General features: G+C 43.5%; 2 protein-coding genes across 8 annotated transcripts; one reads left to right on the forward strand and one right to left on the reverse strand.

Annotated features, from left to right (window-relative positions):
• Positions 1-21,131: 21,131 nt before the first annotated feature.
• EAF2 (ELL associated factor 2) lies at positions 21,132-34,435 on the reverse strand. The gene is made up of 6 exons (XM_054044561.1): positions 34,248-34,435; positions 29,735-29,829; positions 28,839-28,975; positions 27,199-27,344; positions 25,196-25,462; positions 21,132-21,974 (listed from the first exon to the last, which is right to left on the reverse strand). Exons 1-6 carry the CDS (start codon positions 34,411-34,413, stop codon positions 21,928-21,930), a joined length of 858 nt encoding a protein of 285 aa, XP_053900536.1. The 5' UTR covers positions 34,414-34,435; the 3' UTR covers positions 21,132-21,927.
• A 167-nt stretch (positions 34,436-34,602) lies between these two features.
• IQCB1 (IQ motif containing B1) lies at positions 34,603-57,668 on the forward strand. Of its 7 annotated transcripts, none has more exons than XM_054044651.1 (14): positions 34,603-34,681; positions 37,084-37,197; positions 38,188-38,350; positions 39,953-40,082; positions 43,495-43,588; positions 45,104-45,203; positions 46,431-46,603; positions 47,469-47,578; positions 48,859-48,968; positions 52,710-52,852; positions 53,343-53,491; positions 53,967-54,098; positions 54,476-54,632; positions 57,109-57,668. In XM_054044651.1, the coding sequence occupies exons 2-14, from the start codon at positions 37,098-37,100 to the stop codon at positions 57,333-57,335; spliced, it is 1,788 nt and encodes a 595-aa protein (XP_053900626.1). In that variant the 5' UTR covers positions 34,603-34,681; positions 37,084-37,097; the 3' UTR covers positions 57,336-57,668. The 7 variants fall into 7 exon arrangements, with proteins under 7 accessions (XP_053900626.1, XP_053900628.1, XP_053900623.1 ...); XM_054044653.1 differs by having other exon boundaries at positions 34,604-34,651; XM_054044648.1 differs by having other exon boundaries at positions 34,608-34,687.
• Positions 57,669-71,890: the final 14,222 nt, after the last annotated feature.

The raw sequence follows: 71,890 nt of genomic DNA on the forward strand, positions 1-71,890 counted from the left end.
TTTAGTGATCTAAGGCATTGAAAACAGGTGAATTGATGTGGTTTTAAATAAATTTATTAGCCCTGGCCCCTTTAAAAAAAAAGAGGCGTGCTTTCAGTGGGTTATGTTGCTGTGTGACCCTTCCGATCCTTGCAGAAGTTCGAAACCAAATCAGCTGTGCTGAAAGCTGTTTCTTTCTACCTACCTACATTTCAAAACACGCACCCACAGACGAGTTAACAGCAGGGCTTGTTGACACATGCTTTTATCTTGCCATAGCTAATATTTTGCCAGCTAATTCTTGGAAATTCAGAGCAGCCAGGTCACAGAACACAATTGCATATACTGTTTGCTGTAATGGGCCAAGCTACTTTTGTGTATTGATGTATCTATTTTTCAGCATAACTTAGGGTGATCAGATGCCCCGATTTTATAGGGACAGTCCCGATTTTTGGGTCTTTTTCTTATACAGGCTCCTATTATCCCCCACCCCCTATCCCGATTTTTCATACTTGCTGTCTGGTCACCCTAGCATAACTAAACAGGTTGTAAGTTCCTCTCGTGATAATTACATGCCGAACCCCCTAAACTTCTCCTGATGTCTCAACTAGATACAGTGTTAACTTTTTGCTCAAAACCATTGTTTAGGGCTTGTCTCACTAAACATGATACAGGAGCACAGCTGTGCCACTGTAGTGCTTAAGTATAGATACTGCCTACACCAGTGGTCCCCAACCTTTTTCATCTGGCGGGCACCAGACGACGAGCCAAGGAGGACCGTGGTGGCGGACGAATATCCGTCAAAATGCCGCCGACAAGCAGCAACGTCAATAGGCGTTGCCGCCGAAATGCCGCTGGATGATGCTGCTTGTCGGCGGCATTTCAGTGGATGCCCATCCGCCGGCCAGTACGCGGGCGCACATAGATGCCCCGGCGGGCGCCATGGCATCCGCGGGCACCGCGTTGGGGACCCCTGGCCTACACCAAAGGGAGGGATTCTCTCATCCACGTCCCCGAGATGCAGAAGCTAGGTCAACAGAAGAATTCTTCTGTTGATCAAGCGCAGTCTATACAGGGACTTAGTCGGTTTTACTATGCCACTCAGTGGGGGTGGATATTTCACATCTCCTGACTGATGTAGTTAAACTGACCTACTTTTCTAGTGTAAACCAGACCTTAACATAGGCGTCACTCCGTGGGTGCAGCACCCACAGAAAAAAAATAGTGGGTGCTCAGCACCCACCAGCCACAGCTGATCAGTAGTTGGGGGGAGGGGTTGGGGGAGGTCGGAGAGCAGTGAGTGGGGTCCTCAGGTAGGGGATGGAGCAAGGGCAGGAATAGGTGGAGCAAGGGTGGGACCTAGTGGGAAGGGGCAGGGCCTCAGGACAGAGCAGGAGTGGAGCACCCCCAGGGAAAAAATAAAGGTCAGCACCTATGGTCCTTAATGTTGTACACTGATACCACGTTCTACTCCAGAGGTGGCTGCATTACAGTGGTGGATGAATAGATTTTTATCCATAATCTATGGGGCGTCACAGGGCTTGCTCTAATTGAAGCTTGCTCAATTCAAATGTTTATCATCTTTTCAGGTCCTCAGATGAAAGTTGCTAGAGAAAGTTCTACTCTAATTACTTTGGCGTTTAAGAACTCAACACTTTAAAAGCAGTTCCAAGATATTAAAATCAGAACAATGGTTAAATCTTCATGGATAGACCCCACATTCTGGAATGATTTTTAGAACATATTTAATGTGAACAGTAATTTTAGGCCCTGAATATAGAGCAGGCTGTAATACAGTATGAAATGTTACTCCTGTCAAATATCTTAAGATGTATGTGCCTTTTAAAACTTAACTATCTGGAATTAATGAATAGCTTGGAACAGCTCCTAAAGCGTCATTATGGGCTGCAAGATAAATAATACATGCCTTACAACAATCTGTTACTATATCTAGTCAGTTGATGTATATCAGACCTAGAAATGTCTGCAGAGTCATAGATTCCAAGGCCAGAAGGAACCACTGTGATCATCTCTTCAGCTCTCCTATAATATAACACAGGCCAGAGAACTTCCCAAAAATAATTCCTAGAACAGATCATTTAAAAAAAAAATCCAGTCTTGATTTAAAAACTGTCAGCAATGAAGATTCTTTGTTAATTGTTCCAATGGTTAGTTACCTTCACTGTCAAAAAAATTTACACCTTATGTCCCAAGTCTGCAATTCACTGCACATGGACAAGCTGTCTTGGGGCTTGGCAGAGGTACAAGAAAATGCAGGATCCGGCCCTTATTTAGTCTCAGAGGCAGCATGGTCTAGTGGATCGTGCATAGGACCAGAAGCCAGCAACTTCCACAATGTCTTGCAGCATGACCTTGATCAAGTCACTTCACCTCTGCCTCTTAGTTTCACCATCTGTAAAATGGGGATAATACGTGCCTAGCTCCCAGGTGCATTGCGGAGGGTTAGTCAACAAAGCCTTGCACAATTCTGCTCACCAGGGGAGAGTCAGTTTTGGTGACTAAGGCATCCTTAGATTGTTTTACAAACGGGTGATGACAAAAGGCTGGGCAGCCTGCGCCCTAGGCGGGTTATGTCCTGACATGATTGCCAGGCTGTGTCAGTGCCTAAAAGCAGTTTGCAAATGGAAAGGGCTGCATAAGGGTTCCCCTTTGAACACAAATTTCTGCTTCGTCATGGGAGGTACAATATCGTCTTCAGTCTTTTGCAGGGCTTGTGTGTGGCACCTTTAAATATGCTGGGCCTGAATCCTTATTGCCACGCACCTTGCCCAGTCGTGTACACCAGGGAAGCGTGAAAACAACGTTGGTGTAAAATGCTGCCACGCCCATTTGCGCTGGTGTGAGTGACTGCACTTGAACAGGGGAAGGGCGAGTCTGGCCCATTGCATGCTACCTAGCTAAGCATGGGAGCATCGCTGATCCCATGGAGGCCAAGTCTTTATGAAGTCTATCATCCTTTATCCGGAATCCAATACACAACCCCTTGCACACAGCAAAGCACAGTAGTTCTAAGAGCTGCTAGGCTTTGAGTGGTCACCCCATTAGACCTTTCCCAGTGTCAGGTTGGTCCTTACGGTACCCCATGGGGCAGGGGGGTGGAGTGCAAAGGGGGAGGGGCAAAGGCACATGGGCAGAACTTTCCAGAGAAGATGTGAGTGATACCCAGGCCGGGACCCAAAAGATGGTGGGATCTGGTTAGGGGATGGTGGCCGCCTCATCCCTTCCCCTTCCCCTTCCTGCCCACTTCATTACCAGCCTCCTCAAACAGTCCTTCTGGATGACACGGAGGAAAGCAGGGAACATAACACTGACACACTCACGGCCATTCCCTCCTGTGTCCCTCCACACCCCCAGCTCCTGTGCACTCCCTCCAGCCTCAGGCTGAGAGTGGGGGCCTGGCAGGGGTGTTTGTCAGGAAAGCTAATGAGGGAGGCAGAGGAGGGGAGCAGAATTTCATGCCCTCGCCCATGAGGCCAAGTGAGGCAGGCCTCAGTGAAGCCAGGAAGCTGTGGGCAGCAGGAGACAGCTCACCACTCTCCCCTGGAGGCAGCTGGCCAAGAGCGTGTGAGCTCTTTGCTATCCTCTCCCATGAGGATGGGGAGGGAAGCTGCTAGGCTCCTGCCCTGCACAGTAGGGAGTGTGTTGGTATTGTTCACTCAGTACTCCTCTTATATCTGCCTGAAGGAGCCCTGAGCAGGTGCTTGGCCGAGCCCACCCTGACCCTCAGGACTTCCCAGCCACAGGCCGGGGAAAGGAGTCCTGAAGCAGAATGTGCGTGGGTGTGTTGGAGATTATAGGGTTGCCAACCCACCCAGGATTGCCCGGCAGTCTCCAGGAAATAAGGATTAATCTTTAATTAAAGATTAGGTCACGTGACGACACCTCCAGGAATACGTCCAACCCGAACTGGCAACCCTCGGGGAGAAGCCCAGCTGCAGTCCAAGTCAGTCAGTGGGTGGCGGGGCTAGGCTGGCAGGTGCTGAAAGGAGAGCTGTGGGGATGGGCCCATGTCACCCAGAGCACCACTCTCGCCTGCAGAATGGGGGCGGCCTGGCAGCCATGGGGCAAGGATGGAAAATGAACCAGCATGAGACCACATGGTTGTGCTTCGCCGTGGAACTTTGTTCCACAGCTACCTGCAAGGATGGTGCCCACACAATGAGGAGATTAAACAGGCTGTGCACCATGCGGCATCACCATCTACAGCAGAGGTGTGACGAGTTGTGGGTTCAGTCTGTACCACTGCTGAATTTTGGATGATTTTCTGAAATTATATGATGCTATTACTGTGTCCTGGAAAGCCTCTAGGTATGTGGATCCCATAGCCATCAGCAGGGTTGCATCATATCTCCACCAGGCCAGAGACAATGAGGAGTGATCAGCACTCAATCAGTCTATTCAGAGTGAAACCCCTTGGGACAATGGGTTAAGGTTTTGCTCTACTTGAGAGCACACACTTCAGCCTCTGGTCTGAAGGCGGGTGAGGAGGCGAGAGTAATTACCAAAGGGCAGAACAAAAGCAGCAGATGACCCCAGAAGGAGTCTATAAAGGGACTCAGGGAGGGGAGGCTGTGGGAGAGAGTCATCTTTCATCAGATTAAAATGAGAGGGGCTGCTGCAGGGGCAGGGTCGGCAAGGGGGTGGAGGACCCTTCCTGTCTGCCTGCGTGACAGAACACAAGGACTCCCAACGGAGGTGAGCTAGTAAGGAACATGGCAGGGGTTTTTGTGTGATCTGCACTTGCCAGTGCTTTATTGGCTAAGTAAAAGAGCAGAGAGGGAAAGAGACAGACAGACAGAGACAACTGCTTCAGAACTGCTGCATGCCCCTGCAGGAGTTAAACTATAAACCTTCTAGAAGCTTTTTGGGGTGGAGTTCTAGGAGTGGAGTGTGTATCAGGGAGCCTGAAGAGTCAGTTCTGTGCCCAGAGCGGCTAGGCAGCTGACTGCAGGTTCCAAGAGTCAGAGGTTTCAGAGTAACAGCCGTGTTAGTCTGTATCCGCAAAAAGAAGAACAGGAGTACTTGTGGCACCTTAGAGACTAACAAATTTATTAGAGCATAAGCTTTCGTGGACTACAGCCCACTTCTTCGGATGCATATAGAATGGAACATATATTGAGGAGATATATATACACACATACAGAGAGCATAAACAGGTGGGAGTTGTCTTACCAACTCTGAGAGGCCAATTAATTAAGAGAAAAAAAAAAAACTTTTGAAGTGATAATCAAGCTAGCCCAGTACAGACAGTTTGATAAGAAGTGTGAGAATACTTACAAGGGGAGATAGAGTCAATGTTTGTAATGGCTCAGCCATTCCCAGTCCTTATTCAAACCGGAGTTGATTGTGTCTAGTTTGCATATCAATTCTAGCTCAGCAGTCTCTCTTTGGAGTCTGTTTTTGAAGTTTTTCTGTTGTAATATAGCCACCCGCAGGTCTGTCACTGAATGACCAGTGCCAAATAGAAGGCCTGTGCCTCGAGACTCCGAGACTAGGGCAGTGGCTGGCCTCTGTGTAGCAAACCCCGGGAATCCAGAGCACAGAGGTTTGGATTCCCCTCACAACAATGCTTGCGAGTGGCCAGGAAGGTCCAAGAGTCAGGAGACCTGGCTTCTATTCCTATCTCTGCCACCGATTCACTGTGTGACCTTGGACAAGTCACTTCATCCTCCTGTGCCTCACTTTCCTCAGGGAGTGATAATATTTCTATTTCCCTGCTTCTCCTGCACGTTAGAGAGACAAGGTCGGTGAGGTAATATTTTTTATTGGACCAACTTCTGTTAGTGAAAGAGACAAGCTTTAGAGCTCCACCAACCTCTTTTTCAGGTCTGCAAGTCTCAATCCACTAGTGCTAACAAGGAGCTTGGGATCCTTTTAAATTAATGGAGATATCCTATCTCCTAGAACTGGAAGGGACCCTGAAAGGTCATTGAGTCCAGCCCCCTGCCTTCACTAGCAAGACCAAGTACTGATTTTGCCCCAGATCCCTAAGTGGCCCCCTCAAGGATTGAACTCACAACCCTGGGTTTAGCAGGCCAATGTGCAAACCACTGAGCTATCCCTCCCCCCTTCAATAACAGCCACTAAGGAAGAGCCACGAATTGTACCAGGGCATTAGCTTGTGTCATACTTAAAAAAACAGCTCTCATGGCAGTCCAAAATAATTCACCAAGCCTATGTCCCCGCCTCTTTGTATCAGAAGGACGAAGGTTGGGAATCATGATTGCCAGGTGGCTTTTTACAACTGACCATCCAGGCCTGCAGGAGGGCCCAGTATTGTGGGAGTTGATGATGAAATGTAAGAAGTAAACAAGTTACACTTGCACTGGGCAGCTGTCTTCACTGCCTTCTTCTCTCGCTGGCAACGTGCCTGACTTTAATAGAAGCCGCCCTGCTTTGGAAGCCACAGAGGAATGTAAATTTAATCCCTCAGCCATACCACAGCCCATCAGAAGAGCTAGAATTGCCCCTCCCCCTTCCCACTATCCCCCCTGAATCACCCGCTTTAATGAACATGCCCCATGCCTAACTCAGCAATCAATTGCCGGAAGGAATCTCTCACCAAGATCAAGGCCCCAATCCTGCAAGCTAATCTTCATGGACAGACCCCACTGAGTCCCAACCACACAAACCAGCTTGCTGGCTTGGGAATTTGGTTTATCAACTTGTCCCACAGAGCAGACATGGGTTAATAGAAGCTGCAGCCTCTCACCGGACAGTCACTGTCCGACTGACTTGCACACCTGATTTTTTGTTCGATTTAGAGAGACATAAGCTTGTGAGAGTTTTTAGAAGCAAGATCCCGAAGATTAAAGGCTCTGATGTAGCACAGCAATCGCTTTGGCTTACGCAGCTCAGAGACTTTCCACGTTATTATAAATATACCCAGGGCCTTATTAAAAAGTTAACGAGTTTCTCTCTCAGGGAGCTCAGTGACTCACCTGTGAGTAGCTGGTGTTTCATCATCAGTCAAGATTTAAACAAAGTCAGCACAAAGGGAGAGATGAGCACAAGGTTTTGTTTTACAAATTAATTGGGGGTGGGGAATCCCCAGTGTGTTTAGTGCTCTCCTTCCAGATGGTACTTTCTCATCTAAACTCAGTGCGGGAAGAACCTTTTTAGATAACAGTCTGATCTCCAGGGCTGAACGAATCCACCTGCCCTCCTCCTCGGTATTATGGCAGAAACCGCGCTCTTCTAACGACTGTGAGGTGAAATCCTGGCCCCACTGAAGTCAATGGCAAAACTCCCATTGATTGCCCTGAGGTCAGGATTTCCCCTCATATTTTGTTAGATTGAGAGGGGCAAAGCAGTCAAAGGAAGAGACCAAAGGGACCCCAGCTACCGCTTTGAATGGAGTTGTGCTCACTTATGTTAAGGCTGCATTGGGCCCAGCATTTCTTTTAACCAAATTTATTATTGGCTTCTGCTGGATCATTATAATACTCTGCATTGGCTGTTGCCTTGTGCACCCTCTGTTTGTTGGTTCCAGCTGTTGTCTCTCATCTTATGCTTTGATCATTTATAAACTCTTTGGGGGAGAGACAGTCTTTTCATTGTGTATGTACAGAACCTAGCAAAATGGGATCCCAGTTCCCAATTTGGGCTTCTGGGCATTACTGTTATTTAAGTAACTGCCCCCTCACATGCTCTGCTTTTGCCTACGATGTACGATGAAGCAGACACAGAAACGGTTTTCATTTGAACAGGAGTTCTTAATTAGCTGGAATTTGGTCTTCAGAATAGTTCTAAGAATGTGCAGGTCCACCAGGGATCTAAATATGGCGATTTCCTGACATTAGCGTAAATGGCTTTATCAAATTCAGGGGAAAGTCCAAGTTCTTTCATAAACTGACCTCTGTCCAGCTGCAATTAACAAAGCTCCAACAGGAAGTTAGCAAAGAGCTCACTTTTATCTTTCTACATCATCTTCAGGTCTTGGGTCAACAGAAGGACTGATTAAGTAGAAGGCCAATAATATAACTCTAAGAGGCTTTTAGAAGATGTCATAATAATGGGGGATTTAAACTATCCTTGTATTGCCTGGGATATGTCACCTCAGTAAGGAATGCAGAGATAAAATTTCTTGACACCATAAATGACTGCTTCTTGGAGCAGCTAGTCCCGGAACCCACAAGAGGAGAGGCAATTCTTGATTTAGTTCTAAGTGGAGCACAGAATCTGGTCCAAGAGATAATAGCAACCATAATGTAATTAAATGTAATATCCTTGTAGAAGGGAAAATGCCAAAGCCACCCACCGCAGTAGCATTTAACTTCCAAAGGGGAACTACACAAAACTGAGGAAGCTAGTTAAACGGATATTAAAAGGAACAGTCACACGGGTGAAATGCCTGCAAACTGCATGGAGACTAATTAAAAACACCATACTAGAGGCTCAAACTAAATGTATATCCCCAAATTAAAAAAAAACAAAACAAAACAGTAACAACCAAAAAATACCACCATGGCTAAACAGCAGAGTAAAAGAGGTAAAAAGGCACCCTTTAAAAATTGGAAGTCAAATCTTAGTGAGGAAAATAGAAAGGACCATAAACACTGGCAAGTCAAGTGTAAAAGTATAATAAGACAGGCCAAGAAAGAATTTGAAGAGCAGCTAGCAAAAGATAAAAACAGCACACACAAAAATTTAAGTTAATCAGAAGCAGGAAACCTGCCAAAAAGTCATCAGGGCCACTGGATGATCAAAGTGCTAAAGGAGCACCCCAGGGAGATAAGGCTGTTGCAGAGAAGCTACATGAATTCTTTGCATTCATCTTAATTGTAGAAGATGTGGGGGAGATCCCCACACCCGACCCATTCTTCTGAGGTGACAAATCTGAGGAACGGTCCCAGATGAAGTGTCAACAGAGGAGATTTTGGAAAAAATTGATAAATTAATCAGTATTAAGTCACCAGGACCAGATGGTATTCTCCCAAGAGTTCTGAGGGAATTCAAATATGAAACTGCAGAACTACTAACTGTAGTAGGTAATCTATCACTTAAATCAGCCTCTGTACCAGATGACTGGAGGATAGCCAATGTAATGCTGATTTAAAAAAAAAAAAAAAAAAAAGGCTCCAGAGGCGATCCTGGCAATTACAGGCTAATAAACCTCACTTCAATAGACGGCAAATTGCTTGAAACTATAGTAAAAGACAGAATTATCAGACACATGGATAAACACAATATGTTGGGAATGAGTCAATATGGGAATTCATGCCTCAATCTATTAGAATTATTTGAGGGTGTCAACAAGCGTGTGAACAAGGGTGATCCAGTGGATACAGTGTACTTGGATTTTCAGAAAGCCTCTGGCAAGATCCCTCACCAAGGGCTCTTAAGCAAAATAAGTAGTCCTGGGATAAGAAGGAAGGTCCTCTTATGGATCAGTAATTATTTACAAGATAGAAAACAGGGCAGGAATAAATGGTCAGTTTTCAAAATGGAGAGAGGTAAATAGTGGGGTCCCCCAAGGATCTGTACTGGGACTTGTGCTGTTCAACATATTCATAAATGATCTGGAAAGTGGAGTGAACAGTGAGGTGGCAAAATCTGCTGACAAAACAAAAGTACTCAAGATACTTAAGTCCAAAACTGACTGCAAAGAGTTACAAAGGAATCTCACAAAACTGAGACTAATAGCCTTTAGTGACTGGGAGACAAAATGGCAGATGAAATTCAATGTTGATAAATGGAAAGTAATGCACATTGGAAAACATAATCCCAACTATACATACAAAATGATGGGGTCTAAATTTAGCTGTTACCATTCAAGAAAGATCTTGGAGTCATTGTGGATAGTTCTCTGCAAACATCTGCTCAGTGTGCAGTCAAAAAAGCAAACAGAATGATAGGAACCTTTAGGAAAGGGATAAATAATAAAACAGAAAATATAATATAATATAAATCGATGATACACCCACACCATAAATGCTGACTGCAGTTCTGGTCACCTCTTTTAAATATGATTGATATATATAAAAATTGGAAATGGTGCAGAGAAGGGCAACAAATGATGAGGGGTATGGAACAGCTTCCATCTGAGGAGAGATTAAAAAGAATGGGACTGCTCAGTTTAGAAAAGAGACAGCTAATGGGGTATAGAATAAAGGTCTATAAAATCATGAATGGTGTGGAGAAAGTGAAAGTGTTATTTACGTCTCATAAACATATGAAAGTAATAGGCAACAGGTTTAAAGGAAACAGAAGGAAGTAATTTCACACAACATAGTCAACTTGCGGAACTGGTTGCCATGGGAAGTTGTGAAGGCCAAAAGTATAAGTGGGTTCAAAAAAGATTTAGATAAGTTAATGGAGAATAGGTCCATCAAGGCTATTAGCCAAGATGGTTAGGGATGCAGCCCCATGCTCTGGGTGTGCCTAAACCTCCAACTGCCAGAAGCTTGGATTGGATGACAGCAGATGGATCATTCAATAGTTGTCCTGTTCTGTTCATTCCCACTGAAGCGTCTGGCATTGGCCACTGTCAGAAGACAGGATACTGGGCTAAATGGACCATTGGTCTGACCCAGTATGGCTGTTCTTATGCAGGCAAAACATGAAGGATTTTTTTGCAGAGTTTACTGGAAATTCAGTACGCCTAGGGCACAGGGCCGGCTCCAGGCACCAGCTTGTCAAGCAGGTGCTTGGGGCAGCCGCTCCGGAGAGGGGCGGCACGTCCAGGTATTCGGCGGACGGTCCCTCACTCCGCCTGGGAGCGAAGGACCTCCCGCCGAATTGCTGCAGCAGATTGCAATCGCGGCTTTTTTTTGTTTTGTTTTGTTTTTGTTTTGGCTGCTTGGGGCGGCCAAAACCCTGGAGCCGGCCCTGCTTAGGCAAGATATATCCGATTAGGTGATCTCACATTTAACTATGCTGATTGCTAAGAGGAAACGATTGTGCAACTATTTTGCAAGACTTTTGAAACTGGTAGAACAGGACATGCAGCATTGGGAAGTGAAACTAGAGATTAGTGATAAGTAACAGTCAGCATGGATTTGTCAAGAACAAATCATGTCAATCCAACCTAATAGCCCCTATCCAGAAGGCTTGTTACCCTGTCAAAGAAAGCTAAGTGGTAGATGTGGTATATCTTGATTTTAGTAACACTTTTGATACTGTCTTGCATGACCTTCTCATAAACAAACTAGGAAAATACAACGTAGGTGGAATACTATAACGTGGGTGCACAGCTGTCTGGAAAACCGTTCCCAGAGAGTAGTTATCAGTGGTTCACAGTCAAGCTGGAAGGGCACATTGAGTGGGGTCCTGCAAAGATCGGTCCTGGTTCTGTTCAATATTTTCATAAATGATTTGGATAATGGCATAGAAAGTACACTTCTAAAGCTGGGAGGGGTTGCAAATGCTTTGGAAGATGTGATTAAAATTCAAAATATGCTGAACAAACTGGAGAAACAGTCTGAAGTAAATAGGATGAAATTCAATAAGGACAAATGCAAAGTACTCCACTTAGGAAGGAACAATTAATTGCACACATACAAAACGGGAAATGACTGCCTGGGAAGGAGTAGTGCAGAAAGGGATCTAGGGGTCATAGTGGATCATAAGCTAAATATGAGCCAACAGGATAACACTGTTGCAAAATAACAAACATCAAGTGTTGTAAGCAAGACACAAGAGGTAATTCTTCCACTCTACTCCACACTGATAAGGCCTCAACTGGAGTATTGTGTCCAGTTCTGAGCACCACATTTCAGGAAAGATGTGGACAAATTGGAGAAAGTTCAGAGGAGAGCAACAAAAATGTCCAGAAAACATGACCAATGAGGAAAGATTGAGAAAAAAAAAGGGGGGGTTTTTTTTAGTCTGGAGAAAAGACTGAGGGGGAACATGAAAACAGTTTTCAAGCACATAAAAGGCTGTTAGAAGGAGGAGGATAAAAATTGTTCTCATTTACCTCGGAGGATAGGACAAGAAGTAATGGGCTTAAATTTCAGCAAGGGAGGTTTAGGTTGGACATTAGGAAAAACTTCCTAGCTGTCAGGGTAGTTAACTTGAACACATTGCCATGGGAGGTTGTGGAATCTCTGTCACTGGAGATTTTTAAGAACAAGTTAGACAAACATCTGTCAGGGATGGTCAAGTTATTACGTAGTCCTGCCTTGAGTGCAGGATACTGGACTAGATAACCTCTCGAGGTTCCTTCCAGTCCTACACTTCTATGATACTATGATTAAAGAATAAGTGTTTGTTTTTTTTAAATTGGACTTCTAAGACACTCTGCTTTTCTTTAAATAACAGCATGGAGAGGACCTCATTTCTTGGAGTGAGCAAAATTCTCTAGCATGAGTGAGCACACTAGCAAAAACAAACCAGATACAAACTCGCAGGAGAGTAACCCAAACTGCATAGAAAAGACAACAGAAGAAACAGAGAATGGAGAACAGGTATTATAATGAAGGCCCCAACCTAAAACAACTCAACAGAGGTCTCAACTATTAACTCACAAAGCTTCCTCTGTTGAATGAAAAGCTCCGTCATCTCTGCCACTGATCTCCATTCCTTTTACACCACAGTGCAGGGGGTTTCTTTTCAACAAAGGAAATGTGAGGAACACATTTATTTATTTATTGGATTTCAGAAAGCAACTGAAAGAACTAAGCTCTGGCCCTGGCCAATCCCAAGAGCCTGCATCCTGTTTCCACTGACTTGTGCAGGAGCAGATGCAATGTATTTTTGTGAGAAGCCCAAGTCAGTTTGGCATCCCTTCATCATTTAGGCTCTGAATATTTCTTTCTATAAGCACTTCTACAGTAGCTGCCACCAGGAAATCTACGTGCTATTCCAGTTTCTATAGTATGCAAGCCCCCTCCAGCCACAATGGAGTTTGTGAGCCGTGAAAGAAAGGCAACAGTTACTGAAGATTCTTTTAGAGCTTTTCCTGTAACTCATCCTTGGGTGTGCTATGCACTGATTTGATAACTTACGGCTGCCCCGAGTAGGTCATGGAGGTGCCACATCTATGTAGCAATTCCCATAGGCACCAACTTTCCAAAGTGCCGGGCGGTGCTCGACCTCTGGCTCTGCCCCAGGCCCTGCCCCAACTCTACCCCTTCCCTCAAGGCCTCACTCTGCCCCACCTCTTCCCGCCTCTGCTCCACCCCCAAGTGTGCCATGTCCTCGCTCCTTCCCCCTCTCCCCCCAGAGCCTCCTGAACACGTGAAACAGCTGATCATGGTGGGCGGAAGGCACGGGGAGGGGGAGGTACTGAACCATGGGGCCCGCCCATGGGCAGGAGGCGCTGGGGGGGAGCTAATAGGGGGACTGCCAGCGGATGCTCAGCACTCACTATTTTTTCGGCTGTGGGTGCTCCAGGCCTGAAGTCGGTGCCTATGGCTATTCCAATATGAAATATTTGCAAGACACCACGTTCCCATACAAAGTTATTTCATTCCCTCTTAATGTGGCGTTGTAAGTGAGAATAGCAATTAGTCCACAGTATATGATCAGGGGTCACTACAGTTTCACTTAAACTAGTGTACATTATAAAAAGATAAAGTACTATCAGAAATCCATACTTCTATTAGTCCTCAACATATAGAACTCAGCTTGTACATGGATCAGAGGGGGAGCCGTGTTAGTCTGAATCTGTAAAAAGCAACAGAGGGTCCTGTGGCACCTGTAAGACTAACAGATGTATTGGAGCATAAGCTTTCGTGGGTAAGAACCTCACTTCTTGCATCTGAAGAAGTGAGGTTCTTACCCACGAAAGCTTATGCTCCCAATACTTCTGTTAGTCTTAAAGGTGCCACAGGACCCTCTGTAGCTTGTACCTGGATGTTTGCCTAAGATTTGAGTCCGGGGGTTGGGAATGGGTGGGAAAGAGAGAGAGATTAAAAATATTCTAAGTATGTTTTAATGTAGGTCACACCCCAAACTGGGAGAAGAGTTCATCATCTTTCTGCTCATTTAATTACATCCCCCCCCCCAAAAAAAACCTCTTAAAACATGTCAGATAAAAAGAGTTAGATTAAAATCAAAATTCTGCTCTTTAGAAATGAGCAGGTTTTTAAGATGGAGAGACTCTTGATAGAGCAGAGAATGACTTAGAGGGGTCACTACTGGACTGCTTACCTTTCTCTTGGGCTCAACTGCCTGCCCTACTGAGCTCTAATTGATCCTTTCTTTCCCTTGTTGATAGCAGCGGCTGTACCACCTCCCTAAAGTAGCAGAATAAGAGCAACCGGTACCCATCCTCCTCGACTCCATGTGTTCAGCACTAGGACCCTTGTAAGCCAAGCTACACTGCCCTGTCTTTCCTTCTTAGGGCCTCTTCCTACATGCTCAGCCTAGATTTCCGCACGAGCCCTTTCCCGACTGTTCTGCCACTCACTTGTGGAATGTTCTTGTGACGTTGCCCCCCATAATGCTTTATGGAAATATGCTTATAATGTATATATGACATAACTGGAATATGTTTTATGCTACATATGCCATGTAACATATCTCTGTAAAGGTTATGATCTACTGATTAATATTAATCCTATGTGTATGCATGTATGATTTTTGTATTCAAAGTTATGAATATTGGCTGTGTACTTGTTTGATTTTAAGTAGCCTTAGTAAGGCATTTGGGCAGCTTCTTAAAAAAGGAATTTGCAAGTTAAGTGCCCAATCAAGAAACACTTAACGGACAATGGAACCTTGGAAGACTCCAATCCACATAAGAAGTCTACCTGGGGACATTCAAGGTAGCATGTGATCAATGGCTGCCACCTGTAAAGTTCTGAGTCATGCATGGACATGTGACTTGCCCATGTGACTCCAAAACTCCAGCTTGCAGCTAGATTCTGCATAGGAGAGAGGAGGGGGTCTCCACCCACAAGAGAAAGTCTATTTAAGCCCCTGGGAGACCCCTCCATTTTGCCTTCAGCTGGCTCAAGAGATAGCCTCTCCACCTCTAAAGGATACCCGAAAAAAACTGGAACAAAGGACAGTAACTAGAGGGGTGTGAGTGATTGCTGGACCCAGACTAGAAGGAGGCTAGTCTGTAAAAGAAACTTATTGGAACATCTCTGAGGGTGAGATTTTACTGTAATTACTTTCTTACTGTATTACATTTAGACTTGTGTATTTTATTTTAGTTTGCTTGGTAAATCATCTTGTTCTGTCTGTTATTACTTGAAATCACTTAAATCCTACTTTTTGTATGTAATAAAATCACTTTTTACTTATTAATTAACCCAGAATATACATTAATACCTGGGGGGGGGGGAACAGCTGTGCATCTCTCTCTATCAGTGTTATAGAGGCAAACAATTTAAGAGTTTACCCTGTATAAGCTTTATACAGGGTAAAATGGATTTATTTGGGGTTTGGACCCCACTGGGAGCTGGGTACATGAGTGTTGGAGACAGGAGCACTTCTTAAGCTGTTTTCAGGTAAGTCTGCAGTTTGTGGGACATAGTTCAGACCTGGGTCTATGTTTGTAGCAGGCTAGCATGTCTGGCACAACCAGGCAGGGTTCTGAAGTCCCAAGCTGCCAGGGAAAACAGGCTTAAAGGTAGTCTCAACACATCAGTTGGCAGTCCCAAGGGGGTTTCTGTGATCCAATCCGTCACAGTTCTCTCCCAGGAGGCTTTCCAGGTTGCCCTTATCTCCTAAGCAGGCCTGGTTCTGATTCTCTCATCCTGGGGAGGTGGCCTAAACTTGGCACAGGTGAGGCTGAGTCCTCGGCCTCCCCCACCTGCTTAAAGGGCCCAGCCAGATCACCCTGACCTCAATTAAGCTACCAACCTTGTGGATTATAGGCTTGATTTTTCAGAGGTGCTGAGCACGTGTCGCTCCCATTGACTCCCACTGGATTAGTGGGTCTCAGCACCTCAGAGGTGCCGATACAAAAATCCTTAGGAAAAAAATGCCCTCTTGGGAAAAGTGATCAGACAGGAACCAGATGTGTAGACATCAAATCTAAGCTAAGCTTTCTCCTTTCTCTTAAAAACAACAGATCTAGTCACGTTCTATGGTTTAATTGCTTACCTATGTTCACAACACTTGCATCTTCCTTGTCACTCAAACCTGTAAACTGGGAGTCATCTCTAATGCCTCTCTCCCCCCCATACCCCACACATCCAGGCTGGGCCTAGCTCTTGCAACTTTCCCCTCCCCAGTTTTTCTGAGGTTTGGCTTTTCTTCACCCCCCCCAGCTAAAACTTTTGTCCAGGCCTTCATCATCTCCCACCTTGAATTTTAAAGAGAAGAACAGGTTAACAGAATGATCTGAAAGGTCAATTAAGACATCAATCAAAACCATTAGTCTGCAGTGCTATATGTACACCTCTACCCCGATATAACGCGACCCAATATAACACGAATTCGGATATAATGCGGTAAAGCAGTGCTCGGCGGGGCTGCGCACTCCAGTGGATCAAAGCAAGTTGGATATAACACAGTTTCACCTATAATGCGGTAAGATTTTTTGGCTCCCGAGGACAGCGTTATATTGAGGTAGAGGTGTATCTAACTCACACGCTTATTTGTATTGGGGTCATGCCCTCAGAGCCCCATATCACGTTGTGCTAGTTACTGAACAAAAACATAACCAAGACAGTCTCTGTCCCCAAAGACCTTACATTTTCAAGCCCAGATCCTGCAAACACTAGCGCATGTTTAACTTTACTACCATGAACAATCTCAAGAATGAAGAACTTTGAAGTTAATGGGATTACTTAGATAGTCAAGTTAAGCATGTGCAAAGGTGTTTGCAGAATCAAGGGCTAGGGTAGAACATGTAGTTACAACAGACATGGAGAACATAAGAAACAATGAGATATTATAAGCCAACATCTATATATACACACAATTTATATCAGAGCAATGTGCCTTTAAAAGCAACTCCTCTCACTCTTTATATTTGCTGTGAATGCTAGAAATACCAGCTGTAACAGCTGAACCAGACAGTCTACTCCTAGCTGGGCAATTACCTTGGGCACGCCTAGGGAGGGAGCAATTACATGACAAAACACATGCACACAGTGAAGACTAGTATTTGCTGTGGTGTGGCCAGACAAGTTTCTTAGTCTGGTACCTTTCAGTAATTGGATAGTAGCTCCTAAGTCAGGCCAGCCACAAAACTAACATTCCCCCACAAAAAGCACAACTTTCATACAGCCCAACAGAGAGTAGTCCACTTCGGCTTGAAGGGTAGAGTGCAAAAAAATTGTTGGAGGGGGTAAGAGAATGAGCCTCATTTCTGTGTCTGCAGCTTGGGCTTATCATTCGCTTCCTTTTCATTCTCCTTTCTGGTTTGGGCTGGCACAGAGCCACGCCAGTCCTGCTGGTCTACTACCCTGAAGTATTTTATCTGTAGCATCTCACATTAGTTGTTCTGAGCTAGCAGCTTTCATTCACAGCAGTTGCCAGAGAAAGGACGCTTCTCTCGCAACATTGCCAATATTGCAAAATATTCCTCAAAGGACAATTTCTGAAATAAGCAAGTAGGGTTTAGAGTTGCTGGAGACCCACCTACAACTGAACAGAGTAGAAAAGTGCAAACATTCTGGTTCATTTTAGGTTGTTCTCTTACCATCTGAAGATAAAGAACTAGAAAGCTTCACATGACTTATGGCAACTGAAAGGAAGCATCCCCCCACCTTTTATGAATAAGTTCTCCTTGACTGTCTTGCCCCTTCTCATCACATTCCTAGTGATGATTTATATTCTTCTCCCCACACATTTATTTGCTGCTTTTCTGGTCCTGGAACATTCTAGGATTGAGGGAAACACAAACACTGCTATACCCTGAAGACAGCTTCACTTCTTCTGGCTGCTTAGCAGCCCTTTCAGGACCTATCAGGACCAGATGATATTCAGACAAGAGTTCTGAAGGAACTCAAATGTGAAATTGCAGGACTACTAACTGTAGTCTGTAATCTATCATTTAAATCAGCTTCTGTACCAAATGACTGGAGGATAGCTAATGTGATGCCAATTTTTAAAAAAGGCTCCAGAATTGACCCCCAGCAATTACAGGCCGGTAAGCTTGACTTCGGTAGCAGGCAAACTGTTTAAAATTATAGTAAACAAAATTGTCAGACACACATATGAACATAATTTGTTAGGGAAGAGTCAACATGGTTTTTGTGAAGGGAAATCATGCCACACCAATCTACTACGATTCTTTGAGGGGGTCAACAAGCATGTGGACAAAGGGATCCAGTGGCTATAGAGTACTTAGATTTTCAGAAAGCCTTTGACAAGGTCCCTGACCAAAGGCACTTAAGCAACGTAAGCAGTCATGGATAAGAGGAAAAGTCCTCCCATGGATTGGTAACTGGTTACAAGATAGGAAACAAAGGGTAGGAATAAATAATCAGTTTTCAGAATGGAGAGAGGTAAACTGTGGTGTCCCCCAGGCAGGGCCAGCTTCAGTAAGTGCGGGACCCGATTCAAATACCTGGCGGTGGTCCGGGTCTTCTGCGGCACTGAAGGACCCGCCACCGAAATGCCGCTGAAGACCCGGACCGCCACCGGGTGAGTAAAAAAATTAAAAAGGTGCCTAAGTTAGGCGTTCTTCTTTAGGGCGCGGGGCCCGCTTAGGGGGAATTGGCCTAAAGCAAGCTCTGCCCCCAGGGGTCTGTAGTGGGACCAGTCCTATTCAACATATTCATAAATGATCTGGAAAAAGGGGTAAACAGTGAGGTGGCAAAATTGGCTGATGATACAAAACTACACAAGATAATTAAGTCCCAAGCAGACTGCGAAGAGCTACAAAAGGACCTCTCAAAACTGGGTGACTGGGCAACAAAATGGCAGATGAAATTCAATGTTGATAAATGCAAAGTAATGCACATTAGAAAAAATAATCCCAACTATACATATACATTGATGGGGTCTAAATTAGCTGTTACCACTCAAGAAAGATCTTGGAGTCATTGTGCATAGTTCTCTGAAAACATCCATCAATGTGGAGCGGCAGTGAAAAAAGCAAACAGAATGTTGGGAATAATTAAGAAAGGGATAGAGAAGAACACAGAAAATATTATAGTCTGTCTATATAAATCTATGGTACGCCCACATCTTGAATACCGCGTGCAGATGTGGTCACCACATCTCAAAAAAGATGTATTGGACTTGGAAAAGGTTCAGAAAAGGGCAACAAAAATGATCAGGGGTATGGAATGACTGCCATATGAGGAGAGATAAATAAGACTGGGACTTTTCAGCTTGGAAAAGAGATGACTAAGGGGGGATATGATAGAGGTCTATAAAATAATGACAGGTATGGAGAAAGTAAATAAGGAATTGTTATTTACTTCTCATAACACAAGAACTAGGGGTCACCAAATGAAATTAATAGGCAACAGGTTTAAAACAAATAAAAGGAAGTATTTTTTCACACAACACACAGTCAACCTGTGGAATTCCTTGCCAGAGGATGGTCGGAAGGCCAAGATTATAAGAGGGATCAAAAAAAAACTAGATAAATTCATGGAGGATAGGTCAATCAATGGCTATTAGCCAGGATGGGCAGTGATGGTGTCCCTAGCCTTTGTTTGCCAGAAGCTGGGAATGGGCGACAAAGAATGGATCACTTGCTGATTACCTGTTCTGTTCATTCCCTCTGGGGCACCTGGAATTGGCCAGTGTCAGAACACAGGGCTAGATGGACCTTTGGTCTGACCCAGTATGGCCGTTTTTATGTTCTTTCCCTCTCAAGTGAATCCAGTAACCCTCTGCTGCCCTGCCCCGCCATGATTTGCTATCACTCAGGATATGTCTACACTACATCTGGGAACAAGCCTCCCAGCCCAGGTCCATGACTTGTGTTAGTGGGGCTCATGCTAGCGCACTAAAAATAGCTGTGTAGACATTGCTTTGACATTGCAGCTTGCGCCAGAGCTCAGCTGTGAAGGCCCACCTATCCAAACTCCAGTCTGAGCCACATTTACACAGCTAGTTTTAGCGCATTAGTGCAAGCCCCACCAATACAAGTCTGTAGACCTGTGCTGGGAGACTCACTTCCCGGTGCAGTGTAGACATACATCAAAAATTTTACAAAGACAGAGGGTAAGATCCTCAGGGTAAGGATCATGGTTATCTTCTTTTCAACAATCCCTAACCCACCTAGTAAACTTCAGCATGCTGTACAAATGGAGAGCAATGCCTCTACTTACGGTAGGCCAAGAAGATGAGCAATATATGATCTAATAGAGGAGCAAAGGAGGATAAGATTGGTGTGGGGAAGAGGTAGAAGAATTCAGTGCAAGAAAACACTGCTACTAATTCTTAAGCATCTGCTGGCAACACTGCAGAAGTCCACTTGTAAGTGGTAGGCTTACATATGACTCCTTAACAATCCTGCCACAGAGCACCCATGAGTTGATACTCGCTCCCAGCAATTTAAGACCCCTGCACTAATAAGATATATGGTGTATGTGAACTGAATGTGCATTTCACTTCACAATAGGTCTAGGTTTACATATGGAATTTTACCCCATTATGTAGTCATGGGGCTATGATTGAAAGTCATCTCTTAGTCTGACAGAGAAGAGAGATTTCATTTGATTTGTCTTGTCAAAGTATATTCCACACACATTTGCCATATTTAACCAAGGACAGTTTTGTAGATAGGTTCAGAATCCCACCCTCTCTTACTACAGATTTTTCAGGGCTTTTAAAGAAGGTATTCAACAAGCATGAACACATATTCAACTATAAGAAGACCGGACATGCAGATTCTTTCCTCCCTCCTTCAAATAAGATACAATAGTATACACTGATCACACTCATGGCACACACTATGAGAAATTATCAGCGCACAGTATCAATATTTTAATCACTGAGTCAGTTGTTTATAGTACTTCTCTGCCTGATGTTTCTTATGGCTATCTCCTACATCTATACATTTGGCAACTTAGATAAACTGTGCATATCATCTGCCATTCTAAAACGTGTGGTTCTTTCTGGCCTTATAATATACAAATGTGTAAGATGCCAATGTGGCGATTCTGTCTTCTTGTTGTTTTCTAGACATTTTAGACTTCATACTTACTTGTATACCGCTCTCTAATTTAAATGTTAGCTCACTGGTAAGGCTACGACATAAAGAAAATTCAGTCCATGTTACCTCTTGTTAAGAATTCTCATAATCATAACAATCAGTCCCATTAAAATTATAAATAATATTGCTTTATTAAATTAATTGTATTAAACTCCTAGAAAGGAATTCTATGATTTCAGTTACAGAATTAAATGAAGGAAACTCATTGCTGTCTTTGTAGTTCTCTAAATACAGATAGGAAGAGGCTGTAAGGAGTCCAGCTGGTCCAAGTAAAGGCAGGGAAAAGGACAAGTTCCCTTAAGAGACTTAAGGCTCAGAAATATAAAAAGTCCTATAATACAATGAAACTAAAAATTCAATGATGTGTCGTAAACTGTAACTGCAAGAGTGGACCATACCATTCAGCAGTTTCCTTAAAATTATGAACTGTGAACAGAACAACAACGTAGCTTACACAGCAGATCTCAGCTGTTCTTCCTTCCATCCCTCTCAAAAAAAAAAAGTTATGAAATCAGCACTAAACTGTAAGGACAGGAGGGAAACTTGCCTCCATAAATACTAGAAATATCCCCATTCCCATATCTATTATATAAAGTAACTAGCTGTTATAAGTCAGTTTCAAGTACAACAGGTGGTTGAGGCAAAAATCAGAATCCGTTCATAAGAACCGATACTGTAATACAGTAATTTGGAAGAGACAAACAAGTACCCAGAGCAGTGATTAGACATGAGTGCTGCTGTACCATAGACCTGATGTGCCAGTAGAAAATTAAGATGTCTCTATTTCCAAAAATTGAGGACATTCATTTCAATCTTGGGTAATCTAATCTTAGTGCAAAATAGATGCTAGGACAGCTTTAGCAAAGAGAGGTGATGCATCTTTATTAAGGCCAAAATCTTGTTCAGTCATCACTGTCACTTCCAGATTCACTCAGCAGCAAGTCATTTCCTAAAATAGAAGATAAAGTCATTGTATTAGTTCCATTAAACTAAGACTAGTTTTCCATCAAGAAAAGTTCTTTTTTTACCTATTCAGTATTTTCTATTAGGAATTTAACACCAAAACATTTTATATGTTTAAACTCTCATCTGTTGTCTTAACTACTGGAGTGGGAATCTTAGGGGTACATCACTTATCTGTGACCTTTGAAGCCCTGCATTACTCACACTTAACCCACCAGATTGAATGAGTTTGTGTACGGGAATTAGTGCAAGCAAGCCACAGCGGACTAGCTAGCTTCCCATCCACCTTCGGATACCTGATCAGCAGGAAAGCTGCTGGGAAATGCAGTTTCATTTAAAAAAAAAAAAATAGGATACGAGTTATTGTTGTTTGCATGTATCTAAATGCCTCTTGGATGTGTCTGAGAGCAAAGCAGTTTCCAAATCAAGGTGAGAACAAGTTGTTTGATGCACCTTTTCAAAAAAATAATCAGGATGTTGAGCAAGACAGCAAACAAAAGATCAAAGGAAATATTTATGTATGCTGTCACCAAAAAATTAAATGGGAGTTATTTTAAAATGGGACACAAGAAAAGTGACTATCCAGGGCTTGCAACAGCTGTCTACATAACAGAAAATAAGTTCTCCCTACTATTTTTTTTTTTCCAACTTGACAAGCAGTTTTTCTCCCACTCCCCTCCACCATCTCCTACATATAGGATAGAGGTTAAAGGGATACTGTCAACAGCAAATCTATATTTTTTAAAAACGAGTTAAATGTAATTTCAGATACTGCATCAGCCCTTCTATTCCTCTGCCAAATTGGTGGTTATGCAACTGCATTTTCCTTTATTAAAAAAAAAGGAAACAAGGAAAGAATCTCTCTCCCCTTGTTGCTGGGTGAAATGCCTAAACAAATAGGAAAGCGACTAATGAAAGCAACTATACATAAAGTATTGTCAGTTAATGCCTAAACAAATAGGAAAGCGACTAATGAAAGCAACTATACATAAAGTACTGTCAGTTACCCGTATCAGCGGGTAGCAATCGATTTATCCGGGATCGATATATCGCGTCTCGTTAAGACGCGATATATCGATCCCCGAATGCGCTCACCATCGACTCCGGAACTCTACCAGAGCGAGCGGCGGTAGCGCAGTCGACGGGGGAGCCACGGCCGTCAATCCTGCGCCGTCTGGACCTCAGGTAATTCGATCCAAGATACTTAGACTTCAGCTACGCTATTCGCGTAGCTGAAGTTGTGTATCTTGGATCGATCCCCCGCCCCCAGTGTAGACCAGCCCTATATAACAGAGGTAAACTGGATTAGAGCGAAATTCTAAGCAGGTTTATAGCTAAATCAGCATGAAGTTTTAGACCGCTCACAAGGGTCCGAGGACCCACCTCCCTCCCTGCAGAGCTCTTAAGTCCCACAGGGTTCCTGGGCTCCTTGCTGTGGTTTTGGTATTTCTGCAAGTTTAAGACATCAGGGTGTTTCACTATGACAGTTTTAACTGGTGGCATCAGCCACCTGTACTTGGACGTAAATCTTTCAATGGGAGCTTTGCAGCTGTGAACTAGCCACTAGTCATGAAGATGGTTCATTTTATTCTCAAAAGTGTTTTTTTCTAAATGTGTGTAAAATGGCAAGTTTGAAAGTATTTCCATGTCTGAGCAAAGGGACTGATGTATATGGAACTTTCTAAAGATATACTGATTGTAATAGGAAGCCTATTTGCTTTAGGCCATGGAAGTTAAACTAAAAAAATTAGTCCTCTTGCACAATAATCAGAGGTTTTCAGTCTAATCTTATTCCTGTGAAGGAGGTGGTATGTGGAAATAAGGCTAATAACAGAAACCTGATTGTAAGCTTAGCTACATCATCACAATATACAACTACCTTGTTACCAGTTTTAATTCCTTATAATAGTGAAACACAAGAGGACATATATATTGTGTATGAGATATTTTCACTATAACCAGTGTAAGCTGTCAAAAAACTTCAGTATATATTATCACTATGTAAATTAGGGCCTATGACCAAGTTTTTCCAAACTTGTGAGCCTGAAGTTAGGCACGTAATTAAAAGTGTGGCTTTGTTTTCAAACAGCAGCGGTGGGTGCTCATCAATTCTGAATAAACCAGGCCCGGTTTCTTTTGGGGCTAAGTTTAAAGACCTTTACATAGGCGGTTGCTTGCTGCTGTTCAAACCAGTGATACTCTTCTTTCTAGGCAACAATATATATTAAAAAAATCCCAGTTGTACTTTAAATATCTTAAATTTGTCATAATTTTCTTCAATCAAAACACTGTGAATTAGTTTTGGCGGTTGGTATCCTCCCATCCCTTCAACATGGACAAAGTATGAAACACCCTCCCTTCCCTACATACATAGGAGAGGATTGGCACCTTGTAGGTTAGAAAAGCCTCCATGAATCACAAGACTTCTGAGTGGGTTAGGACAATAGCTCTCAATCTTTCCAGAGTACTGTACCCCTTTCAGGAGTCTTATTTGTCTTACGTACCCCCAAGTTTCACCTACTTGCTTACAAAATCAGACATAAAAATACAAAAGTATCACAGCACACTATTACTGAAAAATTGCTTACTTTCTCATTTTACCGCATAATTATAAAATAAATCTGAATATAAATATTGTACTTACATTTCAGTGTATAGCATACAGAGCAGTATAAACAGGTCTGTTTGTACTGACTTTGCTAGTGCTTTTTATGTAGCCTGCTGTAAAACTAGGCAAATATCTAGATGAGTTGATGTACCCCTTGGAAGACCTCTGCAGAGGTACATGTACCCCTGGCTGAAAACCACTGGATTAGGATAACCCCCTCTTGTAACTGAGTATTACCAGGATAATATTCCAGTATCATCTACTCAGGAAATCACACACATATGTTTTGGGAGTGCCTAAGCCATTCAAGCATTTTCAACACAAATTACTGTTCTATAGTCCCAATGTATGCAATTGGGAGGAAGCCAGTACGGCCTATGACATATTTTAAACTGCATCAGCTTTAATTTAATAGCTCTGATGGTCAAGTAACTTTTAGCCCAACTTCTAATTCAGAACTCAACTGAACAATGAAACCCCAGCATCTCTTCCCACAATTTTAATTACAATAGAGACATAGTTACAGAGTCTCTGGTTTTCTTTTAGATTCCTAAAGCATGAGATTGTTCTTTTCTTAGAGCACTGTCTTCTGTACTTACTTAGTGTATTCATCATATGGCCACCGCTCTCTTGAGATTTGTTATGACTGGCATCCATGTCACGGATAGCCTGTTGTGGTATGGCAGACATAGCAGGCTGTGGCTGCAAGTACGGCATTGACATAGGCAGAGACGGCTTAGCCCCCTCATCTTCTGAATCACTAGAACTATTTTCACTGCTGGATGAGGAGGATGATGAACTTCTTGATTCGGACGAACTATCAGAGCTACTCATCTGGTCCATGACACTAGCCTCGGCCTTTAGCTCTGAAAATAAGATGTAGAATAATTGAGAAACAAAGCAAGAGGTGTCTCAGAGTTTAAAGGGGATGGCAACAAGGGAAGCACTGCACAAGCAAGTGACTGTAGTGAATGTCACAATATTATTACAAGTCATAAGTGAAGTGTGGGACACAAGCAAACTGATCACCCTACTTGTATGCTGTATTCCTCTCCTACACTCCTTGCTGTCTTACTTTTAGGCCACATGCTTTTCAGAGCAGAGATGCATTAGGGTTCAGATAAGGCTGCCAGCTAAGGTGCAGCCTTCTACACTTCAGTGGGCAGCACAACCTAACTTACCCTTAATATCTGTCTCTGATTAGTAAGTCTCTTTTTTCAGGCTTTGTTTAACACCTCTACAGATGTCTTACAGGAGTCAATAACTCAACTTAGACTCAAGGGACAGATAGTGAAAAAAGGAATTGGTCAGTGGAACATCTGAAGGTACAGCAGCAATGGCTGGCAGCAATTTGGGCATTATAAACAACATGTACATGTTTGTCTAGACATTCATTGTTCTCAATCCCAAATTAAGCATTGTGGGATACCTGCAGCGATTGCCCATATTTTAAAATTATGGAACAGCTTCATTAAATCCTTGTTGATTCTTTTTATAGGTCTGGAAAGAATTTAGAATAGCTAGCAGGAAACCACCCAGACCCCAGCACACAATTTACTGTGGCCAAACAAGTAAATCTGATTGGCAGCACATAGGGACAGGGTTTTGGGATATGTTAGTCTTGGTGACGCACTCAGAACAGGTTCTAAACAAAACAAACAAGCCATGGAGAAAAAGTCTCAGGTTTCTCATGCACTTGAGCACACTTTGTTTCTTTTGCAGCCTTAGGTACTTTTAATTGCCTTTTTGTGGAGTAAGACACTCTGGTTAAAGTTTGTCTAAATCACAAAGAAAAGACATCTGCATAATGAGATATCTGGGGGGAAAACTGTTTAAAAGAATCCAGAGCACCCTTGAGAGCCAATATCAATTCAGATCAATAAAGCTACCACCTGCTAGTGTTCATACAGCAAGCGATTAACACCTGCTTTTCTCCCCCCTCCACAAAAAGGAAATAAAGTGTGTCTCCTACTGAATTAAATTCAAAGGTTCCTACCGAAACAGTCTCCCAAGAACATAGCATGTGGCATTATTCTCAAGGATAGGATTTATGTAAGTGTTCAGTTGTCTCTTACCATATAGGGAACCACTTCTGCAGGTCTGATCTGATTTGGAAAAGTAGGGTGCTATTTGAATCTCTCTGACTAGATTTACATGATAATGAACTCATACAAATTTAGAGTTTTATTAAAAACTAAAATTTATAAAGCATTTTAACCAAAGATTTGCTGTATGCAAAGGACAAAGAATGAGGAGGGAAGGGTGAAGTGAGGAAGAAGTGGAGGACTGGCTGATTTGGCTTCAGTGCCACAATCCTACAATTGAGCCTGTAGCTTAAGACAGCAGCAGTGGGAGGACTCAGTGAGAACTAAAGCAATGCTAATCATGACCTTCATAAGACTAAGAATTGATTTGATTCTCAATCCTATGTGGTTTCAAATACTTTTAGATTACTACTCTTGTCAAGACATCCATTAAACTTTAGAGAACATTGCCCATGTAACAGCTTCTAGTGTGCACCTCATTCAAAAAACCCTTCGCTCTATTTATAATGTAAGTCTGCAAAATTTCTGAAATACTAAGTGACACAGTTGCAGTTTACCTCTCTCAATGTCGTCCATAGGAGAAGATGGAGACATCTTTTCTTTTGGTGGAGAATTTTTAACATTGTTTGGAGTCTTACTGGCATTTCGCATTTGCTGCTGTTGCTGCTCAATACGAGATTGAACCTTACTGCTTCCTTCAGCTCTGTATGACAGGGTGAAAAATTGTAATTGATTCCAGAGAACAATATTTAAACAAAATAAAAACACACAGTAGTCTAAGCTGTGTGTGAAGCTATTATGTTTTTCTTAACTGTATCACTACAGTTTTAAATTTCAAAGTACACTATTACAGTGGTTCCCACACTTTTTAACAAGGTATCCACCAACTGCATTTTGTCTTTTTTTGTGACCTACTATTACATATATGCACTCTCCATCCCAGCACACCACACCCATACTTCTGGCTTGGTGCAGCCCAGTAGAGAGGGAAGGCCTTGGGAGAAGGGGGGCTGGAGAGCGAGCCCACCCCACACTCACTCTACAATGATGGCTCCTGTCCTGTGGGACCAGAACCGGCTGCCTACTCCTGGCGTTGTGACCTGACACATGGGATCACAGTGCTGTTCAAGTTTGGCCCAATGGCCCTTCCCACACCACCAGGCTTCCCCTCCACACCAGGCTGGGAGAAGTGTATATCTGCCTAGGCCAGGGCGCAGTGATAGATTAATCCAGCCCCTGGATATGGCAACCTATCTAGAACCTTCTTGGGACCCACCATTTGGGAAACACTGCACTACTACATTGGCATATAGCAACATATAGGTGCAGTGACTACTATTCTTTTGATGTACAACATGCCATTCATATTGGCCCTTTGACCCGATCCTCTACTATGCTGTTTCACATTTTCTTCAGTCATTCACTAACACTTCATTAGAATGCTAGTGGAAGTGAGTTATATGTGACATAGCATCAGAATGTGCGTTAATGGGAATTACATACTCAGTAGGAGGAGAATGGGTCCTCAATATTTTGCTAAACTCTTTCACAAGAATTTATGCTATTTTATTTACACAGTTCGAAGTCAGAAAATGGCAGCAAACAATTTCATTTGTGTAGCAAAAAGCTATTTTCCAAACTTACTATGAGAAAACAGTTATTGTCTCTTGCAAGGATATGCAATGTTTCTGTTCAAAACCCACCCTACGAGCCTAGACTTGAAAGCTATAAAGTCATTTTTGAAAATAATAATGACATGCTTTTTCATTCCATTGAACAAGGGTAGGTTTTTGTAAGGACCATGTTTGAAAAAGTGAAATTTTGCTAAAAGCTAAGAATAGTTGGTATGTATCCCAATTTAGACTTTCAGCTATTTCTAAGGGCTTGTCTACATGGTGTCTTGGTGCACACCAGCGAGGGTGTAAATTCTAGGGCACACCTGTGAGTTGTGCACTAAGTGGCCATATGGTCCCTACTGCACAATAAAAGTTCTCTACTGTGTGTTGACATAGTCCTGTTTCAAACCGTACTAAATGCATGTGCACTAGGGTCCACGTGGCCAGTTAATGCACAACATGTTGGTGTGCAGTAGAATTTACACCCCACCTGGTGTGCACCCAAAAGACCATGTAGACCAGCCCTAAACCATTTTCATAATGAGTTAAGGACATAGCAGTTTCTTTTGTAAACCACCTACCTGGTTTTCTTCACAGTGATGTTACTGCTCAGTTTCTCTAGTCGACATTCTCCAGTGTCATGATTGATAATTAAGATACATTCCTTTAGATAAGGCTTCTTGGAGCCCTTGAAAACTGTTACTGGTGGAGTTGAACCCTATTTAAATTGGAAAAAATATCTAATTAGCATTATTTCAATAGACTTATTTGTATAAACACAAAATGAGCCTTTACAATATGAAAAGTTCATTGTAACTGATCATTTCTAGCCTTTTAAAATCTGTTACCAACTAATTCAAGTTAAACTCAGATTAGTAGTAACTAGGGGTGAAATCCTGGCTCTACTGAAGCCACTGGAAGTTTTGCCATTGACTTCAGTGTGGCCTTGATTTCACCCAGCCAGTTTGAAATAAACCAGTAATCTCAATCCAGTTTTTAACAAACAGGCACAAACATCACAAAACTACTGCCAAAACTAGAATGATTGTTGGCAATATCAGAAAAGCAATCTGGGATTACAGGAGGCTGAATTCTCCTCCCCAGTGGTGGTGCGTGCACTCCTACTCCTTTGGGATTGTGCCATAATGTCAATGCAGCAAAGGGAAGGTTGCACAGCAGCCAGTGTCCGTGCTGTACTTGTTTTATAGACAGAGAATTTTAGGGTTGTCAATTACAGCATATTTCCAGCATAGTGAATTCACTTAATGTCACAGCATAATTACCTGACCTTTGTAATTCTGCATTTTCTGGTACGATTATTTCTGTCCCAATGCTTTAAAAGCTACATGCATACAGGCTTGAAACAACAGCCAACTGAAAATGCTGAAATGTGAAACGCTTCTATATTCAACATATATGGTGATTCAGTAAGAGAAGCCTCTTCTTTTCCCATCCCCTAATGGTATTCAGCCCTCACCTCAATGTTTGGCAGCGTTATTGTCACCTGTTCACCTTTGCCAACTTCAAGGTCTCCTTCAGAGGATGTATCAATAGATGCAGGCTTGAAGTCATCTACAAATTAAAAAAACACCCTGATTTTCGTGAGTCCCTTAAATACTGACACACATTTCATAAAACCTAAAGGTGGTGAGTTTGGGGGGCATTTAAAATCAACGACGTAGTAGCTTTGCTAGTGCACAATCCACCATTCCCTTAGCAGATTTTTCCATAAGCCATAGAGCTCATAGTGAAGGTGGTTTTCCTGATATTCAACCTAAATTTCATCAAGTTTTGGTGTTGGAGCTCTTCAAAAAAAAGTTGAAAGATTTTGTTTAATAAGGAAAGTTTCTCCTGTTCATCTCACGTTCAAAAAATGGCCAAACTAGTTTGCTAATACTTAAAGAAAAACCCTCCAAAAAAGCCACAGAATTACTTTTGGGTTGAGACCAACCCTGGAAAACTTCAGCCCAAAAAATGGAAGTTGCATACAGCTGTGACTAAAAACAGGAGAGTAGCCTGGAAATACATATGCAGCCCTAACTATAGCATGCTCTTACTGTATTAACAGCATCAAAGGCAAAACCATATGGACTAGCAAGGTTGTGACGGTTGTTTTTATTTTTAAGTACATATATTTCTCTCTAAAATGGAATTGTTAAAAGCCACCATCATATACTTATTTTATTTTAATCTCCTTTATTAGCAGTCATTCTTAGAAACCTAACAATGTCTCCATTTGTGCGGATATGGACTTCCCCTCTTTGCATGTTTCAAAGTGCTGGAAAATTAGAGATGAACATTAGTTTGTTTCATCAGAGTTGTCAGCCCTGCCAACAAGGTCTGCTAATGATTGTTACCAAACTAGCATAATTTATTTCCAAGGTCCTAAACAAGCGCCAACAGTCTCAAGCTCCTGTTAGCAGCACCTTACAGAGCTAAGCACCACAGTTCTGGTCCTTCTTGTGGTAAGAATGAGATTATGCCGGTCTGCAGTGGGTGCTGCTGGGTAATTAGCATTTTGGCCAATCTTTTCAGAAATGGCTAACTAAATAAATGTCCAGTTTACCTACTCGCAAGAAGCGTAAAAGCTAAGATTACAATAACAAAAGTTAGAGAAAAATATAAAATTTCTGTTTATTTTGTGCATTTGATAGCACTGTCAGTTTGGCTGATTTCCTTGTGTCTTTCTTCGCAGAGTGTCAGGAAAGAAAAACATTTTGAAACAGAAAAAAGGGATTGTAAAACCACAAAAGTCAGCAGGAAAACTAAAAGGCAGGTGTAGTACTATTTTTACTACTACTTTTTTTAATATATATATATACTGAACTGATTGCAAGTTACAGCACCCCTTTAAATACACTCACAGCTTTTAGGTTCCTCTCACACCTTCCTCCTCAAAGATGTGGCCAATTTTATTAAATATGATTCCACTTGCTCACAGAATATACATTATCTATCTCATCTCACTGTATGAGAGCACACAGGATAATCTCCAGAGAACATGTGAGACACGGAACCTTGGGGATCATTCTATAAATAATGAGACAGCAGAACAAAAGCTGCAGCCCTAAATTATCAGAACCATAATCCTAACAGCATTTGTTTCCTAGATACCTTCAGAATCTGTGAGAACACACCTCCCAGGATAGTAGTTATTATGTACTCAGGAAGGGCACACTAGCTTTGAGAGCAATATTGCCTTTAATCTTTGACTGTTGAGAGCCCGGCCAAGGCAAAGGGCAGAGCTTCACCCCAAACTCAGATTTTTGTAGCATTGTGCCAAGACATTATTGTTTCCCAAAATATACCTTAATGCATGGTACATGAATTTAGTATACATAAAAGGAAGAACTAGATGAAGAAGGCAGGCACTGTGTGAACTTTACCCCAAACTTTACCAGCAACACATCTGCTCATTAGTCTAGCTCAGAGTCTCTCATGAGCAATAACTGCAACCTGCTGTGAACTGTATGGTTTTATATTCAAGACACTGGATTTGGATTTGAGACACCTAGGTTCAATTCCCAGCTCTGCCACAGACTCCCTGTATAACCTCAGAAAAGTCTCTTCATTTTTCCGTGCCTCAGTTCTACATCTCATGGTTCTACGTTAAATCCCTTTCTCTTATTCTTTCTGTTGTCCGTTTGGACTGTCAGCTCTGCAGGGTAGGAACTGTTTCTTACCAAATGTCTGTACAGCATCTACCTCAATGGGGCCCTGATGTTAGTCAGAGGCTCTAGGTGTTAGCATAATACAAACAAAGAGTGCAGTAGCTTTGCCACATTTGATTCCTATCCAAAGCCCTCCACCTGTGCCCTCCTCGCTCTACATGCTGCATCATGCCAACTTTTTCAAAAGCAAGTTCGAAAAGATCCAACATGCTCTCCTTCTGCCCCATCACCATCTTCTCTTTCTCCCAGTCACCAACAGCAGCCTGTTCCCCTACTCTAACTCCACCCATCAGCCCCAATGACTTCATCTCCTCAACTCCTGATCTACCCTACCATCACTCTCAACCTCACAACAGGAAAATGCCAGGGTAAGGGAGATTAACCCCCGCTCCTCGCATCTGCCTCTCCAGCTACTGCCCCATCTCTCAACCCAAAGAAGGAGGAGCCATCTGCAACCACTATCAAGTTCATCTCCTTCGACTCCATCTGCCAGCATAGAGGGCACTTATACAACATAGACAGACAAGTGTAGAGGTTACCAGGGTGTCGGGAGGGGTTTTGATTTCCACTGAGGTATGACCAGCCAGGCAGTGCCATGTCTGTGGGGAGTTATAAGGGTGCCAAGAGGGGGGTGCTGATTTTCCCTGGAGTATGGCCAGCTAGCCAGTGACATACCCATGGGGGGGTGGGGAATCACAGGGTTGCTGGGGGGATGCTGACCTCCCCTGGGGTGTGACCAGCCAGGTAATTACATGCCCAGGGAAGGGAGGTTACAGAGGTGCTGGGGGTGTGACCAGCCAGGTGGTGCCATGCCCCGGGGGAGAGGGGATTACAGGGGTGCTGGGGGTAGACCAGCCATGTGTTCCCATACCCCAGGGGAGGGCGCACAGGGATGCCAGGGGGATTCAGATCTCCCCTGGAGTGTGACCAGCCAGACGGGGCCATGCCCCAGGAGGAGTCATAGAGACACTGGGGGAATTCTGATCTCCCCTGGGGTGTGACCAGCCAGCCAGGGCCATGCCCCAGGAGGAGTCATAGAGGCACTGGGGGAATTCTGATCTCCCCTGGGGCGTGACCAGCCAGGCAGTACCATGTCGGGGGGGTGTTACAGGGGTGCTGGGGGTATGGCCAGCCAGGCGGCGCCATGACAAGGGGGGGTGTTACAGGGGTGCTGGGGGTATGACCAGCCAGGCGGTGCCATGCCCGGGGGGGTGTTACAGGGGTGCTGGGGGTATGGCCAGCCAGGCGGTGCCATGCCGGGGGGGGTGTTACAGGGGTGCTGGGGGTTTGGCCAGCCAGGCGGTGCCATGCCCCGGGGGGGTGTTACAGGGGGGCTGGGGGTATGGCCAGCCAGGCGGTGCCATGCCCCGGGGGGGTGTTACAGGGGGGCTGGGGGTATGGCCAGCCAGGCGGTGCCATGCCCCGGGGGGGTGTTACAGGGGGGCTGGGGGTATGGCCAGCCAGGCGGTGCCATGCCCCGGGGGGGTGTTACAGGGGGGCTGGGGGTATGGCCAGCCAGGCGGTGCCATGCCCCGGGGGGGTGTTACAGGGGGGCTGGGGGTATGGCCAGCCAGGCGGTGCCATGCCCCGGGGGGGTGTTACAGGGGGGCTGGGGGTATGGCCAGCCAGGCGGTGCCATGCCCCGGGGGGGTGTTACAGGGGGGCTGGGGGTATGGCCAGCCAGGCGGTGCCATGCCCCGGGGGGGGTGTTACAGGGGGGCTGGGGGTATGGCCAGCCAGGCGGTGCCATGCCCCGGGGGGGTGTTACAGGGGGGCTGGGGGTATGGCCAGCCAGGCGGTGCCATGCCCCGGGGGGGGTGTTACAGGGGGGCTGGGGGTATGGCCAGCCAGGCGGTGCCATGCCCCGGGGGGGTGTTACAGGGGGGCTGGGGGTATGGCCAGCCAGGCGGTGCCATGCCCCGGGGGGGTGTTACAGGGGGGCTGGGGGTATGGCCAGCCAGGCGGTGCCATGCCCCGGGGGGGTGTTACAGGGGGGCTGGGGGTATGGCCAGCCAGGCGGTGCCATGCCCCTAGGCGAGGGGGGTCTGAGCTCCCCTGGGTGTGACTAGCCAGGCGGTGTCAGGCCCGAGGGGATTGCACAGGGGGTGCTGATCTCCCCCAGGTACGACCAGTCAAGCCGGGGGGGGGAATCACGGGGTGCCTGGGGGGGGGGGGGGATGCTGACCTCCCCTGGGAAATATGACCAGCCAGGCCCGCGGGCGTGGGGGAGGTGATTCACTCCCAGAGGGTCAAGCACCTAGCGCCCAAACCCGCCCCCGCTGCCCCCCGACCTGCGCGACGGGAGACCCCCTGACTCACAGCGGACGGTGTGGAAGGCGCAGCGCGGCTGCTTCTCGAAGCTCTCGCCCAGCTTCAGCACACGCTCCTTGGGGTCAAAGAGCTGAGGGGCCGCCCCGTTCATAGCGGCTCCCCGAGCCGCCTCACACCATCGGGACCCCGCGCAGCCCCCGCCGCCGCGGAACATCCCCTCACCGCCGGGGGGCGGGGCACCGCCTAGCACCGGCCACGCCCACCCAGCCTCCTTACTGGAGGCTGCTTGCCCTGGCTCCGCCCCCTCCGAGGGGAGGGCTCGAGCCTGGAACGGGTAACGCCCACCCAGTCCCCCTACTGGCTGCTGCTTCTTAGCTCCGCCCTTCTCATGCTTTCGTCACTCGTGGGGCAGAAGCTACTACGGCACGGTCGTGACCCGGCGCGAGGCATCCGTATGCAGATTTCACAGAGGGACGGTTAGGGTGGGAGTAGGTCTGGCGGCTTCTTTCTCCGCGCGGTTGGGCTCAGGACGCGGATATGCAAATTACAGTCGCAGGGGTACGCTGCGGTTGGCTAAAGACCGCTGTGACCTCATAGCTGGGGGGGGGGAAGGGGAGCGGCTCACGACCGGTCGTTACAACCCTCTGGCCTCGGTTTTGGCAGAGTCGGGTGGGGGAGGCAGCGCGCCCAGGTGCGTGCTCGCGACGCGCCGCCTTGGGGGCGTAGGTTCGAATCCCGGAGGCGGGGCCTGTAACTTTAATGGGATAGGGCCGTTTAGGGCTCCCCCTCTCCTGGAGGGAGGGGCTATCTAGGGCTCTTGCCATCCTCGGGGAGGGTACATGAGTCCCTAGCTGGGGCTCTTGGTTGCAAGGCACGATGCTCACTCATGCCAAGCACCCGCCCTTGGGAATCTCCCTAGTCTCCCCTGGGCCTTGTCACCAGGGAGCTTGATGAGGAGCTGCCTCCTTGTCTAATCCTGCTGCTGGGGGGGAAGGGGGTTTGGATCCTCAGGTGTCTCCTCTTTGGGTTCAGCATCTTCAGGCCAAGCTGCGTCTGATCCCAGGGTAGGGGTTGGTGGAGATTTCACCTCGGGCCCCTCCATTGGGAGCCTGGCCGCAGGAGTTGTGAGAGCCAAGCCATCCATTGGAGATGCCCTTGCCTAAGGCGGGCTGACACCCACATGCCCCACTGGTTGTCTATTGAAAGGGGAAGGTGGAAATGTGCTGCCCACATAGGAGAGTTTCTAAAGACTTAGGGCCAGATCATTAAAGGTAGTTAGGAACCTAACTTTGAGGAACTGAGCAGTAGGCACCTAAGTACCTTTGAGGATCTCAGCCTTACATGCGTTCCTGACTTGAGACGTTATCTTATTTTTAGTTTTCCCCACAATAAACCTGCAATGCTAAAGGTTTCTTTTTTAAATTTTATGTCTGTAGAATCATTGTTTTGCCAGTTACTGCTTTTTTTTTAATGTAATGAGTTGGCTAAGTGTGCGTGTGTCACCACTGTTTTGTATGGAATAGAGACAAAATTGTCCAAATGTGTGTCCTAGACAACTACCCAGTTGCTGGCAGTAAGGCAGATTCTCATTCATATTTTTGGATAAGGATGATCTGAGTTCTGTTCCCACAGTTGCCAGGAACTTTTTTTTTTTTTAGTACAGACATGATAAAGAAGAGGGTGGATTTTATTTGTTTTTTTCCTCAGGGAGTGATGTTTGTTTGGAGCCAGGTGCTGAAAGGAGACAGAAGCCATTTTGCTTGTTTTTTTGAGATGTGTTCCTACCTCTAATGTATTTATAAAGCCAGTTTTTCATGGAACAAAGCCATACCTCTCAATGACCGCAGCCCCAAAATAACAGGACATTTATTTTAAAAAAGTGCAAGAGGCTTAACCTAACATTCATCTAATCCACATTTTCCTTGCATCAGAACAGTCATTATTTTTATTACAGTAGTGCTTCAAGACCCCACACATCTCCAGGCCCCAAATGTGCTTGACATTGTACAAACACATATTAAGAGACAGTCCATGCACCAAAGAGGCTTGCAGCCTAAGCTAATGCGGTTCTCTCTATCTAAATAAAATAGATAAAGGGTGGGAGAAAGGAAGTATTCATCCTGTTTTATAGCTGGGAACTGAGACACAGAGAGATTAAATTATTTGCTGAAAGTTACACAGGACCTCTCTCGCAGAGCTAGGAATTCTCAGATCCCCTGAATCCCCACTCAGTTCCTTAACTGTAAGATTGTCCTCCTTCGCTTAATTTTTTTATGGACAAGTGCCAATATTCATCCATTTTAAGAGAACAAATTCTTAAGTAGCACCTGTCCCCATTTGTGCCACTCAGTCCCCATGATGAAGGAAGGGCAAGCTGTGCTGAAAGTTACTGTGAACTTAACCGTGTCCCAAACAGTTTTAACATTCTCATTTTATTGCATTGTCTTGGGAGTCCGTTGTGTTCTATAACATAACTGCTATCAATAATAATGAACTATGCATGTGTAGAGACAGCCTGTTAGAAGCTCAAAATACATTTGCTTTTCCCAGTGATTTTTGTCCTCTCTCAAATAGGTCAAAGTTTGATTAGCAGGACAGTCTTAGGAGGATGAGATAAAAGGTCAATCTTGTTTCTTCGTTGTTCCTGTTCTCCACCATGCCCCTGGCCAAAAATCCTATAAGAACCCCTGTGAATCAAATATGCCCTGTGCGCATACATACCAAATGCAGATTTACTAGTACCTCTTCTGTGCACAATGTCATTACTGATCCTCCCTTTGTTAAACAATTCTAGGTATGATATATATTAGCTACAAAGCACTGCATGTTAAAAAGTTTTGTGCTTAGCTGCTTTTGTTTACTGACTTCTTTTATTAAAATATAGCTGACCCATATAAAATGAAGCCAGCAGCTGTGGATTCCAGAATTCTGGCACTGGCCGCTCAGGTCACTGAAAGCTCTGATCGTGATGTTCCTGTGTTGCTGTTGAAGTTAAAAGGTAAATAATTGATTCTTAAGGTATAAGTAGGGAATGCAGAAGTGTAGACAGTCATTTTCATGAACCTATATAACTGACAGTCAAATTGTTCCCTCCTTTGAGTATATCCACCAGGGCCTCCACAAGATCAGTAACATAGAACTTCCTGTAAATCTTCCTAAAGTGACGATTTACTTGGGAACCACAGGTGAGGCTGGGATCTGAACGGAAGAGAACCCTCAGGCCAGTAGAGGATTAACCCCTATGGATTTTTTCTCTGCCTATCCCCTGCTGCCAGTACAGTTCCTACAAAAGCCATGCTACTGTGGGCAGGAACACTGCACCTGGTTAAAATCCCTTCTGTGAGGGTTTGTGGGCACAGAGTTAGTGGGGTTGGGAATGATTGCCTGGAAGTGACATTAAAAAAAGACGAATATTCACTTATTTATTTATTTTCTCTCTCCACACACACACACACACACACACACACACCCACCCACCCACCCACCCACCCACCACCACCACCACCACCACCACCACCACACCCACCACCACACCCACCACGACGACGACGACGTACCCTGGCGGCGGTCCTTCTGCACATGGGCGGCGGGTAGGGTGTGTGAGCTAGGTCCAGCTCTGAAAGTCGACTGTCGTTATAATCAAGTTACTAAGGGTTTTCACAATGGATTTTCATCATGGTTTTATATGGACTAGCAAATTCATACATATGGGCTACCTGTCAGATCATACATATACTCTTGCTGCACTCTTCTAAATCTGTGACTAGAAAGCAGGAATATGATCTTTAATTAGATATAGTATCTGTAACCATACAAGTTAACAAATTATAGTCATTTAAAGTATGTTTTACATTATTGTTACTGGGTTTTTTTTTTTAACAACACTGATCTCAGATGTATATTTATACTCAGCCTTTTATGTTTTGAAAAATAACTTTCTTATGGATCAGAAACATATGCACAATTTTTTCCTCTTTCTTCCCCCCAGAAATTTTAAATAGTACATCTTTGGGAAGCAAAGAATCACAGAAAGTTAAACAGGACCTCTACTATTATAATTTTGTTCAATACTGTATGTTGGTCCTTAAACAAGATTACTCTCGACTGCCTGGGGGCTGGGCTACTGCTGCCCAGCTATCAGAGATACTAAGGTAAAATGAAAAGCAGCGGTAAAGTTTTATTTTTGTTCTCCTTCACATCTTTCCTCTCACTTTTTTCTTTTCAAGCTGTTCTACACTGACTCACATCCAAAACAAGGCTTGTTGCGCAGAAAATGTCAGGGTGAGAGTGCAGGGAGCGGACAAGGGCAGAGAGAGGTCAGGCAAAGCCTAACTGATTTGCATTGTGTTTCAACGTGCTGGGCGGATTATTTGGTGGGAACAAATAATATGTCAGATTTACCCTTGTTTGTTTATAAATTGTCCTCAAGTAGATCAGGATCTTTACCAATGTACTGCTTATTCAGAATTGTTCACATGCTCTTGCAATCAAACTTCAGTCTCTGGGTCATTGACAAATAATTCTTTATTTATTTTAGATGTGTAGAAATGCTTTAAAAATGGATATTATCCATACACTCTAGGTACCCTGGCCATCACATAAAAATATACCACAAATACAATAATCCTACCTAGTATAAAATCACCACCAATGAGCCAGGCAACTTAAAACTCAAATCGCCTTCAAACAATCTCTACCCGCCTCACCCCCAAACTTTTAAATTCTGGGTCAAATGATAAGTCTTGCAAATTACCCTGAAGTTTTGGATTAAGTAGGGAGCAAATTCCTAGGCGGTGGGGTCCTTAGAGAGCTTTGTCTCTCTAATACCATCTCCTAGGTGTGAGTTTTTGATATTAGAAATTTGCTAGAAGCTTCAAGATCAGGCACCAAAGCCACATGATATTATTTCTGTTTCCGACTGCATGATCCAACCTTTATAAACTGATTCTGCTTCCAGACAAAATTAATTAATTTTGTAACAAGTCTTCTTGTAACTAAATGAATCTCAGTGGTTCACCTGGCATTGGCTTTCCGTGCACGGTTCAGATTAACTACACTCATTTGCACAAATATTCATGGAAAGCTAACAAAAAGGGTTGCACACAAGAAGGTGGAGGTGCATTTCAAAGCAAAATTCACAAAATGGTCATGAATAATTTTCCTCTGTTTGCCCAGCTCTAGTGCAGAGCATGGAATAAAAAAATTGCCCACTTGTGTGACTATATGACAGTAATTATTTCTAAAAAGATTCCTCCAAAGATGCCCAAAACAGTAATACTGGATGAGGGTTAAAGTGTAGACCTGTAATACTGATTCCTAGCTCACCCACAGTCTTAAAAAAGAGGAAGATTGCAGAAAGTATCCCCCCAGTTATTTGTGAATTTGTGCTTTTATTTGCATGGTATTTTTTGGTTTACAAAACTTGCCTCCAGTTCCAGATTGATTTTAATCTGTCCTGGTTTTTTAATGGTATCATAGTATCTTAGCATTGCACTGAGGGTATGTAGAACAGATCAGAACAGGTCCCAGAAAGCTAATGGGCAATGTGACCCAGATATGGTTTTGGCCAAGACACGCTGTCATAGATAACAAATTCTCTCTCTCCAACAGCCTAATGATTCTTTTCCTTTGAGGTAGATATCTTGGAGCTAGTTGCAATAGTTGTCTATCTTTTAGTCTCTGATGGCATTTCTTCACTTGCTTTTGTCCAACAGACCCTGCAAGGTTCAGATCTGTGTGCTCTTTCTTTTCAGTCAGTGTTGTGTGGGACTGGAGGTGAAAGAAGATCCTGAAGAATTTTACAATAAATTACTTCCTTCAGCTGTCGATAACCTCCTGTTTTTGGGAAGACGTCTGCAAGCACGGTTTATCCGAGCAATCAAGGTATTTGAATTGTTTGGTTAAGAGAGCACCATGAACATTTTGTAACCAATTGACAATGTTTCCAAGCTCTTCTACCAGGGAGGATTTGATTTAAATCACTAGTCAGGAAGATTTGATTTAATCATGGTTTTCTACATAAAAGTGCATTTTTGTTGGTTTTATAACCTTAATACATATTCTTCACAATCATAGATACATGTATTTTTCATTTTTAGAAGGTACACACTATACATTTTTAAACGGTGATTTATTTTGAAAACTTTTCAGATTAGTTTTACAGCTATATCAGAAAATGAATGATTGCTTGATTATTTCATTTAACAAAGGTAAATGAAGCAGATATTATGAAGTCACTGGGAGGTGAACTATCTCCAATTCAACAGGTTAATCGTTAATATTTGGAGGATTTTCTTTGCCATGCTGTATTAGGAGGAGAACATCACCAGACAGACATTTAAATTGTTTTATTTAACTAAAACAACAACGTTAAGTATTCTGGATTTTTTTTCTTCAACAGCAAACATATAATATTTTAACAAAATAAGCATATGTCCCTCGCTTCTCACATTTATCTCCAGACTTCTTCTCCTTGTCCAGATCTATTCGGCCCCCAACAATTTTCTATTTATTGAACTTTTTGAAACTTTGCACTTTTAGAGAGAGGTAAGGGATTGACTTGGTGTACACATATTTGCAGAGGGACAACAGAGTTGAGGTCTGTTATTTCTCACCTCTATATATTATTTATTTAAAAACATTTTTGCTGTTAACAAGCATATTACCTCTGGAGACACAAATCCACAGTTTTAAGCATCTCTGAGGTATCTTCTAGACTGAGTCCCATTGGGTATATAGAAAGATTAACCTAAATAATCTATACAGAAGCATGTGGAACCCCATAAGATTAGGTCTCTAATCCATGAACTATTGGAACTCAGTTACAAAACTTTTCTTAAACATTACATGAATATATTGTCTCATACTATAGAATTAGAATTTATAATCCCTATTCCGCGATGAGATATCTTTGAGCTGTAATGTATCTTAATTAAAACTATCTTTAGATACCGTATATACTCGTTCATAAGCCGAATATTTTTGGTAAAAAAGTGACGCATCAAAGAGCGGGGTTCGGCTTATAAACGGGTCTACACCAAAATTTGATGATTTTAAACTCTATGGAATCATTGAATTGAATATCTAATACATTGCCACTTCCCGCAGCTCCCATTGGCCGGGAATGGCGAACCGCGGCCACAGGGAGCTGAGGGGCTCCATGCCTGCAGACACTCCAAGTAAACAAAATGTCCCAACCCGCCAGCGGCTTACCCTGATGGGCCGAGAGCCAAAGTTTTCCAATCCCTGAAATATAGGGTCGGCTTATGAAAGGGTCATACAGTTTTTGCTACATTTACCTATCCATTCTGGGGGGGTTGGCTTATAAACGAACGGGCTAATGAACGAGTATATACGGTAGGTTTTTTTCCTCAAAAAGCGTTTTATCAAAAAAATCCAATTTAAATTTAAAAAATCATTTTTTTTTAAATCATTGATTTTTATCCACCCTGTCATCTACTGAATTAGAAGGGTTCTGCTACAGATACACCATAATATAAAAGGATGTTTTTCAGAACTGACTTTTTTCTCATGGCTGTTAATAACTGACCTTTGGAGTTTTGAAACTGGAATAACTTTCCTCACAGAATATTTCTTCCATCCTGTGTGTGCATGGACTAGTTTGTTACTGGAGGTTGCTGTGAAGAGCTTGGCTGCTGAGAGTGGGTTGTTCCTGAGAACAAAGCAATAATAAATGAGAAGCAAAAACAGCTCAACAAAACTGGGCAATCACATTTGGGGTCTGCCAATCATGAGAGTTACCTTTTATCTTCACAAATGACTAAATCTGACTTGGCAACGGCTCTGTTCGTAGTGCTTTATTCAGATTTTCAGAAGAGGAAGTTACTATTTGGAAAGATGGTCCGGAGTCTCTTCTGCCATATACTTTCTAAATGAACTTGGCCAAAATGTCCCAAAGTGTCCACTGATTCTGACATGGCACCTAAAATTGAGAAACTCCAAATCAGTGGGCAGTTCTGAAAGTGTTGCTTTGTCCCATTTTAGAGGGTAACCACTATTTAGCAACTTCAAAAGGGTATTTCATGGCAAAATTCCCTACTGTTTTAGGAGCACTCTGAGACCCTAGGATCAGTACAAATAGTATAATTTGAATAACCAACCACATGGATGCTGATGGGTTCCCTGAATAGAACTTTCCCCCTAAATATTACTCTTCTTTTTGGCTGACTCACTCCTTGCACTTAGTCAAAGTTTTCATACGCTGTACAGTATTATGTTGGAAACTACATACTTCCTGAGTATGATTATATATCAGCAGTATGACATATTCTGTTTGCTCAATTCTTTTAAGTGAATTTAGAGCTTGTGAAAGGTTCCTGATTAACATCCCTGGAGTCTTCTGTCTACCCACAGTGTGTAATTTTGTCCACAAGTTCTTATTATATGCCACAACCCACATGCTACAGAATCACCCACTTCTGTGCAGGCTTTATTGTTGAGTGCAAGCACAAGCTATCCCATTGGTCAGTACTTTAACTTCCAATCATATTGTCCAGACGTAACTGAGCATCCAGCCGTGACCACGCACTCTGAAAGGGTTTAACAAGCCCCAATCCGCCAAGCATAGACAACTCATGACTAAGTGACCCTTCCAGTCCCTCTCATAGACCTGAGACCCTATTGTTTGCATGTTCCTTACAGTCATTAGATTGAATGGCAGGGTCCAGTATGAATTCTTGCAGCATCTGGTGTCAGGGGGATGGAGGAGGAAGCCGGAAGTTGATGTGGACCCTCTTGAGGAGGGGTATGGACGTGGGATCCAGCATTTTACTTCACTTGGGACCTGCCCTATGAGATTCCAGCATCCTTTGCCACAGTGCTTATTATGAGTTATTTTGCCTTGAATTTGACTGCCAGTCTACTGAGAACTCAAACAGTTTCTACTATTTATGTACCAGCCCCTCATTGCCAAGATCAAGGTCAGGGCTCTTAAAGATATTCAGATACTTACTATTGTGTAAGTTGTATGTGCTGGCTGTACGCGGTCTGATTCTGAGCTTACACCACTGTAAATAAGGTCAGAATCAGGCGTACTCTCTACGTAAGCCTCATTAAACTGAATGAATTGCTGCAATATCCAGCATTCACAAATCAACATATTAGCTAATAATATTATGGATTAGCTTGTTAGTATAACTTGCATCTCCCATGGTCAGTAAGGATCAAATACAGAGCAACATCCTGATTGAGAGTTGTGGATATAGCACAAAATAGAGGCCTAAGATTGGGATTATATGCGACCACATTTATAATTTATTTAATTTATTTTGTTCAGGATGAAGAAAAAAGTGAATTTTTGCGGTGTTTCCGGACAGTAACTGATGCCATCTGCTGGCTGTTTGGTGGGCATATTCAGCTAACGGAGTGTGGTAAGAGAAAGGGTTGGAAATTCATTGCATCCTAAAATAACTGAAAAATTTTGAATTTTAATATAACTACAATGACTAGTGAAGGGTTCAGAAGTGATTCTGAAACCAGTCTGTGTCCTGGTTTTATCCAGTTATCATGTACTTTTAAATGAGCTCTTGAAATAACCCATTGTACCAGTGGTTCTCAACCATGGTTCTCAACCGGGGGGGCCGCCAAAATAAACCAGAGACCAGGGCCAGCATTAGAGTCGCTGGGGCCCAGCGAAGAAAGCTGAAGCCCCGCCACGCAGGTCTGAAGCTGAAGCCCAAACCCTGCCACATAGGGCTGAAGACCAAGCCCAAGCAATGTAGCTTCGCATGGCCTCCTGTGGCGTGGGGCCCTGGGCAATTGCCCTACTTGCTACCCCCTGTCGCTGGCCCTGGCTTTTAATCTCCTGGCTATGCAGAAAAGCAGTTGTGGCACAGGCAGGCCATGGAGTGTTTATAGCATGTTGGGGCGGGGCAGGGGGTCAGAAAGAAAAAGGTTGAGAACCTCTGCATTATGCAATGGCAGCATAAGCATATGAAACAGGCAATCTAGGCCATTCAAAAAGCAAAAATAAAAGAAAGAGGCCACTTTCCGTTTTGAAGTTGTTGATTTGGACATGTTTTTTTCCTGCAGCTTCCATTTTTAATTATAGATATTAACAAAAATCAGAGTTTTTCCTAATATAAATGCATAGTTGAAACTTTCACGCCTCTGTCCTAAAATGAGCTGTATATGGGCTCAACAGATTGCCTAGACAGAGTTCACAAAAACCAACCAAACAAAAAGCTTTACAGTGTATTACTTCATTTTACTGCAATGCTGGTAAATTTACAAACGTCTGAGAAATTGGCCTATACTCGGTCAAAAATCAGTTCTCGGTTATACCTGTATAAATTCCACTGACTTCAGAACGTAACAGAGATTTTGCCCAGTATTTGACATTAAAAAAAAAATAACAAAAATTTCAGCACATGGGTTTAAAAAATACAAATGACTGGATAATTATTAAATAAAAACAGTGGGTCTGAATCTCTAGTATGTTGCATCTATTTCACTCCATTGTAACTTAATTGAAGTCAATGAAGTTATCCTGACATAAAATTGGTATAAGAGAGTGAAGGTTCAGGAGTCCTCTCCACTGGAAACTTTTGCACCATGCTTCTGCCCCACTGTAAAAAGACTTGTGCCCGTGTGACTTACCCTACTTTGAAACTTTTCACACCACTTCTGCACTAGTACACAGGAGGTTTCCACCCGTGCGGAAAAACCCCAGTATAGACAAATCCTTGGGCTCATTCCCTTTTCCCAGTCTGTCTCGCTGCAAAAGTTAGAAAGGCAAAGAATATTTACTAAAAAAACCAGTGACCCTCGTTTCACTTGCTTGGAAATGTGTTTTTATAGGTCTGTTTGGTAAACTACAAATGAACTGGCATTAAATCCCTGGCTTTGATTATTTCTTGATTTTGTTTCCTTTTCCTTTGTTGCAGTGCTGCAGAGTAACCATTTCCTGCAGTTGCTAATCACAGATGATGTCGAAACTGCAACTGCAATGATGTCTGTGTTACAGAATATTTTGAGAGCCAACAGGTTTGCTGCTTTTAAAGAATTCAATTGAGTTTCCTTTATTTATTTATTTATTTAAGATTTAAAGATCAGTTTGGTACTGGGTTTGTAAAAGCAAAGTCTCTGCATGCCTAAGATATCTTATACCAGACGCTGCTGGAGAAGTCTTAAAATGGGCAGTTTTCTCTATCCTTAAATTGCTTTGTTTATTGTGAATATAAATTTTTTTTTTGTTTTAGTTCCTGGAACAGCACTAGATTCCAGTGGACTGGAATATCTCCCAAGTTGTAGTACTGGCTCTGCCACTGAGACAGTAAAATACCCAAGATAGGCCTGAGTCTGCTTACTTGGGCTTGCGGGGCTATAAAACGGCAGTGTAGATGTTTGGGCCTGGCCTGGAGTCCAGGCTCTGCGACCTTTCCCCCTCGCTGGGCCTTAGAGCCCAGGCTCCAGCTCAAGCCGAGCCTACACTGCAATGTGATAGCCCCACAGCTTGAGTCCTGCAAGCCCGGCCAGCCGCAGGTGTTTTATTGCAGTGTAGACATGCCCTGAATTACTTAGGATCTTGGGCAAGTCAGTAACATCTGCTTCTCAGTTTACCCTTCTGTAAAAGGCTGATAATACTTAAACCTACTATGGAGGGGTATTGTGAGGATTAGCTAAATTTGCATAGTGTTTCAAACATGTAAACTGCTATAGAAATGCCCATTTCTGCCCTCAGACATGTAAATACAGCTTCCATTGACAATAGGAGTGGGAGCAGTTCAGCTGAGGATAGAATTGTCTCTAAGGGCTCAATCCTGCGAGGTCCTAAGCGCTCTGGTCCCGCTGCAGTAAAACGGTTTAGTGTATGTGTAATCCCACTCAAGTCGATGAGAATAGTTACATGCTTATAGTAGTGAATGGCGTGTGAATAAGTGTAGTGCTGGATGGGAGCTAGAATGCCAAGCACCTTGTAGGGATCAACCCCTAGGAATTGTTTTAGTCTTAAATACAAAAATGTCTGTTTCATTCTTGGATCAAAGCCATAATTAAAGGAGATTTAAACCTTACATGAGCTAGAGTTACATTTTAATCTAAACACATAGCTGGAAAAGGCCCAGTAGGTCATCCAGTCCCCTCGGCTCCCATACTGGGTTGGGCCATTGGCCAAGTGAGTCATGTATCCCGCCTTGCCTTGTGCCCAATGCTTCAGAAGAAGAATGCCATATGCATCCCTCAAACGTTCCTGCTTTTGTCTCTTTTTGTTAGTTCTGTGTTACTCCATGTGGATGAAAAGATCCTTCACTCTGTTTTAGATGAACTTGTTTATAAACTTTCATCTACCACCAATCCTGTCACAGGAAATGCTGCTACAAAAGTGTTGCTGTCAGTGGCAGAATCTCACCCCCAACTTGTGGAGTTACTCAGTACCCGCTACAAAGGTTTGTCTCTCTACTTCTTGTCGCAGGGAAGAAAAATTCAAGAATAATGTGAGTGGTTAGTGACAGGTCCTGAAAGAGCCAGTTTCACTGTGGTGAACATCGATTCATAGATTCATAGATTATAGGACTGGAAGGGACCTCGAGAGGTCATCGAGTCCAGTCCCCTGCCCGCATGGCAGGACCAAATACTGCCTAGACCATCCCTAATAGACATTTATCTAACCTACTCTTAAATATCTCCAGAGACGGAGATTCCACAACCTCCCTAGGCAATTTGTTCCAGTGTTTAACCACCCTGACAGTTAGGAACTTTTTCCTAATGTCCAATCTAGACCTCCCTTGCTGCAGTTTAAACCCATTGTTTCTGGTTCTATCCTTAGAGGCTAAGGTGAACAAGTTCTCTCCCTCCTCCTTATGACACCCTTTTATATACCTGAAAAAACATGAAAGCACTTGTAATAAAACCTAACATTTATGTAGTGCTTTAGATCTTCAAAGTACTTTACAGAGATTAGCTGATCAGACACAAAAAACTTAACTTATTTGCCAGTCACATAGATGTGTCTGTAGATAGTCAATGACTTGTACCTACAAAGCTATAACTATTGTATAACATTTTGCAGTGATGTCTATACCATCAGCTCTTCATGAAAACCATTTTATATTGAAACTTAAAGGTAACTGCCTGTATTCCTATTTAGCTCTGATTTAATGCCCTTTCCAAAGCCCATCACACGTACAATCAGATTTGATTGTCTGATATTCAGCTTTATGTTTGCTAGTTTGAAATCTGTTTGGTAAGCAAGCAAATGAAAAATTAACTCTAACAATGTAACATGCTTATTTTTTTTCCTCTCTCACCTAGGACTGAGAACTCTGCTAAGTAAGCAATGGGCTGGCAAAGGATTTGACAGGAATCTCAATCAACTTTCAGACCTTCTTTACTCAGAATCCTGCAGGAAAGGAGAAATGCAGGTGCTGAATGTTTAATGAGACTTTTCTCTTTGGTGGATTTATATTTGCTTCTATTGGGTTTACTCTTGTCCCATCTTTCAAATGCCCCAAACAGTATTTGCTCAGACATGTCTTCTTTTTTTTTAAATTACCCCCCTTTTTATTTTCTACTCTACCACTTCTAAGTTAGCCAGCAGTAAAGATATATGCCCATCAAGAAATAGAGAGAGAATGATTTCATGGTTAAGATCTGGACGAGACTCAGGAGATCTGGGTTCATATAGCAACTCTGCTACAGATTTCCTGGGTGACCTTGAGAAAGTCACTTAATGTCTTTCTACTTGAGTTCAGCCCTCTCTAAACTAGGGAAAATAATACTTCCCTACCTCACAGAGATGTGTAAAGAATGTACAGATCTAACCTAGGAGAGACTTGCATACTTCAGAGATGGGGGCCATGTAAATGCCTAGGTAAAAGAAGTGACCAGTAAGAGATGCTCTTTAGTAGAGACGAGTGTAAGTACGTGTTTTATCCACCTGGACAACAAGATTCACACATTCAGATCTCTGAGATGTTATTCCAAGGGCTACAACTGTACAAGGATTGTTTTAATCGTAAAGCACAGTTCTAGTCTGAAAAGTAATTGAGTAAAAATATAATTGAAGAAGAAGGTGATAGATTGTTCTGTTTAACCACTGAGGACAGGACAAAAAGCAATGGGCTTAAATTGCAGCAAGGTAGATTTAGGTTAGACTTTAGGAAAAATTCCTAATTGTAAGGGTAATTAAGCACTGGAACAAATTGCCTACGGAGGTTGTAGATTCTCCATCATTGGAGGCTTTTAAGAACAGGTTAGACAAACACCTGTCATGTATGGTATAGATAATACTTAGTCCCGCCTTATTTCAAGGGACGGGACAAGGTGACCTATCGAGGTCCTATCCAGTTCTATGACTCAAACATTAGCTGGATTATTTTTCCCAGCTGCCTTCCACTTATTAAAAAAAAAAAAAGACTTTTAGCTGATGAGTTTGCTTTGTGAAGTCCTTTATGTAGTACATATAGAAAATTGAACCAGATGAACTGAGCAGCTGCCCTGGTAACAAATATAGGGTTCATGCTAGTAATTTATTTATGGGAGTGTAAATCTACCCAAGTATTTGGAAACAGTGAACTGCAGGGCATGTGAAAACTGAAGTCAGTTTTGATCAAACACTGAGTTTATGCCAAATGAGCAAGTAGCAATAAAACGTTTTATATATGTTGAGAATATATTCTGTCAACTGGTTTGTTAATTTCAGAGACTGCATCAAGCAGCTTGTTTAATCCAGGCTGTGTGGAGGGGATTTCAGACCAGGAAAAGATTAAAGACGCTTCCTATAGCAGTGACTGCCTTACAAAGAAGTTTCAGGTAAAAAAACATCCCTTTGTAAGCAGGACTCTGGAAAACAGGGTTTCTACTCTCAGAAACTGCTATGCAGGACACTGTATATTAACAAACAAAATAGATTTTTCTACATAACAAAATTGCACACAATATTGTTCTTAACTGTATTTAAAGATGTATAAATCAGTTATGAATTATACAAACTGCAACACATAGTAGCAACATATGGAATGTCCACAATGTCAGAGTTTTCTCTGTCTTTTTGAGCACTAGATTACCTCATTGGGTTGGATTATTTAGTCTTCACCATCCATTTCTAGTTGCAGTAAGTACATCTCCTTGGGCTTAATGAACATCCAGATATTTTTAAAAAAAACACAAAGCACTGTAAGTTCCTATACACATTTTGTATAATATGCCTGACATTTCTCAGATGGAAAAAAAGAAACAATAAGGGTAACAAACTGACTTGCTAAGGGCTGTATCTCTGGTCCCTCCAGCAAACCATAGAATGAGATCTAGGACACTTAATATATGGAGATATACCTATCTCATAGAACTGGAAGGGACCCTGAAAGGTCATCGAGTACAGCCCCCTGCCTTCACTAGCAGAACCAAGTACTAATTTTTTGCCCCAGATCCTTAAGTGGCCCCTCAAGGATGGAACTCACAATCCTGGGTTTAGTAGGCCTAATGCTCAAGCCACTGAGCTATCGCTCCCCACACTGGTTTCTTGTTTCTGCTCACAAAGAATGAAGCTCAAATCAATGTCATTCTTATCTGGCTAGATCGGGATTTAAGGTGTGATGTTCGCTTGTGGTAGGTAATACATTCTTCCTGACACATCTGAAAAGTCTAGTGTAGACAAGGCTGCATCGACTTTAACATGCTAAAGTGATCGAATTAAAACTGAGGTTCCCCACTAGGCTTTAATTCAACCAGTTTAGCATGTTTTAAAGTCTATGCTAGACTTTTGAAATGTGTTAGCTACCACATTCTAACAACACTCCTTAAATCCTAGACAAGGTGTGAAAACAGAGTCTCCGATTTGCCATTTCATCTGGGTTGGAAGGTATTTACCTCTGCCCTCAACTGTGTGGCTGTCCCAAAGTTTGTGGGGAAATAACACAAGAACCAGGGGTCACCAAATGAAATTAATAGGCAGCAGGTTTAAAACAAACAGAAGGAAGTATTTCTTCACACAACGCACAGTCAGCCTGTGGAACTCTTTGCCAGAGGATGTGGTGAAGGCCAAGATTATAACAGGGTTCAAAAAAGAACTAGACAAATTCATGGAGGATGGTGTCCCTAGCCTTTGTTTGCCAGAAGCTGGGAATGGGTGACAGAGGATGGATCACTTGATGATGACCTGTTCTGTTCATTCCCTCTGGGGCACCTGGCATTGGCCACTGTCAGAGTACAGGATACTGGACTAGATGGACCTTTGGTCTGACCCCGTATGGCCATTCTTATGAAATCACAGATAACAAGGCATCTGTGGAGGGCCACCCACTTTACACTGCTTCTTGGTGACACCCTCCTCCCCACACACACACATCCTGCCTGTTAGCACAGCTCCCTCACACTATCACTTCCTCCACACCTGAGCCAAAACCACCTTTTGAGGGAGGAGAGGAACCCACAAGAGTTTATACTGATGGAGGCTACATAAATTCTCATGGGTATTTGCCTGTGGATTAGTTGAGGGGTTATGCCACAGAGAGCTGCTTTGTTAGTTCTGCTCCTGCCCAGCCAGACCGCCAAAACCCATGGAACCCCAGTCTTCTCTATGGCCTCACTGGAGATGGAATGCTTCTGGTTATGTTGGCTCCCTCACTTACTCCCACCAAGTACTTACTGGCCACTTTGGGTCAGTATTCATGAACAAATCAGGCACCCGACCCCCAAAAGCTTACAGTCTGAGTTTAGCACTAACTTGAAGGGAGGCCAAGGGGAACGATGGGATCTCTAGCTGCCTACATTTGTTGTGCAAGCATTTTAGTAGTTGCAAATATTAAATTTAGGTCATTTGTTGAAGCAGTTTCTCGGTTTTGTGTGTGTTAGTTTCAGATCAGAAGGGAGGTAATTATTTCTATTCTGGTAGCGCATAGAGGCCCTGATCAGGGACCAAGTGTGCGAGGCACAGTATAATAAAAATACAATCCTTCCACACAATGTTTACAGTCTAATTCAAAACGATAGCTAGAGTGTTATGCCAAAGAGTAAGAATACTGCTTAGAATCCTGTCAGCATTGCTGGTTGAAAGCATCCTAGAATGTCAATATAGCATACTTGAGGTACTTCAGCAGTCAGCAGCTGTGGCTCTGAATTCAGGGCTTAACTATATTTATGGAGTTTTATGAAAGCTCTGATCTCAGGAAATCTGGTTAAATTTAGTTGGGGCTGAAACTCATAGCTTGAGTGTGGTTCGCATGCAATAGCAGTTGGGTATCTTAAAATCTGCCAGCTGTATGCTTCTGAAAATGGTATGGTTTCAGAAAGATTTTTCAGTTTTAAATGTATCTTTAAAAAAATGCTAATCTGCCTTAAAAGTTGGTTAGGCTGTCACGTAACCAACTCATCTTACATTTGTTACAATGAAGTAAATCCGTGTTGATGGTACCTACATCAGTATCTATCGATACCTTTATTATTGATCAGAAGTGAGTTCTTCTCAATCATGCCCAGTAAGAGGAAGCTTAGGTTTCAGTCTGTGGGTGTTTTTTCCTGTGAGAGGTGCTCTTGTGTAACCTAGATGTGGCTTTTCATTCTATATCCCTCTGAGTGATGAAGAGCCAGAATTCTGCAAAACACATAGTAGTAGAAAAGGGGAGAGTCACTATAATAGAAACCTATTAAATGCATAACATACAACAGTGACAGTGTAACAGGCATACAGTGGAGGAGTCCATCAGAGGGCAGACTTTACACTCGTGTGGCTTCCCAACTAGTGGAGTTGATAAGGATTTCTAGAAAAAAAGCATGGATAAGATTTTATCAGGAGAAGGCCACGAGTCCCTTTTTATCCTGAGATTTCACACTGTTCAGACATGAAATAACGTGTGCTTTCCTGGATCAGAAACACAAAGAGACAGTTTAAAGTAGAGATACATAGGATTGGAAACCTCAGTGGACAGTCTGATTGCAGCCTTTCCTGAAACCATTTTGCTACATACAGTAAAGTTACAAATATCATATCAAATGTAATTAGGGGTGTAATAGTAATGTGGCCCTTTAACTCATGATGGGGAAAGGAGGCAGCCTTGAGCAGTTACTGTCAGGGTTCTGAGCTTTAAATCCAGGGCCTCGCTCTCTTAGAGAATGCCCTCCTCTCCACAGGACTGTGCTGGAGGGGAAAATGAGGATTGCTAGTCCCTACGGTTAAACTTTTAGGGTCTCATTAGGGAGCTGTCAGTGCAGCGTCCTCGTCTGTGATGTTCCTTACAAATTGTGATCAAGAAGAATCAGAGCCTTGCTGCTCTTAAGGCACAATGTAAGATACTGCTGTGTCCTAGACTTCCATCAGTAATGTTGATGCAGAAGAACGACCTGTCAGCATTTCTCCTGGAAGTCAATCACCAAAAGTTATCCAATTTAAGAAAGTCAGCCTTAAAGAGAAGGAGGGGGGAATTCTTTTGCAGAAACAGTAAAGGCACTAATCTTGTTTTGTACAGTGTATGGCACCTGCTAGATAGTGATAGGCAGCTTTGAAATGCATAGCTAGTTTTATAGGTGGCCAATTCTTAATATGTGTGTCTATTGCAGAGCTAAACGAAAACAGGAATTGCAACATTTAAAGAGGCTGAAAGAAGACGAGACCCTCAGACAACAATTGCAGCTTCAGAGACAAAGGGCCATGAGGCTTTTTCATGAACGGCAACTGACTTTACTGGAAATAGTCCATGCTGGTAGGATTTATATTGAACTGTATCAAAAGCATTAAGGGCTCAGGTTTCCTTAAAACCATCTTTCATACAAACAAAAGTATTTCTCAATCTCGCATGTCCATCTCTTTTTATGACCGAAGTGCCTGGTGGAGAACAGCCTAAACTCTTCAAATTCTCGGTAATCAAAAGATGTGGTGGCTTGAAATCTCTTCTCTTTGCAGAGGTGTGAGGTAAAAGGGAGATCCTGTCCCTTTGGGTTCATTAAAGATCCCACAGCAGTGGTATGTCTATGCTGAGAACTGTACCTCCAGTAGCCCAGTGTCCGTGATTAGTGTCCTGAGGTTTTGGTTCAGAAGAAAGAGTGCCACCTACTGTTCCACCAATGCTACTTACTGCAATGCCTGACTTTTCAGTGGTGGTTTCTCCTCCAAGGACTGAAAAGCCAAACCTTGTTGTGCTTGTGAAATCACAGCCACAGTTGTATAACTATGAATTTCTGTCACCTCCTTAGGTCAGGTAGACAGGTACATTCAGGAAACGGAGGGGAAGGCAGCATTAACTATCCAGAGACACTGGAGGGGATATAGGACAAGGAGAAAAGTTCATCAACAAAGACAGTCTCTTAAGCAGCATAAGGCAGCTGTCACCATTCAGAGAGCAGTAAGTATCTGAACTCGGTACTGGTGTTAGACAGGAGTGACTGGATTACTGCAATTCCTTATGAGGCTCAACGTGTTTACTTCTAGAAATGACAACTTGGCCAGAATTTAGCAACCAAATATTAAAATAGTCAAAAATCAGGCAACTCAAAGCAGAGCCCCAAACTTCATCAGCTGTTAAGAACCCTGTGTAAACTGCAACATGCAGTGCAGTCCATATGGAAAAGTGGGAAGAGCTGTTACTTTGGAATGAAGGCGGATTCTCTATGCAGCTCGTATAAGCAGTAACACTGACAATAAGTTATTGGCTTATGTCAGATCATGCCCTCTCGTACTGCCTCTGCACTGTGAAATCGAAAGCCGCGCCTTACTAGCTGCAGTGCTGAGACATTTTTCTTTGGAGGTTTTTTTAAAAGATGCATGAAAACAAGCCCCTAACCTGTAAATGGCATACTCTGATACCTTCTTTCATGCAGGCTCATAAATTCCTGGGGAAATGTCAAAGGAAACGGAAGGCTCTCTCTCCCTGGAAGGAACCCCAGGAACTCACCAGTGCACAGAAACTAGCATTGCAGCAAAAGCTGGAGGACTACATCAGACTGCACCCGGTGTGTCTCTTTTGTAGCTCTGCATTCCCCACCCACCGTAGTGCATTAGGATTAAATATATGCAGTAATGTATGGAGTGCTCAGGATAACCCATGTGAGCTGCGTGCATATTAAACCTGCTTATTTGTCTTAGAGTAATATACTAGGATCATTTTTTTACCATTAATGTAATAAAACAGGTTAAGTAAAGCCTAATTGGAAAACTGTATCTGCTTGACGATGGATCACTTTGCAGAGAAAACTTAGAATGAAGCAGAATTATTAAATTTACAAACAGACGAGGAACGCAAGTGTTGTTCTGTGGACAATTAATCTGCCCACAAAGGATTTAAAATGATAACCGTTCCTTAACAGTGACAGATGTTCTTTTCCTCCAGGCTTCCCAAATGTCAGAAGAAATGAGTAAGGAACTACATCGGCAGGCCCAGGAAAAGCTGGCACAGTACCTGCTCAGAAGCAGTCTGGATCGCAGAGCAGAACAGCGCAGAGAGGCGTTACTAGCTCAGGTCAACACCGACATGGAGCTGTTGATGAGTATGTGCCTGTCTCTAGGTTCATTCCTTTGGTCACTACATGGATTAAACTTGCCAAGCTATCCTGCCGTGGCTCAAGAGCGTGGGTACCAAACGAAGGGCAGACTGTTAGGAAACAGGGCACAAATCCCAAACTGATTGTGAGTTGTGGGATTTCGTGTACATTTCACTGACCAATTATCAATGTAAACTCATGTACTCCAACAGCTTTTATCATGGAGTCACAGACTGGCCCCTTGACTCCAATCTATCTTGCCACCTAGGTAAGCTTACCTTTGTGATAGATGGTCCCTTATACACAAGGCCACAGCAATATTCAGGTTACTCCCAGTCCCAAAGGACCAGTCACTTACCCCAGGTCAATTGCACCTTAGATCTCACACCAAGGACAACACTTGTAGCCAATCCTATAATAAACTATCTAACGATTTATTATATAGGAAAAGGAAATAAGAGAGTTATTTACAAGGTTAAAGCAGGTAAATATATATATACACACACACACACAAATGAGTTCCAAACTTAAATTTCAAAAAGTAAGGCTGTGTCTACACCGCCACTTTCAGTGAAAAACTTTTGTCGTTGAGGGGTGTGAAAAAACACCCTCGAGTGACAAAAGTTTTAGTGCTGAAAAGCACCAGTATACACAGCGCTTCGGCTCCCGGCGTTATCACCCCTCATTCAAGGTGTGTTTTTTTTTTTTAAATCACCGTGCGAGTGCTCCCCCAGTGATAAAGTGTGTCTACACTGCCCACGTCACAGTGCTGCTGTGGCCACACTGTAACGTGGGTAGTGTAGACATACTCTAATAGAAGTTTGTATAATAAGCAAGCTCTGTATATCCCTTAGGGTTAACCCAGGCTAACCGCTGAGGATTCCTTGCTTAAGCCTAGAAATCTTGAGCTCAGGAGTCCAAGAAGAATAGAGATCCAGTTCCTCGTTGGGGGTTTTTATGCCTTCCCCGCTGCTGCATCGAGTAGCAAATTCGGCTGATGGGAGAAATTTACTTGCGCATATTCTCTTCATGCAGCAGTGGGGAGAGCAGTCAAATTCCTTTGTCCTCTGATGTTCCACTATACAGTTTGTCTGGTATTGATGGGCCTTCTTTGTTAGGCAGGACCTATCACCTTTTGTTGGAGACTAGTATTTCACACTAGTTAATGTGTCTCTCCTGTCTGGTGATTTACACAGTTACCAAAGCTTACAATGCAAATGCTAAGATATTACCTTATGATGTGGGATACAGAAGTCATAAGTGAGATTAATGCAGGGGCAGTCAATTATTTTTTGTCAAGGTCCAAATTTCTTGGTCAAGGTATAGTCAAGGTCTATATTTTTACACCTCAATAACAAGAACGATAACGGTCCGTTCAAAAGCATCTGGCGGTCCAGATTTAGCCCATCGTCCGCCTATTGACTACCCCTGGATTAATGCATGCAGCATCTTACAAGCATTCAAAAAGTCTAAACACTAAGTACATTCTTATAATTCTAATACCTGTTTTAACAATACTAACACACAGGTGAACCAGACTGATCCCAGCTATGTGTTTGTCAGTATTCAAGTGAGGCCTGAGGGCCTTGACCTAAGCTGGCACCTGGTTTGCCAGCATCACAAAACTAATGTAGAGAAAATTAGGATTATACCATGAATAATGGTGAAAGCACATTTCAAAACTGAAATCTCCGATATAAAAAAGTAGTATATTTTTAGATGTCCCTATAGGTTAAGTACATTGACATGCATTACTAGAAGTACATTGACATGCCCTATCCTTCTGTTCATAATGCTGATGTCTAACATATTTGTAATAAGGCTTTACTTTGTTATTTTATGACAGCCCTTTCACAGAGCCATCTCTGTTGCTTTTAAGTCACCAAGGATGAGGATCTTTGCATAGTCATCTTCCCTGCAGAACTGGGGATGACTTTGTTTTTCCTCATTCTGTTTGTCAAAAATGGACTGATGGTGGAAGCATCCCCATCCCTACTGGTGAGGCGCTTTAGAGGCTGAAAACTTTGAGCTAGGGCCATTCTGGGATGGGAGGGTGTCATGCGTTGGGCAAGGAGGGTAGGCTCACCTGAATGAGAACAAAGTAGGATTTTTCTTCTGTCCTGGTGTGGCCTAGGAAGGCAATCTGGGATCAAAGGGTTAGAATAATACAGTCTAGATACCACTTAGCACCCAGGTGGAGCAAAATTTAGTAAGTTATTGAACAATATTGCTAGATCTGCCACCTACTCTGTAACTGTAGATTAGTACTACACAAGCAAGGAAACCAGCAACTGTTGTATGCACAGAGATTTAGTTTGTGGTGGGACCAACAGGAAGAGATGATGCAGGTATTGGGGTGCACTGAAAGCACTGCAGTAGAGGTCACCCTGTGCACCAAGGAGCACAGAGCCAAGAATAATGACCTACGCTAGCCTTTCCTTTTCCACAGATAGAATTACACCAGTTTTCCTCTTTGTTACAGGTGCTCCAAGTCTCATGGAGGCCACAGAAAAAGATCTTGATGTCTTTATGAGTCGGTCAGTCCCTGTAGCATGCAAAGCCAGACAATCCCATAATACCATGCTGAAATATACTCGTTGGCCGTGGTGGAAGAAGCTTGGAGATGAATTCATGGATGATGATATGATTCCTGATGATCTCAATACTGAATTTGGAACTCTCTTTATTGGTGGAAGTAAATCCTCTTAGTTAGCAGGCAGAAGAAATTGTAATTCAGTGACCCAGACTCATATGCCATACTGTGCAGTCATGTTGAGTATGTACTGTGTGGAAGGAAAACATTCCAGTCCTGTGCATGAGGTAGGATCAAAAGGCATTTTAATTTTAGTGAGTTTGTTATTCTTAATAAAAAACCTTATAGGAATCTCCTTTTGCAGAAGAACCTGATATCTACGCTGTCTTCAAGGTAAAATTATATCCAGTTTGATGCTAGAATCAGGATTCAAGTACAGTAATTGTAAATATGTATTTATGTGCCTGATGTATTTTTTTAATTTTTTAAAAATAAATGTATGAACTGTGGCTTTTCAGTGATTATTCACTAAAGTTTTGTATAAAAAAAAAATCACATCTCTGCAAAACTCTGGGCTTTAGAATCTCAACTCTTCATTAAGCAAATGAAAGTACTTGGAAGTCAAGAGTAGGTTCACAGAATAAATGCTTGTGGGAAATTTCTGTTTATTTTTCAATTGCAGGAGTGCCCAAAATGAGCTAGGTGCTTTCCAAAGACAGCCCCTGTCCCCACAGCACATTGTCGTTTTTAGACTAAGACCGAGCCGGGGGTTGAGTTGGTGGGAGGGGGAGAAGAGAGAGAGCATACAAGCAAAGTGAACAGATCAGTGATAGACAGAAGTCCAGTTAAAAGTTGGGGGTGCTTTTGTTTCCTCCCTTTCCCGCCCCCTCTGCCCAGCCATACAAGTCAATGGGATTTATGCATCTGGTTAAGGCCCCAATTCAGGAAACCATCCCAATTCTGGACAGACCTTAAAACACATTAATTTTGTGCACATGCTTTGGTACTGAGTTGGTTCCATGGGTTTTTATTACCATGTAGACGTACCCCTAGTCACTTTGGGTTTGTCTACACATGGACATTCATGAAAATGAATCTGAATTAGCTAAAGGTGTGAATTTGAAACTGGATTTATTAAACCACATTAAGCCTGGGGAAACACTCTCATTCAGAATTAAAGTGGCCTCAATTTGGTTTATCTTAATTCACTTTTGAATTAAGATAAGCCAAATTAAGGCCACTTTAATTCTAAATTAGGGTGTTTGCACAAAACCTAATGCGGTTGAACAAATCCACTTCAAAAATTCACACCTTTAGTTAATTCAGATTAACTTTCCTGAATGTCCACATGTAGACAAGACTCATTTCTAATAGAAGAACAGGAGTACTTGTGGCACCTTAGAGACTAACAAATTTATTAGAGCATAAGCTTTCGTGGACTACAGCCCACTTCTTCGGATGCAAGTAGTGCTGTAGTCCACGAAAGCTTATGCTCTAATAAATTTGTTAGTCTCTAAGGTGCCACAAGTACTCCTGTTCTTCTTTTTGCGGATACAGACTAACACGGCTGTTACTCTGAAACATTTCTAATAGAGTTCATTGAAAAATCATCCCATTTAGAAATTAGCATTGAAATCCCATTTAGAAACAAGGCACATAGATAAGGCTATGTAATAGTAACAGGTATTTTTAGTAAAAGTCATGGACAGGTCACGGGCAGTAAACAAAAATTCATGGCCCATCACCCGTCCATGACTTGTACTATATACCCCTGACTAAATCTTGGGAGTGCTGCAAGTGCTCATGGGGGGGCTGTGAGTGCTGCGGGGGGGGATGGCCCAGGAGGTTCTGGGGGGTGCCATGGGGGGCAAGTGCTCAGGGGGGTGGCCCAGAGAGCACCATGGGTGCTAGGGGGAGCTGCAGGTGCTGAGGGGGCGGTCTGAGGGGCATCACGAGTGCTTGAGTGGGAGCAGCCCAGGCCCCCCACTGGTGCTGGGCAGGGGACGGGAGTTGGCAGGCTCCCTACCCAGCTTCTCAGAAGTGGCGACATCCCTCCCTAAGCTCCTAGCGCTGCACGCTGCCAGCTCCGGGAACCATGGCCAATGGGAACTGCGAGGGCAGTGCCTGCGGGCAGAGGCAGCGCTTGGAGCTAGAAGCTGAGGGAGGGACATGTTGCTGCTTCCAGGGAGCCTCCCCCTCAAGTTAAGCATTGCCCAGAGCCCTCACCTCCTCCTCTACCCCAACCCCCAGGCCTGAGCCCCCCCACACACCCCCAAACTCCTGCTGCTATTGGGGGGCGAGGGCAGTGGCCTGCGATTGTCCCAGCAGATGCATTGACCGCTGCAAAAGTCACAAGAGGTCACGGAAAGTCATGGAATCCATGACCTCTCTGACAGACTCGCAGCTTTACACATAATGCCCTCTCTGCTGTGAAGGCTATGGGAGTTCCTAGGGGAGAGAGTTCATTGCCTCTAGATACTAGGGTGTTGGGAGCTCTAGAAATACCTTCAATAGTGTAACTATGCCCAGGTAAAAGACACTCAGAAGGGGAGAAGCATTTCCTGGTCCTGAACCCTTTTAAGGCACTAAACAAATTCTGCAGCCTTGGAGTCAAATACCTGCATCCTCTGTCCCAAGGGACACTCTAGCACCATTAAGTGATTCTTCAACTCCTTCACAGAGCTTGATGCAGTCCGTTTTCTTGAGGCAGGAACCTGTCCTGCATGCACACTAGGCCTTATGTCAAAGATACTTTGAAGCCTAAATCTAACACACAGCATGGGGTGGGCTTTGTAAGTGCTAGCCAGCCAGAGTGTCATGCTGGCAAAGGGGGCTGCTCAGGGCAACTAAAACTCTCCACTTGTCCCAGAACCCGGGCACAACAATGCTAAAGCCTGCAGAGCTGCTGCAGGGAAGTCACCCCAGTTTAGAGAGAACCTCCGGAGGCATAAAGCAGGTGTAGCAGTTTCTCCCTCTCCCTGCTGCTAGTGGAGGGAGCATGGCTGAGGAAGAGAGAGAATGGTCAAGGCTTCCCTGAGCCCCTTGTAGCTGTTGGAAGCTCGCACAAGTTCGAGCAGCCTTCAGGGGATGATCCTGGGATAGCAGCGGGGTTGGAAGTGGGTGAAGAGAGATTGTACTCGGAGGATGGTGACAATAGAATGAGGGTAGGCAAAACTGCCACAGAGCTAAGCTGATTGACAGCAGGGAGCAGAGATCCTACTGGATCAGCCTCCAGTCAGCACAGGCAAAGCCTAACATGACCCGAGTTAACCAGCCTCTTGTGCAGATGCAGATTAAAAACCCTTTTAAGTGACCGCCCACAGTTCAGCTCCCGGTCAGGTAAATGGGAGAGAGCGTGTGACTTAGGTGTGCTGTATCAACGCCTGGATGCTATGCTGCTGATCACTTCGGCCTTGTGGGATGGAAGCCCATTAAATTGTGGATGCTGCTTAGCAGAGCTCAGGCTGCCTTTTGACACTTCAAAGCCCTTTGCAATGCTAAAGAACAAGTTATATTGAAAAAAGTTGCATTTATGGAAAGCAGTTTTTAAACAACAAACCCCAGATGTACGGCTCCTAATAAAGGCAACAAATCCTATTCACTCTAATGGGAGCAGGAATGTGCCCTTTTTATGAGCAAGGGAAAGGATCTTTAAAAAGTTTTGGATCAAATGTTACTTTAAAAGAAAAAAAAAAAGATTAGTCTTATCCCATCCAGTATGAGGCAGCATTACACAGTAGGTACCAGTCAAAAAAACAATTCCATGGGAAGCAACATCAATTCAGCATGGTCCCCCCCACACAATTTAGAAGGTTCTCATTACGTTTTAATGTTGGTAGAACTGAGCAGAAACAAAATGGTGCAGAAACCCAAGACACAATCCAGTTGGCGATGCAAAAATCGCCAGCAGCACACGAATATTCATTCTTAGCCAATACTCAACTTGAAGATGGAATTGATTTTTAACAATAATTCTGGTTTGGAGGCCAATAAACGGGCTGGTTTAGTCCCATCCTTACTAGATGCAATCTATTAAAACATTCACCAATGCATTGATTCATTCCTCTTGAATAACATTAGTTCTGAACAGCACTGTTATTACTTTAACGTAGTGCCTACAGCGTGCTGGGTGATCTCGAAACAGCCATAAGGAAAAGAGAGAAATCAGCAGTAGCTCCCGGAATGGGAAATCCACTCACAGCTACTCCCCCCCTCCCCCAGCCATGCTTCCCCAGACCTACAGAGCTCTGAGAGAGAGGGGGTGTCCCTGTGGTCTGGAGTTGAAATGCAGTGGACCAGCTGTTTTCTCCCCCCAAAATAGAAATGTAGAGGCTTCCTGAGTACGTTGTTGAACCTTCTGCACTGTGCAGCCCGTGACCCAAGGCGTAGTGAGCTGCTGCAGTAATTTCTGCTGTATGTTTAACTCCTCCTAATTATCCTCATTATAACAGCCCTTTATCACAGATCTGGGCAGGAAGGTGCTCCATCTAATGTATTTTATGTACAGCGATGAGCTCCCTGGCCGGTGGTAAACACCAAGTGAATTATAGAGCTGTCTCACCAAAAAGCCATTTATTGTAATGCTAATGGTCTCTGCCACTCACTGCCATTGAAGTGGATCATGCGGCCCTCCTTTGGAATATGCAATTTGCTGGATAATGGATTTTTTTCAGTGTGTTTAGGGCCTGGTGGAAGGTGCTGCATTGTCAGAGGAATTCAGCCTGCGGGGTTATATAGCAACAGGCCCCGTACAGCAATGCAAACCTCCCCACCCCACCAGTGCAATAAGTAACATTAAAACCTAATGCTTATTATCTCAAAGCACTTTACAAAGGAAGGTCGGTGTCATTATTCCTGATTTATAGATGGGCAAACTGAGGCATAGAGAGCTGAAACAACTTGCCCAAGGTCTCCCACCAAGCCAATGACAGAACCAGGAACGGAACCCAAGTCTTCTAAATCCCAGTCCAGTGGTCTATCCGCTGGCCACATTGCCTTCCAGCATAATGTAATCTCCAAGGCCTATTCAGCCTCTTCACAGAGACAGCCAACCAGGAGCCCAGCTGGCAGTAACCATTACAATGTTTTGGAGGGTATCATAGAATATCAGGATTGGAAGGCACCTCAGGAGGTCATCTAGTCCAACCGCCTGCTCAAAGCAGGACCAATTCCCAACTACATCATCCCAGCCAGGGCTTTGTCAAGCCTGACCTTAAAAACCTCTAAGGAAGGAGATTCCACCACCTCCCTAGGTAACCCATTCCAGTGCTTCACCACCCTCCTAGAGAAAAAGTTTTTCCTAATATCCAACCTAAACCTCCCCCACTGCAACTTGAGACCAACTTGAGGAGAGGTATGGACACTTGTCTACTAGTTACTAGACTAACACCAACAATTCATTTTCCATACAACACTGACCAGCTGCTAAGTGTTAACTGCTGGCTACTACTGGCCTGAACTAGCTTTGACCCTGTGACCTAGAGGGGAAAAGCCACCTAGCCCCAGTATTAGTATGGGGAGCAACCTAGCCCTATTCCCCCAGTGCTGGCTGGAATGGCTTTGGAAGCTCCTGGCTCAATCTCATTTCTTTCAGAGTCTCCTGCTGCCTGCACCATGTTTTGATAAAAGCAAGACTAAGTCAGAATGAAACTCAGCAGAAAGCAACCAGGAAAATCCAGTCCAACCAACAGCTAGAGACTTTTGGGGGTTGCAACAGCCAAGATATGGGCTGAAAACTAGAACTGGTTTTACTCCAAGCCTCCGAATGCCTCAGGGCTGAATTTAGGCAAGTATCTGCAGCTCACACGGATTTCAAATCATTGTGGGTGCTCAGCCGTCCTCAAAACCCAACCCAAAGTGTCTCAAGTGAGCCCCTAAACAGAGTCACCATTTTGAAAACCATAGGAGTAAGTCACTTAGAAACAGCCAAGTTGCCCAACTGTTTGGACTTATAGTAGATTCTGCGCGTTGCTGAGCTGTCTTCTGGACTGTTTGGAGAGGGAGGAATTCTAATGGCAGTATTACATTTACAGTTTTTAGAATACATTTGTACAAGGCCTGTTGGCTTTTACTTTATGGGGTTTCTTGGTCACGACTCTGGCAAGGGTTGAGGAGAGGAAAGAAAAGAGGGGGACACAGGTCATCTGAATGCTGCATGGATTCTAGACACTTGTTCAGTGGCTTTTGGGAAACTGGAGCTGAGGTGAAGTGACGTGCCCACCTATCTCTTGAGCATGACTAAGGAGTTAACATTTGTAACACGCTTTAAGGATGTAACAGGCAGTGTATGCAACAGGCAAGGCATGTTATGAGGTAAGAAAGGGAGAGGACGCTGTGAAGGAGTCAGAGATCTGGTCATCATTAAATATTGACGTGGGCTAAGCTGGCCTGTGGGGGCATTTTAGCTGACTTGCAGGTTTCCGTTGCTGTGTAAATTGGAACAATTTGTCATGTGGGTTTGTTTTCCTCCTATTAAGCAAAGCATTATGGGTACATTATTGTTACGGCTTAGACAGCAACAAAAATACTTTGCCTCTGAAGAATACAAATTAGTGGGATAATAAACAGTGCTCATTCATCTGCGGAAGGTGCCTCAGGTGAGCAACAGAGCAGGGATATAGTCACAAAAGTAGACAGAGATGCACATGGATCTCTTCACCAGCCAAGGCAAAGAGACACACGCCACGGGCTCCTGTAATGGAGAAGGATCACTGTTTACACAAACAGCTGAATTCTTGTTTGGCTGCAGCTTGTGCTATAATTGAACTTTGCAAACAACAGGAGGCTTGGCTCCAAGGGAGACATGGGCAATGGCTCAAGGTGTTTCCATTCAGTCGAGCGGAGTCTCCTGGCCTTTTCAGTCCTGCTGTAATTGGAGCACGGTACCGATAAAGGGCTCCCAAGAGAGGAGGTAACCAATGTACTCAGCTATTTTGCCTCTTTGTGGTTTGAGCCTTCTCATGCCAATTTCTGTAAGAGTAGGATCTGGCTCAAATATCCAATCTTGGCTCACACAGTATCAAATACACCAGCCTCAAGGAGGAAGAAATGTTTGTTCCAGATAGCGGAATCAGGGTTATTTATAAATAATCATGAATGAGACAGAGAGGCAATCCAGTAGTTAAAGAACATGACAGTTCTCTGTACTGAGAACTGTTTAGACCAGGGTGCTGAAAGGACATTTGCAATAGCTTTTCGAGTTCTCTTACAATTATTATTAACACCACAATGTCTCTGGGTCAACCAGGCATAATTATGAGTACAATAGAACACTCTTAATGAAGAATTTTAGTGGGTATCAGAGCAGGGCTGTATAGCAACTTCCAGTGAAGGATCTCAAAGCGCTCTACCAACACTAATGAATTGTCATGCTAAGAGAGGGAGGATGGTCTTCTGGTTAAAGATCTAGGGGAAGGGAGTCAGGACCCCTGGGTTCTTTCCCTAGCTCTGCTAGAGAATTCATATATCAAGTCACTTAACCTTTCTCTGCCTCAGTTTCCTCATCTATAAAATGGGACTAATACCACCTATCTCACAGGAGGTTAAGAAAAGTGATGGTATCTCCCAAACATCACCCCATTTGTGGCACCAGAATGCAACTCCCTAAATGGTGTAGGTCTGTGACAATTCATTAGTGTGTTTGTAAAGTGCTTTGAGATCCTTCATTGGAAGTTGTATCCAGGCCTGATCCCAGTCCCATTGAAAAAAATCACTGGCAGTCTTTCCGTTGACTTCAAATAAGAGTTGGACAGACCATTAAGAGCAAAGAATTACTAAAATCAGATTTGCAATGCACTGAAACAACTCAAGACTGTCACTACATACTGTAAGTGCAGCTTTGCTGTACTGGAGTTCCACTTTATTCAGTTAACTCTATAGACAGATGTAGTTTCTTTACAGGTCCTTGATGGTTTAAAACCCATAAGAGAAAGCAACTCTGATTAGGGAAACTGGACTTCATTTCTGGGACCACACATGGAGCTTGCATTTTCATACCAGGATGGACATATGGTAAGACTGGGTCTAAATGGATATCAAAGTTTTAGAGCCAGTGAATTGCATCACTCTATCCTAGAAACAACTGAAGTAATAATTAAACTCTCCAAATGCTTAGTGTCTAATTGGAGAATCTCATTCTGGCAATATTAGCCCTAAAATTAGTAGTGATTTCTTAACAAACCCAGTGGGGGACAAATACCAAGTGCTGCTCAGATGATATCTCCAGGGACAGGATGAGATTCAGGAAGAACATTCAGAATCTTAGTTTTGATCATGTAAAGACAACCTACACGTATGTGTAAGTCTTTGCAGGATCAGGACTTTAGAAGTAAGGTACTTATTGGCATTAATCACCAGAGCCATTCTTGGACCAGTTAACAACCATGCTGTGATCAAATAAAATTGAGATGTAAAGAACTTCAAACCTACCGTAGAGAACCTGCTTCAGCACGGAAATAACCCCCCCCTCAAACTGCAACCCCCTAGTTGTCACCTACCATCCCACATTATGACCCGCATCGGGTATCATTAAGTAATTACAACCCATGCTCAATGGGGATCACATACTGAAAGAAATCTGTTCTGAACCCCTTCTTCAGGCCTTCAAACAACAACCACCCAACCTCTCCAAGCTCATCATCAGAAGCAAGCTCCTCACAGACCAGGGCACACCAACCCAAAGCTGCACCAGACCTTGCCAGATCAGCAGATGCAAAAACTGCAAACATATCTCCACTGCTATGATGATCAACACTCCCACAACCCACCTTTCAAGATCCATGGGCCCTACACATGCCTGTCACAGTGTGTGGTGTACATCCAGTGAGTCAAATGCCTCAACAACAGCTATGTGGGTGAAACCAGACAATCACTACACTCTCAAATGAACTCACAAAGGAAAATGATAAAAAGACAAAAACATCCTGTCACCTGTGGATGAACACTTTTCACAAAGCGATCATTCCCTGTCTGACCTCTCAGTCCTCATCCTCAAAGGAAACCTGCACAACACCTTCAAAAGACAAGCCTGGGAGCTTAAATTCATAATTTTGCTAGACTCTAAAAATCATGGACTGAATAGAGACATTGGATTGATGGCTTATTACAGCCATCTGTAACCCACTAACAGGCCACTTCACCTCAAATGACCCTTTGAAATAGGGGTTAACTACTTATGCTAAACAAACTGTTCTTTATATATAAACAATCTTATATTTAGCTGTGGCGTTCTGAGTATATTTCCCAGACCTGAAGAAGCATTCTATGTAAGCTCATAAGCTTGTCTCTTTCACCAACAAAAGCTGGTCCAATAAAAGATATTACCTTGCCAAACTTGTCTCTCTAATATCCTGGGACAAAGACAGCTACAATAACACTGCGTGCTACCTAATAAAGACACCTCAGAAAGGATCACCATTGAAGGATCCCATCAATTGAGAGAGAAAAGTGAGGACTACCCAACAACGTTGGCTCTCTTATTTAATGTTACAGATTTTCCAAAGATCAGGGGTTGGATTGGGATCTGGGAAAGGTGGTGGTCAGTCTACTTAAATTGACAAAATGAGACACTCTGTCCATAGTGTATTGCACAGAAATTCAAAGTGTGATCATGCGGCCCGATGAGCTCTACTTGGCTCCCCTTCATTGGGTCTTGACTGCCCATGGGCTCTGCTAGGCTCCTGGGGCTTGTCTCCTTCTTGACTGGGGTGAGAGCGGTGGTGCATCCTCAGATGCCATCCATTTGTAGCACAAGAATGACGTTCATTCCAGCAGTGCAAGTAAGTTGGTATGGTCAGGTGTGCTGTAACGGAAAGACATTTTCAAGAATGAATTGTAGAGTCCTGCGCGGATACAAATTTATACCTGCGGATGCGGATATCCATGGATAGAAATCAGTATCTGCTGAACGGCAGGGCTCTCCTGGGAACCGCAGTGGCGAAAGGCGCAGAACATGGGGCCACCGCTCCCAGGAGCCAGTGCCCTGCGCTGTCAGCTCCTCCAGCATGGCTGTATCGCCCCCAGCCCTTCCATGCAGCTGTGTCTCCTGTCTAGGATCTGTACAGCCCTGACGGAGGACAGAGTTGGGAGCGGTACAGCCACACCGGAGGAGCTGCCTGAGAGTGGCAGCCCCACATCCTGCTCCTTTCACTGCTGTGGTTCCCAGGAGAGCCCTGTGGTTCAGCAGATACTGATTTCTATCCGCGGGTATCCACATCCGTGGGTATACATTCGTATCCGCACAGGGCTCTAGTCACAGAACATTTTTTGTGAGGGGAGGCAGGGTCAGGGTGTCGATACCGTACCGGTAAGACTCAAAATCTACTTGCACCACTGGTTCACTCACAGTAAATGGTGTAGATCTGTGATGACCCTCCCTCTATTTCCGAGCACGAGGAAGGAAGTAGTTAACAATGTTGACATTCAAATGATCTTTCCTGGGCATTTGGGGTCGCACCTCCCTGAAGTGACTGAGTCAGTTCCTTCCCACTTGGAGCTATTGGTCCAGGCTCTTTGTAGATCCAGGGAAACATAAGACCACATGAACAGCCAAAATGGGTCAGACCAATGGGTTCATCTAGCCCAGTATCCTTTCTTCTGACAGTTGGTCACATGCTTCAGAGGGAACGTAAAGAGCAAGGCAATTCTAGACACTCATTTGGTGGTTTTGGGGAAAGGGGAGCTCAGATGAAGTGATGTGCCCACCTAGTTCTCAAGAGTGACTAAGGATTTAATGTTCATACTACAAGGTGGGTGCATAACTGGTTGTAAAACTGTTCCCAGACAGTAGTTATCAATGGTTCACAGTCAAGCTGGAAGGGCATATTGAGTTGAGTCCCACAGAGATTGGTCCAGGTCCGGTTCTGTTCAATAATCTTCATACATGATTTGAATAATGGCATAGAGAGTACACTTATAAAGTTTGAGGACAATACCAAGCTGGGAGGGGTTGCAAGTGCTTTGGAGGATAGGATTAAAATTCACATTGATCTGGACACACTGGAGAAATAGCCTGAAGTAAACAGGATGAAATTCAATAAGGACAAATGCAAAGTACTCCACTTAGGAAGAAAAAATTAAGTGCACACATAGAAAATGGGAAATGACTGCCTAGGGAGGAGTACTGCAGAAAGGGATCTGGTGGTCATAGTGGATCATAAGCCAAATATGAGTCAGTGTTACACTGTTGCAAAAAAAAAAAAAAAAAAGCAAACATCAAGTGTTGTAAGCAAGACACGAGAAGTAATTCTTCCATTCTACTCCACACTAATAAGGCCTCAGCTGGAGTATTGTGTCCAGTTCTAGGCACCACATTTCAGAAAAGATGTGGACACATTGGAGAAAGACCAGAGGAGGGCAAACAAAAATGATTAAAAGGTCTAGAAAACATGACCTATGAGAGAAGATTGAAAAAATTGGGTCTGTTTAGTTTGGAGAAGAGAAGACTGAGGGGGGGGCATGATAACAGTTTTCAAGTACATAAAAGGCTGTTACAAGGAGGAGAATAAAAATTGTTCTCCTTAACCTCTGACTCAGGATAGGACAAGAAGCAATGGGCTTAAATTGCAGCCAGGGAAGTTTAGGTTGGACATTAGGAAAAACTTCCTAACTGTCAGGGTGGTTAAGCACTGGAACAAATTGCCTAGGGAGGTTCTGGAATCTCCATCCTTGGAGATTTTTAAGAACAGGTTAGTTAGATAAACACCCATCAGGGATGGTCTAGTTATTACATAATCCTGCCTTCAGTGCAGGGGAATGGGCTAGATGAACTCTGGAGGTCCCTTCCAGTCCTACAATTCTATGATTATCTGCAGCAAAGACCAGTGCAAAGAATGTATCTAGCTTCTCAGAAACAGCCTTGTCTTCCTTGAGTGTTTGGCAAATTTCCGGCTTAAATGTACTTAAAAACTAACAGCAATTTTGTTGTTGTGTCTATTGCTAATCGGTCTTCAAATTCTTTTTTGGCCTGCCTAATTGTACTTTTACACTTGACTTGCCAGAGTTTATATTCCTATTTTCCTCAGTAGGACTTGACTTCCAATTTTTTTAAAAGATGTCTTTTTGTCTCCAACTACCTCTTTTACTCTGTTGTTTAGCCATGGTGGCATATTTTTGGTCCTCTTCCTGTTTTTTATTAATTAATTTTTATTATTATTTGGGGTATACATAGAGTTTGAGCCTCCACTATGTGTTTTTTTAAAATTTCCATGCAGTTTGCAGGCATTTCACTCTTGTGACTGTTCCTTTTAATTTCCATTTAACTAGCTTCCTCATTTTTGTGTAGTTCCCCTTTTTGAAGTTAAATGCTACTATGGTGGGTTTCTTGGGTATTTTCCCTCCTATAAGGAAGAGTTAGCATATCCTGACACTCAAAATAAATGAGGTTGGGAATTGTCCTGCAGTTCTGGGAGTATGAAACAGACCTATGAAAATTGGGAGTTGCCTGGCAAATGTGGAGTGAGTGTCCACATTACCCAATATATTGGGACTGGGGAGTTCTGTGGTGTTTTTCTCACTAAGGAAAGGAGAACTTGAATTATTCAACAATTAATTTCTTCTGTTCACACATACATAACTCTAGCAACAGAAACCAGGGCTGCCTGTTCTACCCTGCAGTCCAAAATCCTGACTTCTAGTATGGAGGGTAGAACAGGCATGAGAGTGTGACAAGAATGAAATCACTTGGTTACTCGGTAACATGGGAGGGAAGGAACCCCCCTGCTGTGTTTTTCCGTACCATTAATAGGCTTCTGAATGAAAGGAGAGTAGCTGAGGGGTAGTTTTACTCCTTTACATAATGACCTTTACTGGGGCTCAGACTGTGTCACAAGAGAACAGCATCTCTCTCGAGGAGCTATGTTCTTCTCCACGATCTCTGCTTTCATTTAAAAACAAAAAAAAAATCTTTCTAGCCATTATGGTTGAAAGTGGGAGGGGACACTACAAATGTGAACTGAGCATAACAATTACAGAGATGTCTACAAAGTGATGGAGTCTAAATGAGATGTTACCACTCAAGAAAGAGATTTTGGAGTCATCATGGACAGCTCCCTGAAAACATCTGCGCAGCATGCAGCAGCAGTAAAAAATGCTAACAGAATGTTAGGAACCATTAGACAAAGGAGAGATAAGAAGACAGAAAATAACATAATGTCACTATATAAAATCCATGGTATGCCCATCTCTTGAATACTGTGTGCAGTTCTGGTTGCCCCATCTCAAAAAAAAAGATGTATTAGAATTGGAAAATGTACAAAGAAGGGCAATAAAAATGATTTTGGGCATGCCACGGCTTCCATCTGAGGAGAGATTAAAAAGACTGGCACTTCTCAGCTAAGAAAAGAGACAACTAACGGAGGATGCGATGGAGTCTACAAAAGCATGAATGGTGTGGAGAAAAAGTGTTATTTACCCCATCACATAACACAAGAATCAGGAGTCAACCAATGAAATTAATAGGCAGCAGGTTTAGAAGAAACAAAAGGAAATACTTCTTCACAAAATGCACAGTCAACCTGTGGAACTGGTTGCCATGGGAAGTTGTGAAGGCCAAATGTATAACTGGGTTTAAAAAAGAATTAGACAGGTTCATGGAAGATGGCTAATAGGTCTATCAGTGGCTAAGATGGTCAGGGACACAACTTCACACTCTGGGTGTCCCTAAGCCTCCAACTGCCAGAAGTTGAGACTGGGTTGGATCACTTGATAAATTGCCCTGTTCTGTTCATTCCTTCTGGAGCATCTGGTACTGGCCACTGCCAGAAAACAGGATGCTGGGCTAGAATGGCCACTTTATATTCTTAACATTGAATCACCTTCTATTGAAGACAATGCCATGACATGAAAATGTACATGGGTAGGAGTGGGTTTGGGAGCAAGTACCGAGCTTAACTTCAAAGTCTCCTTCCACTCAAATAACTCAACATGATTCAAGAGTATCTCGGTCAGGATGTAATGTCCTGGCTTTGTGTGTATGAGCATGTGATATTGTCCTCTTGTGGCTGGATACACAAAGAACATATGGGACCAGCTGCTAAAGGACCAGGGTTCTAATTAGAGTTTCCAGTGTACATGTGCTTATGGCAATAACTCTAGCTTGTGTGCGGCCCATTACTTCATTACAAAGACATAAGAAATCCTTGTCCATTTTTATATTCATGTGATCTGCTCAGTCTACTTATCCCAGACCCCAAATTTCCCTGCTCCAGCCAATACAACCCCATTTCCTCTCTTAATGCCCCACCACCAAAGAACCTGCAAGATCCTTGTTGAGATGTTAGCTTGCAAATGCATCTGGCCAATTGCTAGTCTGGGAATTGCATGCTTATCCCATTATGAAACACCCAGGGTGACCAGATGTCCCGGTTTTATAGGGACAGTCCCGATTTTTGGGTCTTTTTCTTATATAGGCTCCTATTACACCCCACCCCCATCCCGATTTTTCACACTTGCTGTCTGGTCACCCTAGATACACCCAACTGTTGCCAAGGAAATGCCCAGCATTTGATACATAAGTCAACTAGATAAACCACATGCTCCAAACAGCCAACCCCACCTCTGTTGTCTCCTTCCCTTTCTGAGGACGCATGCAGGAGACTCCCGTGGCATCAGGATTAAGCTTCTTATCACTTTCCTGGCCCTCCACAGCTCTGCTCCTCTTTTCTGCCCATCCCTCCTACCCCACCTGCCACCCTGCCTGTGCTGCCAGCCTCAATGTCCCATTCCCCCACAGCCA

Source organism: Malaclemys terrapin, chromosome 11 (assembly GCF_027887155.1).
Source record: "Malaclemys terrapin pileata isolate rMalTer1 chromosome 11, rMalTer1.hap1, whole genome shotgun sequence".
Lineage (NCBI taxonomy): Eukaryota > Metazoa > Chordata > Testudines > Emydidae > Malaclemys > Malaclemys terrapin.

Coding starts and splice junctions, on each gene's coding strand:
- IQCB1 (XM_054044647.1), top strand. CDS start 34,654: ATGCAGATTTCACAGAGGGACG. Junction 43,589..45,103: donor TATTCAGCTAACGGAGTGTG/GTAAGAGAAAGG, acceptor CCTTTGTTGCAG/TGCTGCAGAGTAACCATTTC. Junction 54,099..54,475: donor ACTACATCAGACTGCACCCG/GTGTGTCTCTTT, acceptor CTTTTCCTCCAG/GCTTCCCAAATGTCAGAAGA.
- EAF2 (XM_054044561.1), bottom strand. CDS start 34,413: ATGTTCCGCGGCGGCGGGGGCTGCGCGGGGTCCCGATGGTGTGAGGCG. Junction 28,976..29,734: donor TAACGCTGCCAAACATTGAG/GTGAGGGCTGAA, acceptor CAATTTAAATAG/GGTTCAACTCCACCAGTAAC. Junction 25,463..27,198: donor TATGGACGACATTGAGAGAG/GTAAACTGCAAC, acceptor TCTTATTTTCAG/AGCTAAAGGCCGAGGCTAGT.